At 36.4% G+C, this 72089-nt stretch overlaps 7 protein-coding genes across 7 annotated transcripts in view; 2 read left to right on the top strand and 5 right to left on the bottom strand.

Moving 5' to 3' along the window:
• Nucleotides 1-1234, top strand: part of LOC142640847 (transcription factor VOZ1-like) — a 4441-nt gene extending 3207 nt beyond the window's left edge. Inside the window, exon 5 of the mRNA XM_075815146.1 lies at nt 163-1234. Within this exon, the coding sequence (XP_075671261.1) occupies nt 163-686 (524 nt within the window). The 3' untranslated portion in view covers nt 687-1234. The remainder of the gene's footprint in view (nt 1-162) is intronic.
• A 2905-nt stretch (nt 1235-4139) lies between these two features.
• On the bottom strand, nt 4140-6209 carry LOC142638425 (cyanidin 3-O-galactoside 2''-O-xylosyltransferase FGGT1-like). Its single transcript, XM_075812465.1, has 2 exons — nt 5921-6209; nt 4140-5645 (listed from the first exon to the last, which is right to left on the bottom strand). Exon 2 carries the CDS (start codon nt 5586-5588, stop codon nt 4230-4232), a length of 1359 nt encoding a protein of 452 aa, XP_075668580.1. The 5' UTR covers nt 5589-5645; nt 5921-6209; the 3' UTR covers nt 4140-4229.
• Nucleotides 6210-17572: 11363 nt separating this feature from the next.
• On the bottom strand, nt 17573-20168 carry LOC142638975 (cyanidin 3-O-galactoside 2''-O-xylosyltransferase FGGT1-like). Its single transcript, XM_075813052.1, has 2 exons — nt 20076-20168; nt 17573-19069 (listed from the first exon to the last, which is right to left on the bottom strand). Exon 2 carries the CDS (start codon nt 19010-19012, stop codon nt 17654-17656), a length of 1359 nt encoding a protein of 452 aa, XP_075669167.1. The 5' UTR covers nt 19013-19069; nt 20076-20168; the 3' UTR covers nt 17573-17653.
• A 3354-nt stretch (nt 20169-23522) lies between these two features.
• On the bottom strand, nt 23523-24764 carry LOC142639912 (cyanidin 3-O-galactoside 2''-O-xylosyltransferase FGGT1-like). Its single transcript, XM_075814039.1, has one exon. It carries the CDS (start codon nt 24762-24764, stop codon nt 23523-23525), a length of 1242 nt encoding a protein of 413 aa, XP_075670154.1.
• Nucleotides 24765-28479: 3715 nt separating this feature from the next.
• On the bottom strand, nt 28480-34859 carry LOC142640810 (acyl-coenzyme A oxidase 3, peroxisomal-like). Its single transcript, XM_075815082.1, has 13 exons — nt 34281-34859; nt 33568-33685; nt 33354-33461; nt 33046-33218; nt 32822-32921; nt 32547-32621; nt 32200-32330; nt 31224-31359; nt 31025-31144; nt 29783-29929; nt 29594-29698; nt 29406-29507; nt 28480-28924 (listed from the first exon to the last, which is right to left on the bottom strand). The coding sequence occupies exons 1-13, from the start codon at nt 34754-34756 to the stop codon at nt 28682-28684; spliced, it is 2034 nt and encodes a 677-aa protein (XP_075671197.1). The 5' UTR covers nt 34757-34859; the 3' UTR covers nt 28480-28681.
• A 21742-nt stretch (nt 34860-56601) lies between these two features.
• On the top strand, nt 56602-57282 carry LOC142639914 (uncharacterized). The gene has a single exon (XM_075814040.1). It carries the CDS (start codon nt 56602-56604, stop codon nt 57280-57282), a length of 681 nt encoding a protein of 226 aa, XP_075670155.1.
• Nucleotides 57283-60248: 2966 nt separating this feature from the next.
• LOC142637892 (ras-related protein RABA1f) lies at nt 60249-63356 on the bottom strand. Its single transcript, XM_075811856.1, has 2 exons — nt 62902-63356; nt 60249-61133 (listed from the first exon to the last, which is right to left on the bottom strand). The coding sequence occupies exons 1-2, from the start codon at nt 63120-63122 to the stop codon at nt 60701-60703; spliced, it is 654 nt and encodes a 217-aa protein (XP_075667971.1). The 5' UTR covers nt 63123-63356; the 3' UTR covers nt 60249-60700.
• Between the last annotated feature and the right edge of the window lie 8733 nt (nt 63357-72089).

Below are 72089 nucleotides of genomic sequence, written 5' to 3' on the forward strand. Positions count from 1 at the left end.
TGTATGGTTACTTATATTGAGATATGGCAAATGTAATGTGATGTGGTTCAGTTTCATTTGAGGAAGTTAATCTGTGCATGCTTAATTACATAGCATTTGGGTGATTCAGCATGACAGTTATGTTCTTTTAGTTTTACTAACTCACTGTCTTCAATATTGTAGAGCTATTCGATCTTGCTTTCCTTCAGGGTGAAACAATTAGGGAGTGGCTCTTTTTTGACAAGTCTAGAAGGGCATTTGAGAGTGGAAATAGAAAGCAGAGGTCATTGCCAGACCATAATGGACGTGGTTGGCATGAATCAAGGAAGCAGGTGATGAAGGAATATGGCGGGCAGAAGAGGTCCTATTACATGGATCCACAGCCTCTTAACTGTCGTGAATGGCATTTATATGAATATGAGATCAGCAACCATGATGCTTGTGCATTATATAGATTGGAACTCAAGCATGTTGATGAAAAGAAGAGTCCTAAAGGAAAATTGACAAATGATTCGCTTGCTGATCTGCAGAAGAAGATGGGAAGGCTCACTGCTGAAGGTTCTCCAGATAATGGACACCCCATTAAGAGCAGGACAAAGGTTAATAAAAGGCCTGATGCGGGAAATGCTAATTTTGCTCAAAATCAGACCACCTTGAACTCCGAACCGCTGACTGATGGTTTAAGCGCTCCACGATATAATCCATGACTGCTATGGTACATATTTGTGGCGTCTTGCCTGCATATGGAAACTAGTACATAAGATAGATGAGGTTGAATCAGCTTTTCACTGTAGAAACTGGTGGAATTGCTGAACTATGCTGACATATAATTATATAAATGATAGTTTGTTTCTGGTGATCAGCCGCATGAGCCCCACTTTTGTTACCAGGGGACAGTTCCGCTTGCTATATTACCTGTCTAGAGGTTCGTTTTGGATTTCCCTTTTTAAGCTGGTGGGTATACTATAATTTCTGATTGACAGTTAACATATAGTCCTATAGGCTTCTTCTATTTCCTATGAGTTTCTAAACCATGGGGTTGGTGCTAGTGAAGATTGCTAGAATTGTATAGGGGAAGGGAAATTGTTTCTGTAGTTGCTTCCTCGCTGCATCTTGCTGGTTCATTTTGTAGGTGATGGGACACACAATATTTAAGAGTATGTTCAGAAAATTTATTTCGCTGGCTGTACCATCTATGGGAGTCATACATGTATGCAAATCTTCTCCCTTGTTGAATGATGTCTTGAATTGAACATTTCTTGTTCCAATTATCTCTGATGGCATCTTTGTTTCATTACTGATATCATTTATGTTCAGTCAATATATTGTGTGCTTTGTTTTCTGGATTCTTTATGAGTTCCATCAATGAATTAAATGTATCTAATCCTGTTTCAAGAAGGGATCGAATACAATATTTTTTTCACTTGGAAGTGACACTTATGAGTCATGTATCTACAATGAGTTGCCTTTTATTCTAGAACTCACAAGTAATTGTTACGTTAGAGCAACCAAGTCTACACTGCAGAGCTTGTCATCCCTTGTTAATATTGGCCTCCTAAGTAACTTTAAATATCTCCATGAAAACCTAGTGATGTTCATTGTAATTGTAGTATTGCAGTGTAAAACTTAAAAAGTGATGCAGTAGGTTTCTGAATGTAGCAGGGATATTGCTAGCTTCATTGAGATTTCCATTGGAAAAATGTGAACTAAATTGATTGTTTGCTTCGTCCCCTCGCCCTATTCTTTTTGCTCCCCTTCTCATCATTGTCATACGTCTCAACTTGATGACATTCGTATATGTTTCAATTAATTAAGCACATATTCAAAATTTTCTAATATTTGATTTCCTAGATAAGTGAATTTTGGAAATTATATGACTGCTATGCTGGTCCGTGACAATTGGCCAAGGTTGAGTGACCTTAATAGATTCATTACAATTTACAATCACAGTGACAATTTTCACTAGACAAGGTTTCGTCTCTCACGACCCGCCCAGACTTGAACTACTCGAAACCCAATTCTCTTCCCCCGAAACCACCTGATCAAAGCTTTGTTTTAGTCGGACGCTGGTGTCGACACGAGGACCTGAGACCTTTGGTTCGAGTTGCGTGTTGGCTCCGCCCGATGAGTTGTTCTTCTCTATCGAAAATCATGAATTTTAGCCAAAAATCAGTAAGTCCAAACTTTTAGTTAGATGATATAGGGAAATTTTGGCCACATCTCGACACTTTTATCAAGATCTCGGCCCAACCTTTAGAGATTTGAAGGAAATATCGGCTAGATCTCGTTAGATTCGGCTAGATCTAACGAGATTTGGCAATATTTCAGCCAAAATCTTACCAGATTTAACTCCACTGTAGCAAACTCAAAACCAATTAATATGAGCCCAAAAACAATGCGACCTAAATTGGCAGATCCGAAACTCTATTCAAGTCGGTTGCGGGCTAAAATTTTCCCCACTCAATGCATTTGGGTCGAGTCCGGGTTGGGCACAAATTCGATCTAGCCCGACCCGTGAACAGCCCTTTTCAAGGGACCCCAAAAGGCTTTTAGCAGCAACAACAATATTGAGAACGCGCAAGTCTTTTGCGTCATTAAAGCAACAAATAGTTGCATCTACACAACAAAGCACTGCTCTCTACAGATAGAAACATGAACCTTTCAAATGCCACACAACAAGTTGTCCATGATTTAATTGCACAACAGAGAACTATGCTATTCTGAGTTGTTGATAATTTTGTGACAAGAATAGCTATACCGGGCAACAAACTCATAAATTATCCAACCAAATCTTGAAGATTCTAACTGAAATTGTCAATACAAGATGACTCTGAATCTTCGCTACTCAAGAGGTCTTTGGGTCTGGCATGATTGGTTTTGACCTCCCTCTCAACCTCACTGTCAACCTCCATCACTATACTCACTTGTTACATACGTTTTATTTGTGAACAAACCATCTTCTCCTTTCTCAATTTCCACCCCCAACCTTCAAATTTTATATAGAGAATGAAGTACCATGATTTTGTATAAAAACAGAAAAATAGATAAAAAAAATTTTAAATCGATTTTTATTTTATCTTGAGTAGAGTATTACATGGTGAAGGAAAGTTAAAATATTTTCAAATTTGATTTTGGTGTTGAGAGAGATTATTTGGAGTGTGGCCATGTGAGAAAGTAGATGACTAATGTTGACAATGTACCATATGAGAAAGAGACAAGATAAAAAATTGATATCAAATCGTTATGAGAAATTGATCGTTAATGATAATTTGGTACACTTAATTTTGTTATATAATTTAAAATTTCAAATGAATTGGATTTTTATTATCTCATAATTTTTGGGACCTTCTTGAGGGGAGGGAGCTCATCTTTTGTGTTTTGTTTTTTTTGGTTTTTTTTTTTTTAAATGATTAATTTGAAATTTTTTACCAGCATAAGTTGTCTTGCCCAAAGGTCGCCCTTAGCTTGAGTGAGAGAGAGAGAGAGAGAGAGAGAGAGAGAGAGAGAGAGAGAGAGAGAGAGAGAGAGAGAGAGAGAGAGAGAGAGAGAGGCAATGGCCCGTGAACGACCCAATACACCCAATGCTTTTGTGTAAAAAATTATAATTTGGAAAAGTCCTCAAATTGACTTGCTCTCTCTCCCTCTCTAATATTTTTGATAAACTTTTTTAACTGTAGTCCAGAAAAACACAATATTCTCTATCACATCACATTGAATTTCCTGCAAAATGATATTTTGTTTCAGGTCTATATCTCAACCTCTCACAACACATGAGATTCACACGTCTGTAAGTCCCACGTAGTATAAGATATTAGATATACACTCAAAACATGATATATCCATTCCAAAACCACCTCTATGTCCTTGGAAAAACTCATTGGTATAATTCAATAGCTAGCTAGAACTCAGGAGTAGGTTTCCATATGTGATCGAAAAATTATCTAGCTTTTCTCTTTTTTTTCTCTAATAGTGGTAATAGTTGCACATTGTATGCATAATATACACGATGCTATGTCAATTGAAATTACGTTTTTAAAACATAATTTCAATTAATTAAAATTATGAAATCGTATTTGTAAAACACAATTGGAGTTAAAATTGTGAAATCGAGTTTTGAAAACATATATGAACCCTCCAAATACCATGCAACACATTATTCATGATCCAACATCTTGATAAAGAACCATGTTTTTTTAGAGTTAACAAACTTTTACGACAAGAATAGCCATACTTGGCTAGAAACTCATAAATTATCCAACCAAATTTTTGAGATTCTGACAGAAACCATCAATATAAGATGATTCTAAATCTTCACTGCTCAAGAGCTCTCGGAGTTTGGCATGATTGGCTCTGACCTCCCTCCCTACCTCACTGTCAACCTCCATCACAATCTTCACTGCCTTACAGACGCTTTCTTTTGTGAACAAACCATCTTCTTCACCTTTCTCAACTTCGACTCCAACCTTCAAAATGTTGCTCATCATCCTTGCATTGAAAAACTGGTCACATATATGCGGTAACAATACCAGCTGACACTTGTTCATCAAAGCTTCGAATAAAGAACCTAACCCGCAGTGTGTGATGAAACACCCTATTGATGGGTGCTCTAAAATCTGTAGTTGTTGAACCCATCCTCCATGTACCATCCCTCTTCCTTGAACCCTATCTTCAAACCCTTCTGGAAATGCTTCTTCAATAGAATCAGCCCTGCATGGCGGTTTAAGTGCTGCCAGAAATGGCCAGCCCGAAAGTTCCAACCCCAACACCAATTCCTGGAATTGATCTTTGTTTAAGAAGCACTCACTTCCAAATGCACAGTATATTACTGATCCGGCCTCAAATCTTCCTAGCCACTCAATCCATTTTTCTTCTAAACCAGTAGAAGTAGCTGACTTCGGTATGACTGGTCCTGCAAGAAATACAGGCTTCCCAAAATGGCTTTCAAGATTGTCAATATAAGGTCCCTCAATTTCTCTACATGTCCTGAATCCTAGTGCGTCACATTGACTTACGCTTGTGATCAGGCGATCAGCTAAAAGGACATCGCTACCAAAGTTCTGAGTCTTTAATGCAGCCAAGGCTCGTTCTTCATGGACATGGAGTTTGATGGATGATGAAGACAATACTGGAAAACCAGACCCAGGCTGTTGCATATTGTCAACATATGCAGTACTGGAACAAAATACTGTAAGTGGAGTGACAATGGCGTAGAGAATTGACCTGATACCTAGGCTGCGGACTAATTTTGGTATCCAATGGGCAAAATCAAAGAAGACAATGTCCGGTTGAAGTTCACGAAGAAGAAGTTCAATATGACTCTCAGAGCGATCCATGGCAGTCATAATGAGTGGTTGCAAATGGACAGGCACATCGGAAGTGGTCTCAGCACCAAGAGGAAGACCATCTACATGGGGAAGAGAGATGGGGACAAAGGTGATGAGATCCGGGTAGAGGTTGAGAGTCTGTAACTTTGATTGTGTTTTGGTGGGAATCAAGAAGGAGATTCTATGGCCTTTCTGGGCTAGTTTGTTTGAAAGGTGGAGATACGAGGTAAGGTGACCAAGAGCAAACCAGGGGTACATTAACAAGTGCAATGATGTTGCACCCATATCTTTCTAATTCTCTGAGTCAATTAATCCGGGCTGCAGGAGCTGAAGCTAAAATAACTAGCAACAACAAAAGCAAAACAGCAGAGAAAAATAATTAGCATATGGCAGGGGAAGAGTAATGAGTGAGAAGTTAAGGGAATAGTACGTAAAGGTAAGTTAAGATTCAGCAAAAAAAAAAAAAAAAACAATAATAATAATATTAAGGGCATCACAGGAGGCAGGGCCGGCCCTTCCCTTAGGCGAGTTAGGCGGTTGCCTAACGCCCCCAAGTGGAAGGGAGGCCCCAGAATTTTAGAAAATAAGAGGGAGTAAGGAAAAAAAAAAAAAAAAACCTTCTCTCTCTAATCTCTGCTCTCCGCCTCTCTCTCACTCTCTGTCTCTGAGTCTCTCATTCAGCAAGCTTCCTCAGTTCCTTAGTTCCTCCGGCCTTTCTCTTCCTCTTCCTCAGTTCCGTTCAGCCGGCAAGCTTCTTTCAAGGTTTTCTTCTTTATTTTCTTTTTTTTAATAAAGCTTGCTGGCTTAGTGGCTTGCTGTTGCCTGCGTTTCTTCTTTTTGGATTTGGGTTAGAATAGATAGCTGGGATTTTTTATAAAAGCTTGCTGCTGCTGTGCCTGTGCTTTTTGGGTATTGGGTTAATGGATTTTACTGTTTCAGATAAGTCTGAAAGTCTGATAGGATTAATAATTTGTTTTTGTGTTTTTTTTTTTGGATGGGTCATGGCCGGATTAATAATCATCTGAAACTTTGGGATAAGATTAATAATAAGTCTTCTTGTGTTATAGCTGTGCTTAAATTTTTGTTATGGTTTTGTTTTTTTTTTTTTTTTTTTTTTTTAATCTTGTGTTTTCAGTTTTTATATATATATTTTAGTTAGTGACCATATACTGAATAAGTCTTTATTTATGCAGGTTGAAATTGCTAAAAACTCAAACTACAATAATACTTTTTATATAAATCAGATTCTATTTCTCATTTGCTCTATACTTGAAAGTTATTTTTTATATGTGAAGATATTTTTGGTTTTCTATTTAACTTCACAAAATTGAAGTCACTAGATAATGATAGTTTACAAAAATACTGTCTTAAACTTGAAGATTTTCTCAAACATGATGTTTATTGTGATATTGATGGTTTTGATTTATCGTCAGAGTTAAAGATTTTAAAAGAAATTTTACAAATAAAAGATTATACTCTAATTGACACTAAATTATATAAAAAGATTAGATTCATTTCCAAATACATACATTGTTTATAGGATTTTACTAACCATACATGTTACAGTAGTTACTGTAGAAAGAAGTTTTTCAAAATTAAAATTAATAAAATCATATTTAAGATCGACAATGTCCCAAGAAAGATTAAGTGAATTAATTATACTATCGATTGAAAATGAGATGTTAGAAGAACTTGAATACAAAAATTTAATTAGTCAATTTGCATCTCAAAATGCAAGAAAAATAGATTTTAAATGAAATATATTATAATATGGAAATATTAAATAAATATTAATTTAATTAATATATAAGTATAAAAAAGACTCCAATTTTAATTCTTGCCTTAGGCCCCAAAATGTCTAGGGCCGGCTCTACAAGAAGGGTACTACAAATTTAGCTATCTACCACGCATAAAAGTCACTTTACATCTAAAAAATAAAACACTTTATCTATTTTAGCTCTTCATGCTTCATACCTCTTAAACCTTTGCTTCTCAAAAACAAATACTTCATACCTCTTCATACTCAACAGTGAGAACTATATTTTTAACTAATTGATTAAAATAATACAAATAACTCATTAATATAATAATTAAAACATCCACCATAGCGCCACATCAAAACCAAAAACAAATACAACCTCCAGATTATGGTGCCTTGGATCCACCCTCAAAACCCAACAGATCTAAGCTTGATTTTCAGAGCAAGAGTGTTGAGCCAATACCCCACCATCAAACCCAGACCACCGTCACACATCAAACCCAGACCATTGTCGAACCAAGACCAAAAGAGGCACAAAAACCACCATCAAACCCAGACCACCGTCGAACCAGACCAGCCACCACTGCACTCACCATCGGAAACCGCCACATCCACGAAACCCACCTACCCACATCCACGAATCACGCAAAACCGACCCACAATGAAACCGACTATGCCATCGCCGATCTTATCCAACCGACCCACGCCATCGCCTTTCACGCAAAAAGAAGAGAGAAAAGACAACGAAGAGATAGAGAAGGAAGAGAGAGAGTTGAGACTCAGATGAAACGGAAGAAAGAAAATATAAGGAAAAAGAATTAAATAAAGAAAGAGAAGAAATATTATTTTAATGCTAATGGGAATAAAAAAAATACTTCTTTTTTTCAGCTTCAAGCAACAGTATGCAGCCAAAAGTAGCTGCGTAAGCTAAAATTTTTAGTTATACCTTCATCACTGTAGAGTCATTTTTATTATGGTGGAACTAAAATAACTATATAACTATTTAGTTTCATTGTTATGAGTGCTCTAATTCATCAATGGTCACAAACTTGCTAGATGCACATTTTCCGTTCACATACAGCCATGGGCTGAAATCATATTTTGAAAACAAAATTTCAATTAAAATTAAATAAGTAACAAATCGTATTTTGAAACACGATTTCAATTGAAATTGTAAAATCGTGACACTCACATGTGGTGTGGGAGTTAGAAATGGAAAAGTGGGTTAATAGGAAGGTTTAGAGGTCACAAAAAACCAAACTTGTTTGTTTATTTACCACAGAATCATATTATTTTATGACAATTCACTGGTCATCCCTTTTTCATTTTGGTGGTTAGATCACAGATCTCAAACCAACTGCCTACTCCATTCATCCCCTTTTCATTTTGGTTGTTAGATCACAGTTCTCAAACCATTGTCTAACTGAAGCTATTAATAAGAAAAACTATAATTATAATATTCTTCTTCTGCAAGAAAATATAGTATGATTTTGTATTTCCCGTAAGTTCCTTTCCAGAAAAAGCTAATCTTTTTCATCCCCCACTAGAGCAGTATGTCACTACTTGCCTTGGTTTGTCCTTCCTGGGCCAGTTTTAGAATCAGCTTGTCCGAAAGGCTCAAAAAATAAAATTTAGTTACTTAGTTTTTCATGACATGGTTATTTGATTTTTTTGTCCTTTGTTGTTGAACTATAGCTTTTATATATGAATTATTGTTGTCATGTAGACTTTGTAATAATTTTTTTTTTTTTTTTTTTGAGAAAACTTCCTGTAATAACCTAATATTTATGATAGGAATAGTCATACTTTTTTCCTCAGCTCGAACATTTTCCTTCCTAGCCCTCCAAACACTTTGTGCATGGAGATGTGCCAATTCAGTTACAAGGCCTTTGGCCGGGTGTAAGGTTTTGAATTCTAAATATCAAAGACACTTTGCATGTAACAATAAATAATGATGGAGAGAGAAATTTTCACATAAAATAACTACGGATGACTTTTCTATAAAAATATTTAGATAAAATATTATCAAGGTATTTGTTCTAATTGCTAGCAACAATTTTATATGTTTAAAAGCAATTTTTTTTAGTCTCAAAAAAAAAAAAAAAAAAAAGCAATTTTTTGAAAGCTTTATTTTTCCTTCTTTAAATTGTTTAATGCATTCTTGAGAAAAACTTCTTTATGAAACCATTTTTATCATTTTAACTTTTCAAGTTACACCAGTTTGTTAAGTTATAGTTTCTTATGTGGGACAACCTTACGTGGTTTACGATTTTGAATTTGATTCTATCTTTCGTCAGGCAAAAGCATGGATTCCAACTTTTTATAAGGTTTGAATGTTTTAAGTGATTTTGACTTCATCAATTGAGCGCAAGAGAGCTTGAGGGAGAAAGTGAGATTCTAAAAGATGAAAAATAATTTTTTTTTTAGAAACCACTAAAAGTACATATCAATTTAAAAAATGAAGCATACTATTTATTGTTGCTACGTTCCTATTGAGTCATATCAGCACTCACATCATCCACTCATTTTCATCATTCTCCCTCTATTTTTAAACTCTATTTTTTCCTTATAAATTGTCCAATTATATTTTCTCCAATTTTTCCCCTCTCTTTAACCTTTTTTATCTCCCTACTACTATCTACCTTAATATCACTTTTGCTCTATCCATTTATCTTCTTTTATTTTTGGCTTTCCTTATTCCTCTCCTCTTACTATAAATTTACAATTCTCTCTCTCTCTCTCTCTCAAACACACACACACACAGAGTTTTGGTTTAATTTTTTTTGAGTTAATACTTGATTATTTTGGAAGTAAGAATTTTAGTTTATATATAAACACAATCTTGGCTATGCTAATTATATATCATCATTCGGTCCATTTCGGTCTATTTTGGTCCACTTCATCTATTCGGTCCAATTCAGCCTACTTTAGTCCACTTCGGTTCATTTGGTCCAATCAAGTCCACTTCAGTTCAATTAGCTAGGTCCAATTAGTCAAATTCAATCCAGTTCGAACCATTTGGTTCACTTCGTTCTATTTTGATCCATACGGTCTACTTAGGTCCACTTTGGTCCATTATATTTAGTTTCGTCCATTTTAGTCCAATTTGGTCTGTTCGGTCCACTTCGATTTATTAGGTCCAATTTGGTTTATTCAATCCACTTAGGTCTATTCGGCCCACTTCGTTCTATTCGGTCCATTTACTCTATTTCAGATTCGGTGTACCTACTTGAGAGTATTATCAATTATTTGAGTAATATCAATTGTAATTATATAATAAGTTTTGGTTATCATAATAATCTCCTTAAGAAAATGAGAATTTGAATAATAACTTTGAAACTTAATAATTATAATTGTACCAAAAGAAATTAGGAAAATATATGCATAATAACAATAGTTAGAAAAATATAAATCATTTCAAAAAAAATATTAATATCAATAAAAAAACATTAAAAAAAATGAGAACAAATTATCTACAATAAAATTTAAAGAATAAATTATTCACACACATGCACACACACATATATATTGCACAAATGTATAATCAACCTCATGTAATTTATTTAAAAGTAATGACTTTAAAACAAACGGATTAAATGTCATAAAAATTAGATTTGTATATTTAATATTCATGTTTAGAAAATATTTCACTTAAATATAGCCAGACCAAAATGGATTGAAATGCTACATTAATGTGACTCAACAAAAGTATACAACAACAATAAATTTTATAGTTAAGATTTTAGATATTTCAAGTTTGAAATATATATATATATATATATATATATATATATACACATATTTGAATATAGAATGGGTGTTCTCAACCCAAACATATCATTTTCTTATATGTAAGTGCACAAAAATGGACCAAAATTGTCCGAAGTTGTCTGAATTGACTGAATAGAACGAAGTGGACTGAAGGGATGGAATAGGACCAAATGGGAACAAAGTGGACTACACTGAATTGGACCGAATAGGACAAAGTGAACCAATGTGGACCGAATAGGATTGAAGTGGACCAAATAAGAACTAATGGATAGATTATGACCAAAGTGGACATAATGGACCGAATAGGAGCAAATATGACCGTATAGGACTAGATTGGACGAAAGTGGACCGAATAGGACCAATGTTGACTGAGCAGGACCCAAGTGGACAAAATGGACCGAATGGGACCAAATTGAACCAAATGGCCCAAATAGGACTAAAGTGAACCAAAGTGGATTGAATGGAATGAATAGGACCAATGTGGACTGAATAGGACTAAAGTGGACAGAATATGACCAATGTGGATTGAATGGAACCAATAAGACGAAAGTGGACTAAATAGAACCAAAGTGGACCGAATAGGACTTCTAAATATTTATCATTTTTATTGCATTTTTAGGACTCATATTTCTAATTTCTAATGTCTATTTTATTTGTATTTTTTTTTAACTCAAAACTAAAGAGTTTACCACAAATATAATAAAATTTCATGCATTTCAACCCAAAAATGAAAAATGAAAAACATAATTTTTGAGCTAAACTTGAAAATGCAACCTATAAAAAATCAATTTAAAACCCAGTTAGTCTAAAATAGACCGAAGGGGACCGAAATTGATTGAGTGGATTGAAGTGGACTAAGTAGACCTAATTGGACCGAATACGAATTGGTCTGAACAAAAATTGTTTCATTTTTAGGGAGAACAAATTATCTTCAAAATTTTTTAGAAAATAACTTATACATTATATTACAATTACAAAATAATTATTTATTTCCACACATCATGTAGGTCCGACTAGTTCTAAATTAAAAGTTGGGCGTAAATTTGGATAAAATCAATTGCTTGGAAAAATGTGAATTATCAACCTTATAGGTAAATTTATATTTTTTGATTTATTATCAACCTTGATTGATCTATTGATTTTTTAGGCAGCTCTTATCTTATCAAAGTTATTACACGTGTTTTATCAACAACAAAAAAATTATTACACGTGTTTTATCAACAAAAAAAAAAAGTTATTACACGTGTTTTATCAAAAAAAAGTTATTAAACGTGTCTACCGATTTTGGTCACATTACGAATGTTAGTTTTGTAGGGAGGACTTCTATATATATAGAATGTGGCCTCTATACAATTAATAATGGGATAAATCTTTGAGCTTGGTTAAAGACTTTAAGGTGGTGTTTGATACGGAATAATCCACATTATTTCTAGCATTCAGATTACTGGGAATGTGATGCATTGCAATCCGAATGCCTAGAAATGTAACTATTCATATGTTTAGTTTGATTGGGAATCTAATAAGATTCCTAAAATGTGAGATTATAATGTTTAGTTTATTCATAGGAATCTTAATTGAATTATTTATTTTTCTCATTCTATCCTTAGATTTGTAAATCCAATATAAGTCTTTTTTTTTAATCTTCCTCTAAATAAATAATGAAAAAAAAAAATAGATAAATTCATTAAAACTATAGTCTAACATTTCAAAATGACAAGTACAATAAAAAAATAACTATTTAAATTCTCAAATACTTTATTCTTAATAATAATTTTTAAAAGCGCTAAATTCATAACAAAACAATTTGGCAACGTTTAGGTCTATAAGACCATAGAAGTAGCAATAAAAATAAAAGTAGTTCATCAACAAATGCAATCTATTACGTATATAATGTATTTACCCTTGCACCAGTGATCACTTGAATAACATAGTCATACCTAATGTCTCTAGGCAATGGGTAAACACAATCACATTTACGTGTCTATAAGTTTCTATAAGTTTAAAATATAGTTTGAGAATTTGGATACTCACATGTTTTAAAGGGAATCCACATTTCTATTGAAAGAGGGTTAAAGGGGGAATCCAGATTCCCTTGGCATCTGATTCCCTATTGTGATTTGCAACCAAACATGAAAATCTTTAAACATTTCTGAGAATCCTAAAATATTACCCTGTAAAAAACGTCACATAAGCAGGTCACTAGATAATTCCTTAATTGATTTTAGTTCTCCTTCATTTAATATTCAAGTCTCTTATTCATTTATTTTAGTGTCAAATTATATGTGTTCTAGGTTATGTATACAAATTGCATTAGAATAAACCATTGTTATACTAGTTGAACATATTCTTGAAGAAGTGTCTAATTTGAGAAAACTCAAAAATTAAAATTTTCAAACGGTCATTTTATTTATTTTTATTTTTGTTTTAATAAAGATGAATTATGCTAACCCAACCAATAACGGTACCAAACACCCCCTAAAACTTCAAAATATAAAATTACAAATATAAATTGTCAAAATTTATTGTGGGAGGTTAAACTTACCTGTGCATTGTACAGGTTAATTTGTGACTTGTTACATTTTTTTTTTTGATGATCAGAAACTTTTATTACCAAACACAAAGAACAAGGACTAAACAGCAACTACAACATTGAGATGTTCTGAATTAATTACATCCATAAAAGGGCTAGGAGCATAACCCTGACCAAAACACCCGGACATAATTTTCCCAAGGGCTAGTATGACAGTTATGTTCTTTTAGTTTTACTAACTCACTGTCTTCAATATTGTAGATCTATTCGATCTTGCTTTCCTTGAGGGTGAAACAATTAGGGACTGGCTCTTTTTTGACAAGTCTAGAAGGGCATTTGAGAGTGAAATAGAAAGCAGAGGTCATTGCCAGACTATAATGGACGTGGTTGGCATGAATCAAGGAAGCAGGTGATGAAGGAATATGGCGGGCAGAAGAGGTCCAATTACATGGATCCACAGCCTCGTAACTGTCGTGAATGGCATTTATATGAATATGAGATCAGCAACCATGATGCTTGTGCATTATATAGATTGGAACTCAAGCATGTTGATGAAAAGAAGAGTCCTAAAGGAAAATTGACAAATGATTCGCTTGCTGATCTGCAGAAGAAGATGGGAAGGCTCACTGCAGAAGGTTCTCCGGATAATGGACACCCCATTAAGAGCAGGACAAAGGTTAATAAAAGGCCTGATGCGGGAAATGCTAATTTTGCTCAAAATCAGACCACCTTGAACTCCGAATTGCTGACTGATGGTTTAAGTGCTCCTTGAAATAATCCATGACTGCTATGGTACATATTTGTGGAGTCTTGCCTGAATATGGAAACTAGTACATAAGATAGATGTGGTTGAATCAGCTTTTCACTGTAGAAACTGGAGGAATTGCTGAACTGTGCTGACATATAATTATATAAATGATAGTTTGTTTCTGGTGATCAGCCGCATGAGCCCCACTTTTGTTACCAGGGGACAGTCCCGCTTGCTATATTATCTGTCTAGAGGTTCGTTTTGGATTTCCCTTTTTAAGCTGGTGGGTATACTATAATTTCTGATTGACGGTTAACATATAATCCTATAGGCTTCTTCTATTTCCTATGAGTTTCTAAACCATGGGGTTGCTAGTGAAGATTGCTAGAATTGTACAGGGGAAGGGAAATTGTTTCTGTAGTTGCTTCCTCCCTGCATCTTGCTGGTTCATTTTGTATGTGATGGGACACAAAATATTTAAGAGTATGTTCAGAAAATTTATTTCGCTGGCTGTACCATCTATGGGAGTCATACATGTATGCAAATCTTCTCTCTTGTTGAATGATGTCTTGAATTGAACATTTCTTGTTCCAATTATCTCTGATGGCATCTTTGTTTCATTACTGATATCATTTATGTTCAGTCAATATATTGTGTGCTTTGTTTTCTGGATTCTTTATGAGTTCCATCAGTGAATTAAATGTATCTAATCCTGTTTCAAGAAGGGATCGAATACAATATTTTGTTTCACTCGGGAGTGACACTTATGAGTCATGTATCTACAATGAGTTGCCTTTTATTCTAGAACTCACATGTAATTGTTACGTTAGAGCAACCAAGTCTACACTGCAGAGCTTGTCATCCCTTGTTAATATTGGCCTCCTAAGTAACTTGAAATATCTCCTTCAAAACCTAGTAATGTTCATTGTAATTGTAGTATTGCAGTGTAAAACTTAAAAAGTGATGCAGTAGGTTTCTGAATGTAGCAGGGATTGCTAGCTTCATTGAGATTTCCATTGGAAAAATGTGAACTAAATTGATTGTTTGCTTCATCCCCTCGCCCCATTCTTTTTTCTCCCCTTCTCATCATTGTCATACGTCTCAACTTGATGACATTCATATATGTCTCAATTAATTAAGCACATATTCAAATTTTTCTACTATTTGATTTCCTAGATAAGTGAATTTTGGAAATTATATGACTGCTATGCTGGTCCGTGACAATTGGCCAAGGTTGAGTGACCTTAATAGATTCATTACAATTTACCATCACAGTGACAGTTTTCACAAGACAAGGTTTCTTCTCTCACGACAAAAATCGAGAAAAAAAGGGGAAAAGGGGTTCAAGAGGGTTGTCCACGACCCGCCCAAACTTGAAGAACCGCCCGAAACCCGATTCTCTTCCCTCGAAACCACTCGATCAAAGCTTTGTTTCAGTCTCCAGGACAAAGACCGTCGGTTCAAGTTGCGTGTAGGCTCCGCCCGAGGAGTTGTTCTTCCCCATTGAAAATCATGAATTTCGGCCAAAAACCGGTAAGTCCAAACTTTTAGTCTAATGATATAGGGAAATTTCGGCCAGATCTCGACAGTTCTATCAAGATCTCGGCCCGATCTTTAGAGATTCGAAGGAAATATCAGCTAGATCTCGTTAAATCCGGCCAGATCTGACGAGATTTGGCAATATTTTGGCCAAAATCAGGCTAGATTTCGCTCCATTGTAGCAAACTCAAAACCGACTGATATGAGCTCGAAACCAATGCGACCCAAATCAGCAGATCCGAAACTCTATTCGAGTCGATTGGGGGTTAAAATTTTCCCCACTCGATGCATTTGGGTCGAGTCCAGGTTGGGCACAAATCCGATCTAGCTCAACCCGTGAACAACCCTCTTCAAGTGACCCCAAAAGGCTTTTAGCAGCAACAACAATATTGAGAACGCGCAAGTCTTTTATGTCATTCAAGCAGCAAATAGTTGCACCTGCACAACAAAGCACTGCTCTCTACGGATAGAAACATGAACCTTTCAAATGCCACACAATAAGTTGTCCATGATTTAATTGCACAATAGAGAACCACGCTATTCTGAGTTGTTGATAATTTTGTGACAAGAATAGCTATACCGGGCAACAAACTCATAAATTATCCAACCAAATCTTGAAGATTCGAACAGAAATTGTCAATACAAGATGACTCTGAATCTTCGCTACTCAAGAGGTCTTTGAGTCTGGCATGATTGGCTTTGACCTCCCTCCCAACCTCAGTGTCAACCTCCATCACTATACTCACTCGTTACATACGTTTCCTTTGTGAACAAACCATCTTCTCCTTTCTTAATTTCCACCCGCAACCTTCAAATTTTATATAGAGAATGAAGTATCATGATTTATGTATAAGAACAGAAAAATAGATAAAATTTTATTTAAATCGATTTTTATTTTATCTTGAGTAGAGTAATACATGGTGAAGGAAACTTAAAATATTTTCAAATTTGATTTTGGTGTTGAGAGAGATTATTTGGAGTGTGGCCATGTGAGAAAGTAGATGACTAATGTTGACAATGTACCATATGAGAAAGAGACACATAAAATAAAAAATTGATATCAAATCGTTATGGGAAATTGATCGTTAATGATAATTTGGTACACTTAATTTTGTTATATAATTTAGAATTTCAAATGAATTGGATCTTTATTATCTCATAATTTTTGGGACCTTCTTGAGGGGAGGGAGCTCATCTTTTGTATTTTTTTTTTTTTTTGGTTTTTTAAAAAATATGATTAATTTGAAATTTTTTACCAGCATAAGTGGTCTTGCCCAAGGGTCGCCCTTAGCTTGAGAGAGAGAGAGAGGCAATGGCCCGTGAATGACCCAATACACCCAAGGCTTTTGTGTAAAAAATTCTAATTCAGAAAAGTCCTCAAATTGACTTGCTCTCTCTCTCTCTCTCTCTCTCTCTCTAATATTTTTCATAAGCTTTTTTAACTGAAGTCCAGAAAAAACACACAATAATTTTTATCATATCACATTGAATTTCCTGCAAAATGATATTTTGTTTCAGGTCTATATCTCAACCTCTCACAACACATGAGATTCACACATTTGTAAGTCCTACGTGATATGAGATATTAGATATACACTCGAAATATGATATATCCATTCCAAAACCACCTCTATTTCCCTGGAAAAACTCATTGGTATAATTCAATAGCTAGCTAGAACTTGGGAGTAGGTTTCCATATGTGATCGAAAAATTATCTAGCTTTTTTCTTTTTTCTCTAATAATGGTAATAGTTACACATTATATATATGAAATGCACAATGCTATGTCAACTGAAATTATGTTTTTAAAACATAATTTCAATTAATTAAAATTATGAAATCTGAAGTTAAAATTGTGAAATCACGTTTTGAAAACATATATGAACCCTCCAAATACCACGCAACACATTATTCATGATCCAACATCTTGATAAAGACTCATGTTATTTTAGAGTTAACAAACTTTTACGTCAAGAATAGCCATACTTGGCTAGAAACCATAAGTTATCCAACCAAATTTTTAAGATTCTGACAGAAACCATCAATATAAGATGATTCTAAATCTTCACTGCTCAAGAGCTCTCGGAGTTTGGCATGATTGGCTCTGACCTCCCTCCCTACCTCACTGTCAACCTCCATCACAATCTTCACTGCCTTACAGACGCTTTCTTTTGTGAACAAACCATCTTCTTCACCTTTCTCAACTTCCACTCCAACCTTCAAAATGTTGCTCATCATCCTTGCATTGAAAAACTGGTCACATATATGCGGTAACAATACCAGCTGACACTTGTTCATCAAAGCTTCGAATAAAGAACCTAACCCGCAGTGTGTGATGAAACACCCTATTGATGGGTGCTCTAAAATCTGTAGTTGTTGAACCCATCCACCATGTACTATCCCTCTTCCTTGAACCCTATCTTCAAACCCTTCTGGAAATGCTTCTTCAATAGAATCAGCCCCGCATGGCGGTTTAAGTGCTGCCAGAAATGGCCAGCCCGAAAGTTCCAACCCCAACACCAATTCCTGGAATTGATCTTTGTTTAAGAAGCACTCACTTCCAAATGCACAGTATATTACTGATCCGGCCTCAAATCTTCCTAGCCACTCAATCCATTTTTCTTCTAAACCAGTAGAAGTAGCTGACTTCGGTATGACTGGTCCTGCAAGAAATACAGGCTTCCCAAAATGGCTTTCAAGATTGTCAATATAAGGTCCCTCAATTTCTCTACATGTCCTGAATCCTAGTGCGTCACATTGACTTACGCTTGTGATCAGGCGATCAGCTAAAAGGACATCGCTACCAAAGTTCTGAGTCTTTAATGCAGCCAAGGCTCGTTCTTCGTGGCCATGGAGTTTGATGGATGATGAAGACAATACTGGAAAACCAGACCCAGGCTGTTGCATATTGTCAACATATGCAGTACTGGAACATAATACTGTAAGTGGAGTGACAATGGCGTAGAGAATTGACCTGATACCTAGGCTGCGGACCAATTTTGGTATCCAATGGGCAAAATCAAAGAAGACAATGTCCGGTTTAAGTTCACGAAGAAGAAGTTCAATATGACTCTCAGAGCGATCCATGGCAGTCATAATGAGTGGTTGCAAATGGACAGGCACATCGGAAGTGGTCTCAGCACCAAGAGGAAGACCATCTACACGGGGAAGAGAGATGGGGACAAAGGTGATGAGATCCGGGTAGAGGTTGAGAGTCTGTAACTTTGATTGTGTTTTGGTGGGAATCATGAAGGAGATTCTATGGCCTTTCTGGGCTAGTTTGTTTGAAAGGTGGAGATACGAGGTAAGGTGACCAAGAGCAAACCACGGGTACATTAACAAGTGCAATGATGTTGCACCCATACCTTTCTAATTCTCTGAGTCAATTAATCCGGGCTGCAGGAGCTGAAGCTAAAATAACTAGCAACAACAAAAGCAAAACAGCAGAGAAAAATAATTAGCATATGGCAGGGGAAGAGTAATGAGTGAGAAGTTAAGGGAAAAGTACGTAAGGTAAGTTAAGATTCAGCAAAAAAAACAGAAACATTGATAATAATATTAAGAGCATCAAAGGAGGGGTACTACAAATTTAGCTACTTACCACGTATAAAAGTCACTTTACATCTATAAAAAAAAAAAAAAAAAAAAACCACTTTATCTATTTTAGCTCTTCATATTTCATACCTCTTAAACCTTTGCTTCTCAAAAACAAATACTTCATACCTCTTCATACTCAACGGTAAAAACTATATTTTTAACTAATTGATTAAAATAATACAAATAACTCATTAAAATAATAATGAAAATATCCACCACAGCCACGTCAAAACCAAAACAAATATAACCTCCAGATTATGGTGCCTTGGATCCACTCTCAAAACCCAACAGATCTGAGCTTGATTTTCAGACCAAGAGGGTTGAGCCAGCACCTCACCATCAAACCCAGACCACTGTCGCACATGAAACCCAGACCACCGTCGAACCAAGACCAAAAGAGGCACAAAAACCACCATCAAACCCAGACCACTGTCAAACCAGACTAGCCACCACTGCACTCACCATCGAAAACCGCCACATCCACGAAACCCACCTACCCACATCCACGAATCACGCGAAACCAACCCACCGCGAAACCGACTATGCCATCACCGATCTTAACCCACCGACCCACATCCACAAAACCTACCGACCCATGCCATTGCCTATCACACGAAAAGAAGAGAGAAAAGATAGCGAAGAGATAGAGAAGGAAGAGAGAGGGCTGAGACTCAGATGATAAACAGAAGAAAGAGAAGAAAAGGAAAAAGAATGAAATAATGAAAGAGAAAGAAATATTATTTTAATGCTACTGGGAATAAATTTTTTTTTTAAGCTTCAAGCTACAGTATGCAGCTAAAAATAGCTGCGCTAAAATTTTTAGCTATACCTTCACTGCTGTAGATCCATTTTTGTTTTTTGTGAGTGCTCTAATTCAACAACGGTCACAAACTTGCTAGATGCACATTTTCCGTTCACATACAGCCATGGGCTGAAATCATATTTTGAAAACAAAATTTCAATTAAAATTAAATAAGTAACAAATCGTATTTTGAAACACGATTTCAATTGAAATTGTAAAATCGTGTCACTCACATGTGGTGGGGGAGTTAGAAATGAAAAAGTGGCTTAATAGGAAGGTTTAGAGTTCACGAAAAACCAAACTTGTTTGCTTATTTACCAAAGAATCATATTATTTTATGACAATTCCCTGGTCATCCCTTTTTCATGTTGGTGGTTAAATCACAGATCTCAAACCAACTGCCTACTCCCTGTTCATCCCCTTTTCATTTTGGTTGTTAGATCACAGCTCTCAAACCATTGTCTAACTGAAGCTATTAATAAGAAAAACTATAATTATAATATTCTTCTTCTGCAAGAAAATATAGTATGATTTTGTATTTCCTGTAAGTTCCTTTCCAGAAAAAGCTAATCTTTTCCATCCCCCTCTAGAGCAGTATGTCACACTACTTGCCTTGGTTTGTCATTCCTGGGCCAGTTTTAGAATCTGCTTGTCCGAAAGGCTAAAAAAAAAATTTAGTTACTTAGTTTTTCATGACATGGTTATTTGATTTTTCTTTTGTCCTTTGTTGTTGAACTATAGCTTTTAATATATGAATTATTTTTGTCATGTAGACTTCGTAATAACTTCTTCTTCTTCTTCTTCTTTTTTGAGAAAACTTCCTGTAATAACTTAATATTTATGATAGGAATAGTCATACTTTTTTCCGCAGCTCGAACCCTTTTCCCCCTAAACCTCCAAGCACTTTATGCATGAAGAGGTGCCAATTCAACTACAAGGCCTTTGGCTGGGGTATAAGGTTTTGAATTCTGAATATCAAAGACACTTTGCATATAACAATAAATAATGATGGAGAGAGAAATTTTCACATAAAATAACTACAGATGACTTTTCTTTAAAAATAATTAGATAAAATATTTTCAAGGTATTTGTTCTAATTGCTAGCAACAATTCTATACGTTTAAAAGCAATTTTGTGAAAGCTTTATTTTTCCTTCTTTAAATTCTCTAATGCATTCTAGAGAAAAACTTCTTTATGAAACCATTTCTATCATTTTGACTTTTCAAGTTACACCAGTTTGTTAAGTTATAGTTTCTTATGTGGGACAACCTTACATGGTTTACGATTTTTAATTTGATTCTATCTTTCGTCAGGCAAAAGCATGGATTCCAATTTTTTTAAGGTTTGAATGTTTTAAGTGATTTTGACTTCATCAATTGAGCGCAAGAGAGCTTGAGGGAGAAAGTGAGATTCTAAAAGATGAAAAATATATTTTTTTTTAAACCCACTAAAAGGACATAACATCTAAAAAAATGAAGCATAGTATTTATTGTTGCTACGTTTCTATTGAGCCATATCAACAATCACACCATCCACCCATTTCCATCATTCTCTCTCTATTTTTAAACTCTCTCTTTTTTCCTTCTAAATTATCCAACTTATTGTTATACTTTCTCCAATTTTTCCCCTCTTTTTTACCTTTTTATCTCTCTACTACTATCTACCTTAATATCACTTTTGCTCCATCCATTTATCTTCTTTTATTTTTGGCTTTCCTTATACCTCTCCTCTTACTATAAATTTACAATTCTCTCTCTCTCTCTCTCCATAGTTTCCCTACACAAAATGTTATTTCTCTCTCTTTCTCTTTCTCAAAATTTTGTTTTTCTTTTTCTAGTGGATTGTTTTATAATTTTCTTGCATCTCTACTTTAGGTTAATGAATATTTGTATCATTTGGAACTCTAATTTGATTAAGTTGTGTTTTTAAATATATATCTTTGATTTCATAGATGTTGACCTATTGCATTATAAAGATTATATATGAATATATATAATGTTATTTATTACACACAATAACCTAATTTGGACAATTTAGTGTTTATTTAATATATTTTTATTTTTCTTTCCATATTATTTTCTATAAATTTCTTATTATTCTCTCTTGAAAAAGTTGTTGTTCTCTCTCTCTCTCTCTCTCTTATTTTTTTTTATTTTTTCTTGCAACTCTACTTTATATTAATGAATCATTGTGATTTTAAAACTCTAATTTGGGTTCATACGCTTTGGGGTTACATTTTTTAGCTCTCTCTCTCTCTCTCTCTCACACACACATAGAGTTTTGGTTTAATTTTTTTTGAGTTAATACTTCATTATTTTGGAAATAAGAATTTGAGTTTATATTTAAACACAATCTTGGCTATGTTAATTATATATCATCATTCAGTCCATTTCAGTCTATTTTGGTCAACTTCATCTATTTTGTCCGATTCGGCCTACTTTAGTCCACTTCGTTTCATTTGGTCCAATCAAGTCCACTTCAGTTCAATTAGCTAGGTCCAATTAGTCAAATTCAATCCAATTCGAACCATTTGGTTCACTTCATTATATTTTGATCCATATGGTCTACGTAGGTCCACTTTGGTCCATTATGTTTAGTTTCATCCATTTTATTCCAATTTGGTCCGCTTGGTCCACTTCGGTTTATTAGGTCCAATTTGGTTCATTCAATCCACTTAGGTCTATTCAGCTCACTTTGTTCTATTCGGTCCATTTAGTCTATTTCAGATTCGGTGTACCTACTTGAGAGTATTATCAATTATTTGAGTAATATTAATTGTAATTATATAATAAGTTTTGGTTATCATAATAATCTCCTTAAGAAAATGAGAATTTGAATAATAACTTTAAAACTTAATAATTTTAATTGTACCAAAAGAAATTAGGAAAATATATGCATAATAACAATAGTTAGAAACATATAAATCATTTCAAAAAAATATTAATATCAATAAAAAAACATTAAAAAAATGAGAATAAATTATCTACAATAAAATTTAAAGAATAAATTATTCACACACACACACACACACACACATATATATATATATTGCTCAAATGTATAATCAACCTCATGCAATTTATTTAAAAGTAATGACTTTAAAACAAATGGATTAAATGTCATAAAAATTAGATTTGTATATTTAATATTCATGTTTAGAAAAACTTTCAGTTAAATTTAGCAAGACCAAAATGGATTGAAATGCTATATTTATGTGACTTAACAAAAGTGTACAGCAACAATAAATTTTATAGTTAAGATTTTAGATATTTCAAGTTTGAAATATATATATATACACACACACACATATGTGAATATAGAATGGTGTTCTCAAACCAAACATATCATTTCCTTATATGTAAGTGCACAAAAATGGACCAAAGTTGACCAAAATTGTCTGAAGTTGTCTGAATGGACCGAATAGAACGAAGTGGACTAAATGGATAGAATAGGACCAAATGGGAACAAGGTGGACTAAACCATCTTACAAACACTTTCCTTTATGAACAAACCATCTTCACCTTTCTCAACTTCCACCCCAACCTTCAAATTGTTACTCATCATCGTCGCATTCAAAATCTGGTCACCTACATGCGGTAAGAGTACCAGTTGACACTGATTCATTAAAGCTTCAAAAAAGAACCTGACCCAGTGTGTGATGAAACAACCAACTGATGGGTGCTTTAAAATTAGCAGTTGTTGAACCCATCCACCATGTACTATCCCTCTTCCTTGAACCCTCTCTTCAAACCCTTCTTGCAAAGAAGCTTCTTCAATAGACTCAGCCCCAAAAGGCGGCTTAAGTGCTGCCAGAAATGGCCAACCTGAAAGCTCAAAGCCCAACACTAATTCCTGGAATTGATCTTTATTTAATGTGCACTCACTTCCGAATGCACGGTATATAACTGATCTGGCCTCGAATCTTCCTAGCCACTTAATCCATTTTTCTTCTAAAGCAGAAGTTGGTGGCTTTGGTATGACTGGTCCTGAAAGAAATGCAGACTTCCCAAAATGGCTTTCAAGATTGTCAATATAAGGTCCCTCAATTTCTCTACACGTCCTGAGTCCTAGTGCATCACATTGACTTAAGCTAGTGAACAGGCGATTACGGAATACAACATCACTACCAAACTTCATGGTCTTTATTGCATCAAAGGCTCGTGCTTCATGGACATGGAGCTTGATGGATGACGATACTGAGAAACTAGATGGGGGCTGCATAAGGTCAACCTCAGGTAAGTTGTTACCAGTATGTTGCTCTGCTCCAGCAGGGGGCATAGTGTAATAATCTACTATAAGTGGACTGACTGTGGCATAGAGAATTGATCTGATACCTAGGCTACAGGTCAATTGTGGTAACCAATGGGTAAAATCAAAGAAGACAATGTCTGGTTTAAGGTCATGGAGAAGAAGTTCAATATCACTTTCAGTGCGATCCATAGCAGTCATAATGAGAGGGTGCAAATGGTCAGGCACATCTGAAGTGGTCTCAGCACCAGGAGGGAGGCCATCCACATAGGGAACAGTGATGGGGACAAAGGTGATGAGATCTGGGTTGAGTTTGAAAGTCCCTAACTTTGATTGTGTTTTGCTGGGAATCAAGAAGGAGATTCTATAGCCTTTTTGGGCTAGTTTGTTTGATAGGTGGAGATAAGGGGTAAGGTGGCGAAGAGCGAAAAAGGGGTACATTACCAAGTGCAATGATGTTGCATCCATAACTTTCTATGAGTCAATTGATGCATGCTGGACCTGAAGCTAAAGCAACTGGCAACAAAAAGACTGTAGAGAATATAATCAGCACATGCTAGGAGATAATTGCCTTTTTTACTCGACCAGTTTATGTAGGAGCCTAAAAATTTTGGGGGGCAAAGACATGCGTTTAGTCTCAATTTATATGACTTTTTGCTTATTATTTGTTGAATGTGAGCTAAGTATATTTGTACTTGAAAAAATTGAGACTTAAAAAATTGAACATGAGCAAAATTAACAACAACGCTTTTGTTTCAAAATTTTGGGATTGATTATGGATCCTCAAAAGATTAGTCAGTCGGCTCACATGTATTATTTTTCTTCAATCTATTATTCTATCTAAAGGCATGTTTTTGATTACTTCCTTAATTAACATGTACTTTTTATTACTTCTACTAATGTGATATTTGGTTTTCCTCTACATTATTTTGGTTCTCTCAACAGCATTAGCAAAATAAGCTAAAAGCTAATTGAAATGGCATGTGGCAAACAGTTGGCAGGGAACATTGTACTCTGCCAGAGATTTTGTCTTCTTGAAGAAATGAAAAATTGAAGTAAGAGGATTTTGGTTTTGAGAAGTGAAAGAAAAGATATTACCTCTTTGGCTACGGTGAAGTTGATTTTGACATTGTTGGGCTGGCTAGATATTCCAGCCGCAGATAAGATACACAGATACTTTCAAGATCGCAACCAACCAGCCCTTATAAGTAGAGAAAGACGCCCCAATTGCCTGCAGCAAACAGAGAAGGAAGTGCTGCTGCTACAGAACTGTTTTTCCTTTAATTTACTATTCCAACAAGAACAATTAACTTACGTCTCTAAACCACTTTATATACTTAGTTTATATACTTAAAAAGTAACAGTTTGTGAACGGTGTCACACCATAGTAACTGATACAAGTTTTGGTAGTTTGGAAAAGAAAAAAGAGATACGTGTTTTGGTCGCTTCTTCCACCAAATTTTTTTTTTCTTAAATATAACTCATGAAAATTTAATAAGAATCTTATGAATGGATCAAACCATCGAGTTCATTAAACTTACATTGTGACTTTTATATAATGTTTTCTTATGATCTTTTTTGGATTTTTTTTTTTTTTTTATATACAAGATAGAATTTATACTCTAGCCTAATCTAAGCGTATATGTGTGTAAAACTCCTTGCTGAAGACTTGAACCCAGTCCTTACCCCCACACCTTACAAGCATTTATACTTGTAGAATGACCACCCACCAAAAATGCGTAGTGGCAATATTTTCTTATAATCTAAATGTAGCAAGTTGGTTAAAAACTTATAATATTAAGGGATAAAAAACCAAGAAAGACACTCATTAGTCATTAGTATCGGCAATGGAAACTTAAATTTCAACATGATGCACCCATTTACCAAGAAAAAGCATTGCTAGAAAAGAATATAATATACAAAATTATTTTATTTCTATTCTTTTTCTAATAGTATTTTAACATTTCCACGATATTCATTTCAACTTTCATAACACTCTTGACTCTCTCTCTCCACTGTTTTCAACTTTCCATATAAGCTCTTTAATGCCTTAAACTCTCCCTCTTCTCCTTTCTTGTTTCTTCCTCTTTCATTAAACCTAACCAGTTCATACATGTTCAGTAGTCACCACCCTTATAAAATTAAAAAGATAAATTTAAAAAAAATATATATATATATATATTAAATAAAAAAAAACTGTTAGACGTCCTCGGTTTCTCTTAACCGAAAGGAAGCTGAGCACTCAATCCATCTTTTCTTCCATAATTTGAAAATTTTGCTACAGCTTGAATTTGAGCCATGAATTTCCATTTCAATACAGCTATTTTTGGAAGAATCAACATGAGATTCCAATCCTCTAATGCATGCTTTTAAAATTCCTCTAGAAGATTACACATTTCCTTTCTCCTTTTCCATGTCTTAACATCTATAGTCTACATAAGTAGAAAAACAAGAATAAGGCAAGTGAAAATTCTACACAAAATTACAAACCGTCAAACACCCACAGACAGATGTAACATATAGAGGGCTGTGAAACAAGCTACATTAGAAAGAGTTACCTTGGACAGAAGCATAGCACCTTGTCTTTTATGTTTTTAACTTAGAATCGCCATCAATCTCCTTCTCTGTTTTTTTTTTTTTCCTTTGTTTTTTTTAGGTTTAGTTGCCAACAGCATAATTAATTACACTGAATAAAATATACTTTCAAATGTGAGAGAAGAATCAATAATCAGTCAAACACAGGAAAAGAAATTTAGATAGTAAAAACTTTGACTTGGTGAAGGATTAAACAAGTTGTAGAGATTTCACAACAGCATCACAATTCAAGAGATAAATGTTAAGAAATCATCTGTTTGATCCAGAAAAGAGAGAGAGAGAGAGAGAGAAGGATTGGAATCTGGCCAAGAGTCAAGAGAAGTATATTTATGACTCCTAATTCTGTTTAACAATGATGACCTTCAAAAGCATCAATCAAGGTTATATAATGGAAAAAATATACCAGAACCACAAAACCCTGAAGCTGAAACTCAACCTAGAAACATATATATTAACTAAAACCGAGAGGCAGAAAAGAAACAATTAATCATACAGTAAAAATATAACAAAACGAGCAGTCTTTAAATTTACTATGCTTTCACATAAATACACCAAAAATGTGGAACACAACCAAAACGTGTAGAGAGATGGTTAACGATAAACAAACAAAAACCACACAATTAGGAAGTATAAAAATATTTATATTACTCTAATTGCTTCAATATAGAAATCCCCCAAAATCTATAAGCAAAATGACTAAAAATATTCAAATACTAAACTAATCCCACCGAAGACCTTTCTCCTTGAAGCAAAAAGCAAAGATCACTAATCCCATCAACAAAATTTGAAGAAAGAATTGAGTAACTCTTGATGTAATGGTCACTCCACAAATATAAATTTTTGTGAGGTGTGGAGGGGCAAGGACCCAGGAATGAGTTTCACACATATATACACTTAAAATTAGGCTAGAGTAGAATTTTTATCTTGTATAAAAAAAAAATACACAAGAAAATGTGTGTGTGTATGTGTGTGTGTGTGTGTGTGTGTACAGGGGCGGTGCCACCTTAAGGCCAGGGTGGTCCTAGGACCGCCCTGACCTTGAAAAAAAAATTATATATAATAATTTACAATTTTTATTTGTCTACCCTTCAAAAAAATAATTGGGAACACTCAGTTTTTTTTATGCCAATAAAATTAAATTTTGCTCTATAATTTGTTCACATTTACTAGATGAAGATTGCTTGGTTTTGTACATTAAAAGAGATGTAACTTATAGCATTGATATGAAAACTCGTAAAAGGCAATTTTAAACTTTATGTATGTGCGTGTTTTTTTATTGTTGTTATTGTCAATATATGAATTTCTCTTTTTATTAGATTGTATAATTTATGTTTCTTAAGAAACACCCTGAGAAAAATTTCTGGAGCTGCCATTGTATTTTGTATATATATATATATAAACATTTTCTTATGCATTATATATGTAGTGTTGGTTGTTGAGTCTTCTTATGACAATACGCTATAGTTCAAATCAAAGGCAGGCGAAACAAAAGAAGAGTGAACAAGAGATGGACTGTTCTAAGTGTGACTGTGAAATACTATTGGAGGGGGGAAATTGGATGGGCTGTTATTAAACAAAACAACCGACATTAGACGAACTCATTTTGCCTTTGTATAAAATGACCAAACAAATTATTAATAAATAGTTACACAGAAGCTCGTCCATTTACATCTTTTATAGAAATAAATGTTTTTAGTCTGTCTTATTGACATAGCAGATAGCCAAAAGCAGTACAGTTTTGGTATCAGCTAAAAATGAGAGAGAATTGTGGCTCCTAGGCCAAGCTACTGCTAAACTGAAGCCCAAGCATTTGCATCGATCCAGTTAAAAGCTATAGGGCTCAGAAAAGCATCGGGGATGCCAAAGGAAGTGACCAAGGCAAGTGCATGTGGCCGTAGGTCACTGCAAAGTTTTGTCACTTCTTTCCTCACTGCAGCAGCATTGTCCATCGACAAGTACCCATATCGGAGGAAAGCAGCATCTTCTTCCAAGCAAATCAAGGCATACATGGATCTCAAGAGAGCTAATACATTCTGAAGGAAAGATAAACAAATATTCAGCAACTGAATTTTTTTTTTTTTTTTTTTTTACATTCTTCCACTTTAACAATAAAAGCTATCAAATCTGCAGAAATCATAGTTGCAAGCATACAATGGGATCATAATTAAACTATCAATACCCAAATTTTCAAATAAATACATATTAGTATCTTATAAACAACTTGGATCTTAGCATTATAAAAGCTTTGACTGCAGTTATACTGAAACCTCCCAAATATGCTAGTTATTATCTCTTAAACCAGAGCCCTTCTCATTCCATATTCTAGTAAAACCTAGTAATGGCTGCACATCATACATCTCTAGTGATATGATGAAAATATACTCACCCCACCCCAGTGAACACAACAGGACAATAAGGAACCGGTTTCAGATCTTTTAGAAATTCAATAACAAAACTTGATTATCAAATAAATATGATTATAGGCAATATATAAAAGCAATTACTAATAATTACCTTCAATGAACCTGCAGGTACAGTTGCCTCAGTCTGTATAAAGGTTTGCAGTAGCTCTCGTTCTGAATAAGCTCTGCCCAAGTCTTCTGCAAGCTGATAACTCTGGTGCAGAGAAGGGTAAACAACAATGAGAGAGAGGGAGAGAGAGGGGGAGTGATGCCTTGTAAGTAACAGAAACAAGTTCTCACCAAAATGAAGGCATACTCTTTGCTTTCTCCCTGTGCTTGAAATTGAGATACTTCAGCAGCAAAACGATTCAGTAGATCCCGCTCTCTTAAGAAAAATGCATCAGTCTGATATACACAAGTGGTGAGACATATCTACAAATTTAAACATCAATAACATATAGAGCAGAAAATTAGCTAAAATTATATTACTTGGAATTTGCTGCACCGAAGGGTAGAGCTTGTAAGTTGAGACGGGATGACAGGGCAAGGATTATTCATGTGTTCTAACCCAAATCCTTTAAATGGTTTGTTACTCTTCTTAGCTGCTATATATACTGCAAGCAGTGCCTTGCTGACCTGAAAAAACATATTTAATCCAAAAGTTCAACTGCTTCAGACATAATTCCACAAAAGGTAAAACTGAGTAGAATAATACTTAAATTAGTACAACGATTAAGAAGTAAACAGTAAAATTTCCTTTCAATGTTTCTCACTAAGTATTAACATATAAATTCAGTCAGACAATTAAGATTCAACCAATAGTTCAGCTCTAGAAGCATTATTAGCTGAATAATGATAACTGAGGATATGTTAGCAATATTCAATTTAAAACAATTTCAAGCATCGTTGCAGTTGATACTACTTCAATCACATCTATGTAAGGTCACCATTCTACCATCCATAAAAACAGACTTTACAGAAGCAATGGCTCACACACCACAACCTCATGCCCCTCTTTTCTTTTTTGTTTTATTTTGAGGTCACCCTCTTAGACAATATGTCATAAAACAACATGTCCATTCCTTGGAAGAGTATTTGGGGTGTGAAGGCTCCACGTCATGTGTCGTTTTTTGTTTGGACAGCTGCATGGGGTAGGGTTCTCACAACGGACCATTTGAGGAAAAGGGGCTGCACTATTATGGATTGGTGTTGCCTATGTAAATGTATTGGGGAGAGTGTGGATCATTTGCTTCTACACTATGATGAGGTTTTTTGGTTATGGAGCTTTGCCTTTAGATCTTTTGGCGTTTCTTGGGTTCTACTTAAAAGGGTTATTGACTTGCTAGCTGGTTGGACAAATTGGTTGGGGAAGCATTCTTCAAATGTTTGGAATTTGGTGCCACATTGTGTGATGTGGATTATTTGGAGGGAGAGAAATAATAGCATATTTGAAGATTTGGTGCTTTTTGGGGATAAGCTCTTAGAATTGTTTGTGACCTCTTTGTTTGATTGGTCTCGTGCGTGGGGTTTTACTTCTTCGAAATCCATTCTATTGTTTTTAGATTCACTTTTTTCTTGTACATAAGTTGCTTTGTGTTCTTTTGTTGCTTGTAAATATTTCCTTCATTTACTTCATCTCTTTGATGGAGTAGCTTCTTTTTAATACAAATTTTTCTTAGCTATCAAAAAATAAAAATCTTCTTTTAAAAAAAAAATGTAGACTTGATCTACCTGCTGCATCAGAACATTGTTGTCCCCCTCAAAAGTGGACTGCACATCATATTCACCTTTCAGATGACCAACAAGATTTTCAGTCTTCAGACCTTGTCCTCCACAAGCTTCACGACATTCCTGATACATTATCAATTGAACTTTATTGAGGCCAGCTTCTATAGATATAGCCAAATCAAAATATAGTTGAAGTTCTGACCTGAAGGTTTCTCATATTATGCCACGTGAAAGTTGCCTTGAATGCACTTGAAAGAACATGTATGAGTTTGTTTGACTCAGGTGTTCTCACAACATATATCTGTTTCAAATAATTTCCAGCAAAACTCATAGCATATCTGCCAGCAGGAGAAAAAAAAAATGAACAATGGGTCAGCAGCATCACTTGTACATAAGGATGGTTAACGTAATTACATAGCATATATTAATAATAGCATCAGGCCATTTATAGTCATGATCTAAAAGTAGAATATCTGCCATTCACCATGTATTAAAATAAGAACTGCACACTACAATATCAAGGCTAACTTAATTTTTCTTTTTTTGATTGTTGTGAGGCCAACTTCTTTTTCTTTTCTTTTTTTGATGACGTAGGAGAACTTAACTCAAATTAGTTGCACATTGAAGAGCATATTATACAACAATCCTCACTGTTAATCAAACTCCCATGAGCAATTAACCCCACCACCAAAACCAATTACCTGGTAATCAAGGGGATTTTCACCCCTAATGGGCTAAGCAATTTATCCTCATGCCCAGAAGTTTATCCTCAAAGAAATAACCTATGGGTTGTGTAAGAAAAGCATTAAATCCATTTCCAAGTTGACTATTTCACTAACATATGAAAAACTGCCAATAGCATTAGGATGTTCGTTTATAATACCAAAAGTGCAATGTTTATGAATCACTATGCTGAATAGGAAGGAATCTTTACTTCAAGATCAAACGGCAACATACTTAAACTTGCAGAAAAGACTGTATTGCAAGATCAATTACCCAAATATATTGTCACAAACAGCATATATACACTAAGTATACCAGGCTTCTCAAACCAGTAAAGCTAGAAACAGCATCAAATTACACTGCATGAATTGTAATTGAAAGAGCAAGAGAAATTTTTATTGTAAATCAATTTCAAAAAGATTTGATTGTCACAAAGCCATTATTCAAGTACGTACGTCTTGGCAAGCAGAGGCAACAGTCGCCGTTGATGGCTCGGGTAATCAAGCAAAAGGACTTCACGCCCATTTGGTGCAACAGAAAAGGCCCGCCTTGTCAGTGAGTACCTTATGGCAATCGCTAAGCCAATCTGATAAAGTAGAATGGTATAATATCAATCATAATTGATTTTAGTAGGAGTTGCATGAACCCAAAATTAACTTCTTCTTTTTTGGGGGTTGGATGGGAGGGGGAGGGGTTGTCAAAATTACACAAATGTTAGATTGACGACAACAACAACAACAAAAAACACAAAACACAAAAACAAAAGGTACCTGCAGTCCTTTGCTTAAAATATATATGTTACCTTTGACGCGTAGATTGCACTGGCTGAAATAGTTATACGGCCAGATGTCAAAGGGGCCAAGAATGCTGCAAATCTCTAGAAAAAGTAATTACAAATAAGAGATTGTTCATGTAATTATTAGTTCAAGCTCTAGACAATATCTTCTTCTACATGGTAGAAAGAAGATCGCCAGCCAAACAAAAGACATAGGCAGAGAAAAAGGAAGAAAGACAGAAATATAATGAAACAGGTGGAAAAGAAATGAGAAGACATTATCTATCTGGAAAGAGAACCACCTGATCCGGGTCTTTTATTGCACTTAGATATTGCCCATCCGGTGAAACATCAGCTACTGAATTCAATAAGTTCTCTCTGGGGATTCGCACATTGTCAAACCTGAAACATCTCCAAAGTATATATATATATATATATATATATATATATATATTGGATTAAAGAATTTTATAATGGCAGTTATTTGCAGATTATGTAATGTCTAACAACAGAGAGTAACTATTACCAGATTTGACCATTGTCAACACCATTTAAACCAATTTTATGACCACAATCAGCTATTCGGATGTTTGGACAGACGTTGCCATCTGCATCCCTGATTTGGGCAATTAATGCATGGACTCCTTGATTTTCCCCATTTATGTTGAGCTGGGAAAAGACTATAGTGTGTGTCGCATGCTAAACATCAAGAAAAGAATAGCATGTCAGTTTAGATGAATCAGAAGCAGGATTTTTAAGCTGTAAAGTAAACCTTGATAAGGGACAAGAAAGAGAAATGGGAAAAGTTTAAATAAAAAATAAAAAAAAACTTACGTTAGCTGCTCCTCCAATCCAATACTTCTGGGCAGATTCACAGGGAGTGTTAATGACAAATTCTCCAGTGTTAGAATCATAAGTGGTGACTGTTTCAATCCCTCGAACCTAAAATAATTAGCCTAGGAAACAATTAGTACAAACAACCAAGATAGAGAATAAAATGTTGTGCACAGGTCTAAAACCCCAAACCAATTAAACAGCTTTCACATACATTACTCCCGTGGCCTAATTCAGTCATCGCAAAGCAACCCTTGACCACATAATTTTCAGTGTCCCTCAGCCACTTGTCATGATGTCGTTTTGTGCCAAAAAACTGGATGGCACCACCCCTGAAATTTATTAAGAGACAACCGGAATGGCTAATCAATTTCTGTCCTATCATAACATCACTGAAAATTTATACTCGTGAAATATGTCCAAGAATTTTTTTTTTTTTGTTTTTTCCCTAACGTGGTGTTCAAAGCTCCTTGAGCACCTGACTATTCCCTCAGGTATGTGTAGTACCCCATCCCACACACAATACATATTTTGTTTAATCTATTTTCAGCAGCCATATGGACTATGAAGGTTAAGGCAACAATCATTCCAACCCCACTAAAAATTCTATACTTCTAATAGCCAGCATTTAGATGAAAACAATTGAATGTTTCACCCCTGTTCCACCATATTTGAATCTATTTCAAAATGCATTGACGAATAAAGCAAACAAAAAAAAAAAAGGAAATCACAGCCACATACCATCAAATCCCAATTCCAGAAAATTTAATCTCATTCACACACACAAACATAAACTTCAAACCTCAAAATGCTCATTTTATCATGTCCCAAAACATGTCAGCAACCAAAAAACACAGAAGACAAACTCCAAAAAACAACAACACCATCATGATCAATACAAAGAAAGAGAACAACATACATACATACCACAAAAAGAAATGAACTCCAAGCTTAATGGCGAGGGAGTGATCGAAAATCCCAACAACCTCCAAAAGCGCGAACTTCCTCAACTCAGCATCTGGATTTCTTTCCGTAAGCCAACCTTGAAAAACACCCTTTTCCAACAAATACAAAACCCGCTTCATGGTCATCTCTCGCTGCTGCTCCATGGACTGGTTATAGTCAGGAGAGAAAAACACCTTGTGCCCACGTTGTTTGGGATTGAAAAGCCGACTCTGAGTGATAAGGCCAAAGAGCCAATCACGATCAGGGATATTGTGAGAGTCGAGGTATACGCGCATGTCGGTGGGGTTGAAAGAGAATGGCTCGTTGAGGTCAGGAGGAGAGTAGTTGAGGCAAGAGTTGGAGGAGAGAGATGGTGCAGCTGAGAGCGAGGTGGGTTCACCGTGGTGGAGGAGGTGGCTCGTGAGGACTTGGGTGCGCCTTGTGATTTGTTGCTCCATTTTTGAGCTTGAGAGAGAGAGTCAAAATGTCGAGGATGAAGACGAAATGGTCGGACAATTGGAATTGGGATTTGGAAAACAGAGAGAGAAAGAGAGACGAAATGAGATATAGATATATGTATTTAATATTGCTGATAATAGGACTAGACAAGGTTAGGTGGAGGCTCGCGCGCGGTTAGTTATACATCACACTTGTTTTGTGAATTTTCGCTCCGTTTAAGTGGAAGAGAAATATTGTCTAAAGATAGTTTCATGTTTCTCAATGTTTTGGTGGTGCTAGAAAAAAATAAGTTAAAGAAAAAAATAAGTTAAAGAAAAAATATTTTTAGTCAATATAAAAAGTATAACTTATTTTAGGAGGTTGTTTTTCACTAATTTTTTTTTTAGAAAATAACTCTATCTCATAATAAGCTAAATAAGGGAAATTAAAATATTATTTTTCAACTCAAATATAGAAAAAATAGATAGGTATATAGAAAATATTTTTTGAAAAATAACTCATGTTCTAAAAAGCATTATTGCCAAAACAAGCAAAGAATTTGTCTCTTCTTTTTTTTTTTTTTTGAGAAAAGACACTTCTTTTTGTCACCTAATTGGTATTTTTTGTATTTTCAATGGAATGTTTAGGTTTGAAATTTTTTGTGGACAATGGTATTTGTAATTTACTTTTATGGACATGACATGGCATAGTTGGCACATTACATAATTGATAATAGGTTAATTTTTTATATTTATATCGCTTTAGAAAGTATTATCATACTGAATTTGTGTTAATTCATAAGTTTTGGAATAATGTTAAATAATTAATTTTGTGTTTAAAATATATTTTAATACATGAATATGTCATTTGTAGGAGAATTAATTTAAATCTAACAAGAAAGGCATAAGCGGATTTGTGCAGAGAATGATGCTAATGGACTTTATTTTTATAAGGACCATAATGAAATTAAATACTCAATGAATTATGAGTCCAATTGGAGCAAAAAAGTAAATGAAATTTGCACCAAATCTAAATTCAATTCGAGTCATGATTCCAACTTGTATCACTTTTAGTATTTTGGGCATTACTTTTAGCTTGATGAGCATATATATACTTGATCATGTTCAACAAATAAATATTTTTAAAACTTCGTACCATGGTTTGGTTCATGGTGCTTGACATGAAGCTTTTCTTGTCTAAGAGGTGATATTACATGTTTTCATTACACGTATCCACCCCTATGTGAAAAGGTGGATACATGTAGCAAAAACATGATAATTTAGCACAGTCCAAAGATAGTGATGATTGGAAAAGAAATACTATCTTCTAAACCTTTGTCAAGTGTGGGACCACAAATTACAAGGTTATCATTAACAGTGAAAATTGCATTAATGTAGTTTCTTCCAAACTTGTCTCTCTCTTAGGTTTGAAGTTAGTTGCCCATCCTAAACCCTATAAGGTTTCTTGGGTAGATGATTCATCTATCACCATCAAGGAAAGGTGTCTTGTTCCTATTCATATCCTCTCATACAAGGCTCAGATTTCATGTGATGTGATTCCAATGGATGTAGGACACATAATTTTGGGACGACCATGGCTCTATGATTTAGATGTCACTTTTGATGGTCGCTCGAACTCTTGTTCCTTCATGCACAATGGACAAAGGATTAAGCTTAACCTAGTCAAAACTAAGTTTATTAGTGCAAGTAAGGCTAAAGAAAAGCCCAAAAAGTAAAGTATGAACCTCATCAGTCCAAAAGAACTTGAAAAAGCTGTCAATCAAGACTCCATCATCTTTGCTTTGGTTGTTAAGGAAGCTACACTAGATAGTTTTGAAGAACCAAGAAAAGAAGTACTGTCAGTACTTCAAGAGTTCCAAGATGTTTTCCCTAAGGAGCTCCCAAATCAGTTGCCTCCTATGTGTGATATTCAACACGCCACAAATCTTGTCCCAGGAGCCGCACTTCCAAATTTTCCCCACTATAGAATAAGTCCTCCTCAACATGATGAAATGGCTAAACAAGTGGATGAGCTCTTGCACAAAGGATTTGTGCGTGAAAGCTTAAGCCCATGTGCAGTCCCTACACTTTTGACCCCAAAAAAAGATGAATCCTGGAGAATGTGCTTGGATAGTCGTGCAATCAATAAGATTACTGTGAAGTATCGTTTTCCTATCCCTAGGTTAGGAAAACGAGTCATGATTCCAACTTGTTTAACTTTTAGTATTTTGGGCATTACTTTTAGCTTGATGCTTGACATGAGGCTTCTCTTGTCTAAGAGGTGATATTACATGTTTCCATTACACGTATCCACCCCTATGTGAAAGGGTGGATACATGTAGTAAAAACATAATTTTTTCCCTTATTTAGGCTCAACATGGCATGAGAGAGACATTTTTCTTTTTCTTTTGTAATAGATATGATGGTGGATCTTGATGAAAAAGATCAGTGATTACCTTGAGAATAACAGTGAAAATAATTAGGATTATAGAGTGAAGTTTGAATCATCTAAATAACCCAATATGAAAAAGTTTATATACACAATTTTATTCCATAATTATATATAGGTAAAAATACCTTTTTTGTTCCCTATATTTTGGCCATGTTTTCATTTAAAAACAAAGTTTCTCTCCAAACTAGTTTGGAGAAAAACTCTTCAAACTTCTCATATATCTCTTTTTTGGGTGTAAATTTTAAAATCCAACCATTGAATTTCATGTTCCTTATGTTCTTAACATGTATATCAAATTTTGTTCAAATCGGATATTATTTACTATTTGATCAATTAACTTATTTTTTATATACAACTTTAGATTACAAAAACTTGAAATTATAACATTTATTTGATGACATAGCAATTGATCTTTGATTTTCTTGAAATTTTGTAAGCATTGAGGATGTAATAAGAACATGCAATGTAATGGTTTTATTTTCAAAATTCACACTCAATATAAATATATATATATGATGAGTTTGTAGGGTTTCTCTCCAAACTAGTTTAAAGGGAAACTTTGTTCTTCAAAAACCTTATTCTTAGTTTTTCATTTCTATTTTTTCAAATTATGCTTTATGTTTTTTCCCTTTAAATTATTTAACCAATCGACAATTGATAAACTTTTTTCACTATTTTATTTAGATTTGCAAATTGGCTTCTACTTAAATTTGACTTTGGGTTTGACGTTTGGAGAATCTAAATTGATGGACGATATTGGTTGTTTCATTTTTTATGAGTGAGATGACATCAGATACCAAAATGATAGCAAATTTAAAAATAAAATAACAAATATTAAGTTATAAAAAATTGATGATCAAATTGAAAATATGCCACCAAAAAGGCTTTTTTTTTTTCCTTATATATAACACCCCTCTTATATGGAAGTTTCTCCAAAACTAATTTAAAGATAAAACCTTGTCCACATTATAATGGGAATGGCAGGCTGGCAGGCATAGATTGAGACGTCCATTAAAAGAAATGGATTAAGACATGAATTTATAGTTTTAAAATTTTTTAAATAAGTATATGTACCTTTTGTAAGTACACAATTGCACCTGGACCCAAAGACAATCACGGGCTCAGGCCCAATGAGCCTTAAACAATAAAATTTGTAGAGTGTGGGCTTGAAACCTAGGTTAGAAGTACTGGGAGCTTGATAACAGGCTTTTATAAGTAAATACTAGTAAATAACGAATGATAATTGCAAATGGATCTCCTTGGACTTGAGCCGAGGACTACTTCTTTATTGCTTCTCTTTCTTCCTTAAAGATTACAATTCTTAATTTCTTTCTTAGTTCCCGCGCCTCCTCCTCTCTGGCCTCCATCCCCCTTAAATACTTCCTTTCGTGCCACTTTTTGGACAGTGACTAGAAGTTTCAGCCCTACTATTCAGGGGTCACTTCCCCATTAATGCGGCCAGGGAGGTAGGTGCAGTGCCTTTAATGCGGAGGTGGCAGCCTTTGCCCTTGATATTTTCTTTAGCACTGGTGCATCTAGAAGGTTCAGGGTGTCCCCCTTTAACCATTAGTCTTTCCAGAGTTGTGCCTTGACCTTCATAATGAAATCTTGAGTTCTCTTGGATCGGTCCGAGGAGGAACTCACCCTCGGTTGTATCCTCGGAACCTCGGCATATGGGCCGATTCGTAGAGTTTAATTCTGGAGCAGGTCGGTCCTTCATGCTACAGTCCAAAGGCCCATATGCCCATTTGGGTCCTTTTACTCCCCACAATAGCCCCTCAAAACTCTATTTTTCATCATCCGAGGAGAAAAGTAGGGTTTTGATCCAACGAACACTTTCCCCACACTTTCTGTAAATAACTACACGTGTGAAAACCATTTCGCGTTCCAGAGGGTGCCACTTGGCGGTTTTATTTTCAAAAACGCGCGCATTTATTACCGTAAGTTATAACTTGTCCCCCATGTTCAACGGTAAGATGAGCCTCCAACGGTCCTTGTTACTCCGTGAAAATTTGGGCGGGACAAATACAATTTCGAGGCCGCTTCCCACACGTCGTGACGCTTCGGGAACCTGCGCCTTCATTTATTTCTCCAGAGGCTAATCCCATCAAAACATCAATAATCACCTTTTGTCTGCACAAATCCGTGGAAACTCGCACAACTTCAAGTCTGTAAGTTCCTGTTCCTTTTTTCTCTTAACCCTTTCTCCTCGGACCCTGTCCTCGGCTCTCCTTATAATCATTCTCCCTCTTAGAATTTAGCCTTTCGTTCCTTTCTGATGGGAAATTTCAAGTGTCTAGTTGATACCGCCGCTGGGATGGAAGGCTTTAGAGCCAAGTATCGTATTCCCAGCGACGTAGGTTTAAAATACTGCCCGGTGGAAGCCGTGGTTGGTTCTAGGAAGGCTGGAGAGGTTATCATCCCAATGGTAGCCTTTGTAGAAGGTGGGATGACCCTCCCAATGAAGCCTGTAACCAGGGAGTACCTCCGCAACCACCGGTTGTGTCCCGATCAATGCGCCCCAAACGTTTTTAGAGTTTTGGGTAGCGTCGACGCTCTAAACGAGCAAATGGGTCTGAACCTCACCTGGCATGATGTCGTCTTTATGTACGAATGCCACAAACTCACTGGAGTCGGTTATTACATCAAATCCCGCTCCAGCGTAGTTAGGTTGATCTCCTGTTTGCCCAAGTCCAATAAAGGCATGAAGGATGACTACCTCATCGTCTCTGGCAACTGGCACGACGGCCCCCACTGCCCAGTTGAGTAGGGAGTTCCAGGTGTGATACCTTAGGATTTAACTTCCCATCCCATAACTCCCTAAATCATCTAGGAATGTGCATTTGCATTTACTTGAGCGTCTACCTTTACTTTATTATATGTTCTGCACCTCTGACCATGTTTGTTTATTTGGATGTTTTTCTTTGTAGATAAGCAGAACGTACGCCCTCGCTTGAGCCACTGCAACATTGCAGATTTGAATAGAATGCTACGTTCCGAGTTGTTCGTCAGCAGAGATTTACAACTTAGGGCGGCCCACTTGATTCTGGGGTACGATCTCGTTTCCTCGGACTTCTAGGAGATCGAGAACGCAATAATCGCGGATGACTGAAGGCGTAGGAGAATCAACGTAGCCAGACCTCACTTTTTGGCCGATCACGACATCCCTGACGCCCCTCACACCGTATTGTACACACAGCCCATCGCGGCCATCCCACTCGCCATGCACTCTCAGGAAATTGCTGTCCCAGAGGAGCGAATGTCTTCCTCGAACACATTGGACGAGGAGATAGACCAGTTTCGGCTCGAGGACTCCCCACGACCTCATGGAAACCCATTTGTTATCCTCTCCAACGAGGAAAAAGAAGAAGCCGAGGCCTCTGGGATCGTGGGTCTAGTGATAGCGAGTCCAGAAGATAGTTCTATAGAAGAAGAGATGGACAAGCTGAAGGACCTCATGACCGATAGAGGTGCCTGAGTGGCAAAGAAGGGAGCAAGGGGGTCCCAAGCTCCCCCTGCCTTGCCACCACCCCCTCCTCCAGCCGAGCCAAAACCTCCCACTGACGATTCTAAGAAGAAAAAGAAAGTGGATGCCGAGGGGGCTGGTGGCGAGAAGCCAAAAAAGCTGAAACAGCAGCCTCTGCTGGCCCAGCAGCAAAAGCTGGACAAAGGCAAAGGACGCGCCCGCTCAATTGAAAGTGGGGAGATCAGGGATGTGGCCAAGGTGCGCCGAGCACCAGCCACCTGGTCTCCTAATTTGGGGCTGGACGGGGCCCCAATTCCCTGCCATTCCAGCATTAGGGCAGTCCAACAGTGCTATGCCCATCACTTGGCCGAGGTGCTGGAGTGTCCTCTTCTGCTGCCTAAGGACATAGAGTCCTTGGAGAAGATGGGCTAGCCGCAACTGTTCCTCTTGTTAAAAAGGGGTTTAACTCTGGTAAGTTCCATCTTGCACTTATATTCAATATTGATTTGTAAACACTTCACTACATTTAACCTCCTAACATTTTTGCAGTCCATCCAAGAGGTTTTCACAGCCGAGAAGTTCGTGGATAACTCTCGGAAGCGCGCTGGGATGGAGCAAGAGCTAAGGCAAGAGACAGAAAAATCTCTAAGCCAGGCCCTAGCAGAGAATGGGAAAATCACGTCCCAGCTGGCCGACTTGAAAAGAGAAAGAGATAGTGACAAGGCTAGCTTGAAGACGATGGAAACCCAAGTGGAGGGGCAGCGTAAGCTTCTCCGTCAAAAAGAGGATGAGCTCCCCCAAATCCACAAGGCACGCTTTGACTTGGAAAAAGAGCTTACGCTAGCAAAGGAGGAGGTTTGTGCCCACAAGCACACCCTAAAGGCCGCGAAGAAGGCCAGTTATCAGGAGGGGGTGACCAGAACGCAAGAAGAGCTGACAGAGGCTTTTGCGGCCTTGTGCCGAGAGTATTGTCAGCAGGTTTGGGGAAAGGCTATGAATACAACAGGGGTTCCTCAAGCTTCCGAGCTGAGGAAGCCCGAGAACATCTGGCTTCCCCTAAACATACAGGAAATTGAAGACCCTCCTGTTGCTGCCTCTCCTGCCCTTCCTCCCGTGGTGCAAGAGCTCGTTCCTGCTCCTACAGAACCTGAAGGTTCCCATAAAGAGAAGGACGAGTGCGGTGGTGCCGAGAAGGAGCAGATCCAGAGCGTGGAGCCCCTCATTCCTTCAAAAGACAAAGGGAAACAAGCCTTGTCCACCTTTGAGATGGAATTGAAGAGTACTGAGGCTGGCAGCAGCTCCCTTCAAGACCCCCCTTCCCTAGTTTAGGGCCTAGTATAGGAACTTTCTCTACTTCCCTTCTTTGTATATAATTAATGAAGAAAATTTTTATTCAACTTTCGTTCATGTTGTCTTTATTTTACTTTATTCTTTTTGTGCTTGCCATGAAAGTTTGCAATAACAAATAGTTAAAGGGAAAACAGAATAAATAAGTATAACTCCACCATGCAAACCACTATGACTTCAAAACAGTCACATAACTTAATTTAGATATTAAATGATGTCACAGTTAGACAACTCACATGACGGTTAAACCTTTGTAATCTGACATATTGTTTTCAGACCTTTCCTTACAAGAATTGGTTTAACACTCAAGAATGAAGAACTTAAGATCCAAATTAATGAATGGTGAGATAATGATTTCCATAAAACATGTGATAAGAATAAGAACAATGACAAGATATTAAGAACAGTGACAAGGTTTGTGGTCCGAGGACTACACTTAACCAAGTTTCTGTTTGATTCTTAAGAACAGTAACTTCAAATGTTAATTTTCCCAAAGTAGGAGGTCCGAGGACCCGACATAACTAAGGTTCTGTTTAACAAATGATAAGATATCAATTTCCACAAGGTTTGTGGTCCGAGGACTACACTTAACCAAGTTTCTGTTTGATTCTTAAGAACAGTAACTTCAAATGTTAATTTTCCCAAAGTAGGAGGTCCGAGGACCCGGCATAACTAAGGTTCTGTTTAACAAATGATAAGATATCAATTTCCACAAGGTTTGCGGTCCGAGGACTACACTTAACCAAGTTTCTGTTTGATTCTTAAGAACAGTAACTTCAAATGTTAATTTTCCCAAAGTAGGAGGTCCGAGGACCCGGCATAACTAAGGTTCTGTTTAACAAATGATAAGATATCAATTTTCACAAGGTTTGCGGTCCGAGGACTACACTTAACCAAGTTTCTGTTTGATTCTTAAGAACAGTAACTTCAAATGTTAATTTTTCCAAAGTAGGAGGTCCGAGGACCCAGCATAACTAAGGTTCTGTTTAACAAATGATAAGATATCAATTTCCACAAGGTTTGCGGTCCAAGGACTACACTTAACCAAGTTTCTGTTTGATTCTTAAGAACAGTAGCTGTAAGCGTCAGAGGTACTCATAACTTTGAAATGTTAATTGACAAAAGCACATTTTATTAATAATAATACCTTCTAAGATTATTTACATTCCATGGGCGTGGTACAATTCTTTCATCTAGGTCAGCTAGCCGATATGACCCTATGCCTGCTACTGAAACAATGCGATAGGGGCCTTCCTAGTTGGGTCCTAGCTTACCCCAAGCTGGGTTCTTAGAAGTGCCTACAACTTTTCTTAGTACAAGATCACCAGGTGCAAGTGGCCTTAGCTTCACGTGGGCATCATATCCCCGTTTTAGCTTCTGTTGACAATAAGCCATTTGGACCATAGCTGCCTCGCGTCGTTTCTCAAGTAAATCAAGACCTTTCTCCAGGAGTCCATTGTTATTCTCCGGGCTAAAAGAGCTCGTCTTTAGGATGGGAAAACCAGATTCCAGAGGTATCACCGCCTCGGCTCCATAAGTCATGGAGAATGGTGTTTCTCTCGTGGACCTGCGCGGTGTGGTCCGATACGTCCACAGAACATGAGGGAGTTCTTCTACCCATCTGCCTTTCGCATCGTCCAACCTTTTCTTAAGCCCACTGACTATGACCTTGTTAACGGCCTCGGCTTGCCCATTTCCCTGAGGATAAGCTGGGGTGGAGTATCTATTTATGATACCCATGTCACCACAATATTGCCTAAAGGCCTTGCTGTCAAATTGAACGCCATTGTCTGAGATAAGTGTGTGTGGTATACCGAATCTAGTGACAATATTTTTCCAGACAAACTTCTTGGAATCAACATCTCTGATATTTGCTAAGGGCTCGGCCTCAACCCATTTAGTGAAATAGTCTGTTCCCACAAGAAGCCATCTTTTGTTTCCTGCAGCTCTCGGAAATGGCCCCACTATATCCAATCCCCATTGGGCAAAGGGCCAAGGACTGGAGAGAGGGTTAAGAACCCCACTAGGTTGATGAATATTTGGGGCGAACCTCTGGCATTGATCACATTTTCTGGCATAGTCTTGAGCCTCTCTCTGCATATTGGGCCACCAATAACCCTGAGTCAGAGCTCTATGGGCTAAGGACCTTCCCCCAGTGTGGCTTCCACAAATCCCCTCATGCAGTTCCTCCAGTAATGCTTCCGTTGATTCAGGGTGCACACACAACAAGTACGGTCCTGAGAAGGATCGTTTGTACAGCTTCTGGTCCTCGGACAATCAGAAACGTGGCGCCTTTCGACGTATCTTTTCTGCTTCAGATTTATCCTCAGGAAGGATATCATTCTTAAGAAAAGCTATAACCGGGTCGATCCAACTAGGTCCAGGCCTTATCAGATGAATGTGAACTGTGCTGACGACGGTAAGAGTTGGCTCCAACAAATCCTGCACGAGGATAACCTTGGGCAAGTCCTGAGCCGAGGACGTCGCCAACGTAGCCAAAGAATCTGCATGGGTGTTTGCACTTCTAGAAATATGAGCTAAGACGAAGGAGTCAAATTCAGCTTGCTGACGTTTGACCTGGGCCAAATATTCCTGCATTCTGGGGTCTCTAGCCTCCATGGTCCCCATGACTTGGCCGACCACTAACTGAGAGTCCGAGAACACATGGATTTCCTTTCCACCCATCCTACGTACCATCTGCATGCCTACCAAGACTGCTTCATATTCGGCCTCATTGTTAGTAGCCGAGAATGCCAACCTCAAAGATTTTTCGAAGACAATTCCCTCTGGGGACATTAGAACAAGTCCAACTCCAGACCCTCTCTGATTAGCAGCCCCATCCACATACACTTTCCAAATCGAAGGCACTGCGGCCGTGATCACTCCAACTGATTTTCCATCCATGTGTGCTTCTTTTAGAGTTTCTTCTAACAGTGGTTCAGTAAACTCTGCCACCAAGTCAGCGAGGACCTGGGCCTTCATCGAGGTGCGAGGCTTGTATTTAATGTCAAAAGCCCCTAAAATGGTTCCCCACTTTGCCACCCTACCAGAGTAATCGACGCTGCGTAACACCGCCTTGAGAGGCAATTGGGTCAGAACCACTACGGTGTAAGACTGGAAATAATGAGGAAGCTTGCGCGTGGCATGAACTACAGCCAGAAGTGCTTTCTCTAAGAGCAGATAGCGCACCTCGGCCTCATTCAAAGACTTACTAACATAGTAGACCGGTCTTTGCACCCTGCTTTCATTCCTTATAAGGACCAGGCTGACCGCGTGGACGGCCACTGCCAGATAAGCAAACAAGACCTCGTCCGCCTCGGGGCGAGACAAGATGGGTGGCCGAGAAAGATACTGCTTAAGTTGCTGGAAAGCTAACACGCAATCCTCGGTCCATTGAAACCCTTTCCATTTATTCAACAATTGGAAGAAAGGACGGCATCGGTCAGCTGACCGAGAAATAAACCTATTCAATGCAGCAATCATTCCAGTCAATTTCTGGATCTCTTTTGGGTTCCGAGGCGGCTGCAAATCCTGAATAGCCTTGACCTGCGCTGGGTTCACCTCTATGCCTCTGTGAGTAATCATGTATCCCAAAAACTTTTCGGACCCCACGCCAAAAGAGCACTTTGAGGCGTTAAGGCGCAGCTTGTATTTTCTTAGCACCTGGAAGGTGTCGGCTAGATCTTTGACGTGTGAAGGTATTGTTTTGCTCTTCACCACCATATCATCTACATACACCTCAATGGTCTTCCCTAGTTGCTGTTCAAACATTCTTGTCATCATTCTTTGGTAGGTAGCCCCAGCATTCTTTAACCCGAATGACATGACCTTATAGTGGTAGTTCCCTGTTGGAGTAATGAAAGCAGTTTTCTCCTGATCCTCCAATGCTAGTGGAATCTGATGGTAACCCTGGAAGGCATCCAAAAAACTCATTCGAGGATGTCCGACAGTAGCATCCACCAATTGATCAATACGCGGCATTGAGAACGAATCCTTGGGGCAGGCCTTGTTCAAATCTGTGAAATCCACACATACTCTCCACGTTCCATTCTTCTTTTTAACCACAACTGTGTGCGCCAACCATTCGGGGTAGAAAACTTCTTTAATAGCCCCAGCCCTCTTGAGTTTGAGCACCTCTTCCTTTACAGCCTCGGCATGCTCTTTGGAAGAACGCCGAGGTGGCTGCCTTCTCAGCACAATGGCAGGGTTAACATTCAAACGATGACAAATGAAGTTCGGATCTACGCCTGGAGCCTCATAAGGGTCCCACGCAAAAATATCAATATTGTCCTTCAGAAATTCCAACAACTCCATCTTCTCCTGGTGTGGCAAACGTATGCCGACTTGGAAGAACCTCTTTGGATCATCGGCTATCAGGAACTTCTCTAACTCCTCACAATGATCCTCCTCTCCTGTCACCATTCCAGGTGCATCAGGAGCTGTTAACTGCTATAAGTCTTTGGTGATCGAAGCCGAAGACTCGGCTTCTGTCTGGTGCAGCACTGCAGCCGACATGCATTGCCTGGCCACCGATTGGCTGCCGAGGATTTCTTCAACACATTCCCCCAAGGGGAACTTAACCTTAACATGCAAGGTAGAGGAGACAGCTCCAAGAGTGTGCAACCATGGCCTGGCGAGGATGGCTGTATATGGAGAGTACGCGTCAACCACAATGAAATCCACCTCAACCGTTTCTGAGCCGGATTGAACGGGCAAACGGATCTGTCCCTTCGGCACAACGGCTCTCCCTTCGAAGCTTATAAGTGGCGAGTCATAAGGAGTAAGATCTTCCAGCTTCAATCTTAACCCCTTAAATAGATCAGGGTACATGATATCTGCACCGTTGCCCTGATCTATCATCACCCTCCTCACATCATAATTCCCTATCCTAAGCGTAACTACAAGAGCATCGTCATGGGGTTGGATAGTCCCTACCTTATCCTCCTCGAAAAACCCCAAAACGGGCAAATTTAGCTTCAACCTCTTCGGTCTGCAGCCCGACTCCTCGGCCTGAGGATGTGAAACTGCCATCACCCTGGTGGGAGCCGAACCGGTCCTGCCGAGATGAATTATTCCTCTGATTGTTTGAGCCAGATTGACTGCCCGGCCCCCCAGGTTGGCACAAGTGTTGCTTCAGTTTTCCTTCACTGACAAGCTGCTCCTAGTGGTTCCAAAGGGTCCGACAATTCTCGGTAGTGTGGCCCACATCCTGATGGTATTGGCAGAAAAGGTTCTGATTCCTCTTCGTAGGGTCTCCTGCCATCTTACCAGGCCATTTGAAGAAGGGTTCCTTACGAACTTTCTCCAGCAGCTGATGTACTGGTTCTCGGAACACAGTGTTCACGACCTGAGGTGCTGCCGAGCCGGACTGCCCAACGTAATCTCTCCTCGGCCTGTTATTGTGGTACCTGTCCGACCTGAAATCCCTTCTCTCCTGCGGGATAACCTTCTCCTTACCCTTTCCTTGCTGTTGGTCTTCCTCCACTCTCTTGTACTCGTCAATACGGTCCATGAGGCGACGTACGCTGCGGACGGGCTTTTTAGTCAAAGACTTTCTCAAGTCGTGATCAGTAGGAAGGCCTACCTTAAAGGTATTGAGCGCCACCTCATCAAAGTCGCCATCTATTTCATTAAACATCTCCCAGTAACGGTCGGAGTATGCTTTCAACGTCTCCCCTTCCCTCATGGTCATGGATAACAACGAGTCTAATGGCCGAGGTACTTTGCTACACATAATGAACTGCGAAGCGAATGCTCTAGTAAGCTCCCCAAACGAACCTATAGACCCCGATTTAAGGCCGTTGAACCACCTCATAGCAACAGGTCCCAAGCTAGAGAGGAAAACTTTACACATCAGGGTCTCGTTGTGAGAGTGCACCGCCATCCTCTGGTTAAAGTGACTCACGTGCTCCACCGGATCAGTCTGGCCATTGTAGATGGTAAAGGTGGGTTGAGTAAACCTCCTAGGGAGCCTCCCCTTCTCAATCCTCCGTGAAAACGGAGATTTGGAGAGTTGGTGCAACGCCCGACTCATAGCATCGTTCCCTAAGCCCCTGGAAGGAGCCTTCTTGCGTTTGCGAGCTAGCTGGTCATCCTCCTCACCATAGGACATTGCACTGGGGGGTGAGCATGATCTTGAGCTGTAGCTACCTCCTCGTTCCTCCTCTGAGGAAGGATTAGATGAGGATAGTGAAGACCTGCGTCTGGCGCGGCGTAACTTTCTCTTCAAACGATTAATCTCCTTCTGCATGACTTTAGCTCCATTCCCATGGGTGGAGCTGCCCCCACCATGAGTATGGCTAGCCCCGGGGTATTCTGTATGGACGCTTTCCTCACGATCCTTTCGACGCTCAAGACGCTCGAAAAGATCCTCCGGCTGTGATCCCTGTGACTCTGCATGGTGAGAACCCAAGCCTGCCATAGTATCCCCACTCCTTCTAGACTAGATTCCCACAGACGGCGCCAATTGTAAGTACACAATTGCACCTGGACCCAAAGACAATCACGGGCTCAGGCCCAATGAGCCTTAAACAATAAAATTTGTAGAGTATGGGCTTGAAACCTAGGTTAGAAGTACTGGGAGCTTGATAACAGGCTTTTATAAGTAAATACAGGTAAATAACGAATGATAATTGCAAATGGATCTCCTCGGACTTGAGCCGAGGACTACTTCTTTATTGCTTCTCTTTCTTCCTTAAAGATTACAATTCTTAATTTCTTTCTTAGTTCCCGCGCCTCCTCCTCTCTGGCCTTTATCCCCCTTAAATACTTCCTTTCGTGCCACTTTTTGGACAGTGACTAGAAGTTTCAGCCCTACTGTTCAGGGGTCACTTCCCCATTAATGCGGCCAGGGAGGTAGGTGCAGTGCCTTTAATGCAGAGGTGGCAGCCTTTGCCCTTGATATTTTCTTTAGCACTGGTGCATCTAGAAGATTCAGGGTGTCCCCCTTTAACCATTAGTCTTTCCAGAGTTGTGCCTTGACCTTCATAATGAAATCTTGAGTTCTCTTGGATCGGTCCGAGGAGGAACTCACCCTCGGTTGTATCCTCGGAACCTCGGCATATGGGCCGATTCGTAGAGTTTAATTCTGGAGCAGGTCGGCCCTTCATGCTACAGTCCAAAAGCCCATATGCCCATTTGGGTCCTTTTACTCCCCACACCTTATATATATATATATATATATATATATATATATATATATATATATATATATATATATATATATATTATTTTACTAACGTATGCCTTTAGAGCATACGTTAGTAAAACCAATTTAGGAAAATTTTTATAAGAAAATAAAAAAGTGATGAACCTTTTTTTTTTTTTTTTACAGTTTTTTCAACTTTCAATAAAAAAGTTTCATAAAATAAATGAATAATGTATGCCCTTAGGACACACATTAACCGAATTCATATATATAAACTATCAATAATCTGAAAATGGTAGTGTGGTACATTGATAATTGATACTAAAAAATTGTTGGGTAAATTATTTAATTGGTTTATAATCTTTATACTGTTTGTCAATTTAGTCATAGACCTTTCAAATATGTCAATTCGGTCTCTAAAATTTTGGTATTGTGTCAATTTGCTCAATGATGGATGAAAAATGCTCACCCTTATTATTAAGAGCAGAGATCATTTTGACACAATACCTAAAAATTATAGACCAAATTGACACATTTAAAATATCAGGGACTAAATTGACATGCATTGTAAATGTTATGGACCATATAAATAATTTACCCAAAAATTTATTTATGTGATCTGTGTCTGTTTTGGGGATTACATTTAAAAAAATAGTTTTATTCATATACGTTTAACAAAAATGAAAATAAATAAATAAATAAATGTTAGATTAGTTATAATAGGAAATTGTTAGTGGATGCCTAAGAATATTGGTTTAGAAACTATTTTTAAGAACATTTTATGATAAAATAATAATAAAATAATTGTTTTTACAACTTTTTATATTATCCATGATAGTATAGTGTCAAAACTATCCTAATATGATTTATTAACAATGGGTCATGCTAACGAGTACTCTTAGGGCATTGGTTAACAATCTATTTTAGAAAAAATTTGATACCACTTTTATAGAAAATAAAAAAACTGTCAAAATATTAATTACTTTTTTTTTTCATAAAAATTTTCTTTAAATAAATTATTAACAATTGCCCATTCGTTAGTATTTTTCATTAACAATTATTTTAAGGATATCCATTGACATAATCCAATTAGCAATTGTCTCCAAAATACATTTAACATAATCCTTTAATAGATTTTTCAACTATCTATAAAAGATTTATTAAAATGAATGATTAATATATGCAACGAACCCAAAACGTGGGACATACCAATGATAGACCTGCAGTATTTTGTTGAGATGCGTGCAATCTTCATCCACAAGGAATGTGATGTAATTGTCATCCTCCTCGATTGTCGCTAGTTGCAAGTTTCCAACATTTTAGCGGTGGGAGTGGGATATGAGGTAGGGCCCAGACAATTTCACTAGATCACGCATGGATTTTGACTGGGCTTGAAGATTTAGGGCTATTTGGTTGATTAATTTAAGTAATGTTGTTTGGTTGTTTTTAAGATATATATGATAAAAAAAATGTGTTAAAATACGTGTAAGATTGTTTAAATTGTATGAAAATATGTTTGAACTAATCTACCAAACACTCTGTATTATCCATCCTCCCATTTTGCCACATCATTTTTTTTTTCATTATTTCCTACTGACCTCTGAACTTTTATCCTTCCTCTTATCTAGTCTCTACCTACTTTAATAAAATCACACGTGAAAATAATAGTAACTTTTTGATAGATTTGGAAGTTTCAATTCTGAAAATATAGAGGGTGTTTGGTATATATTTTTAAACAATAATTTTCAGTTTTTAAATAATATTATACATATTTTCACACTTTTTCATCTATACGTATTTTCAAAAAAACCTCTTAAACTTGAAAATTGTTATTTAAACACACGTACCGAATGGGCCCATAATTTTCAATTTAGAGATCTATAGCATCAAGGATGATGAACAAATAAAAAACAAGTTACCAACACAATGCCCTCCTATATTAGCTAACTCGCTGAGTAGCTATGATGAGTTCTCCCCCAATTAATTACATGACCTACCGAAAGCTCCCATGGTGAATTTTCATGCTATGTGCAAGCAAATAACCAAGTAACTAATGTCAAAGAAGAAGAAATAAAAAATTCTCAAAAAAAGGGGGAAAAATTGAAGGAAGGAAAAGGATCTAATACGAAAATTTGGAAAAATGACATTTTACCACTATAAACAATATCTTTTATTATACTTAATTTGCATCATAAACTTTTCGAATGCACATTTTGCACTCTAGATTATAATATTTGTTACACATTGTACCTCGATATCAAGTTTGCTATTAACTTGAATGCAAGAATATGACACCATGTGAAAGACCTAATTGACTCTCTTTTCAATGCTTTAAAACTAAAAGATAAATTACACTTTACCACCTTAAATCGTACTCTTGATTATATTTTGCATCCTAAATTTTGAATTTTCATCAAAATTAACAGCAAACTTAACAATGGAGTGCAAAATGTACAAGGGTCATAGTTTAGGGTATAAAACGTGAATTAAAAAAGCTTATAGTGCAAAATGTAATATGAGATATAGTTTAGGATGGTAAATTGTAATTTCTCTTGAAAATTTTAAACTATGAGCTTCTTAAATTTTATTTTATTTCCTATTAAATATTTTATTTTATTTGGCATTAGTTTGCTTGAATTTATTTTATTTGATTTTTTTTACGTGGATGAAAGCGCTTTTAGGTATAAGTCTCAAATCCACCACAAAAAAATAATTGACTTTCAAAGTAAGTTACTACACCAAATAAAAATAATAAAAAAGTAAGTTACTACACCAATTAGTTTTTTTGTGTAAGCATGGTTCAAATATAAGATTTCCTACTTAACAATAAAAGGCATTACCAAATACGAAATGAACAAACTGGAACACACTATCATATCCTATACTAATATTGGCAATCTAAAACTTAAAAATAAAAAAAACATTTATCATTAAAAAAAAAATTAAAACCTTTTTTTAATTTAAATTATATATTTTATATCTCTTGCAAAATTAATAGTTAATAATTGGTTATTTGTGATTATATGAATATTATGATAATTTATATTACGTCATTATATATGTTATATGACTTGTCAATTTATAGACATAAAACCACTTAATTATAATGCCACAATACAAATATCGCTCACATACTTTTCATAATTTTTTTTTACATATATTTCTTTAACATTTTGTAAAATATTATTTTTAACCATTGCATTTTTTAAATAAAAATTGATGGTGAATGGTTGCACTATTTATAGTTTAAAAAAAAAGGACATTCATCTTCTCTAAAATGCAAATTATTTATGCTGCCCTCTTCTAATGACTAAAAAAGGGTTTAAACAATCTAAAGAAAAAAAAAAAAAAAAAAAAACCTTTAACGGAATCCCAAATTTTCTATTAAAAAGAAGGTGAACGACAGTTTAAGTGGAGAGTAAATTAGAAATTTCAAAATTTTTAAATCATTTTTTTAGTCATATAGGAGAGGTCAATGTAAATAGTTTACATTTTAGCAAAAGTAAACATCTTATTTTGAACTAGATAGGAGCTTAATGTTTTGAGGGGAGGCCAGCATAATTTAACCTAAAATTACCAATTAGGGACATATAAGTAAATTTCTAGACTATGAATATTCCCACAACTGATTGGTTTTTGGAAAATTATTAAGCACTCATAGAGTATAATGCTGTAATACTTCCTCACTCCACATTTATAATGAATCCCACCATGCATTTAATTAATGAGATTTATCATGAAAGTGAGAGTGGGAATACCACACCACCACATTTCTGGATTAACAAAAGCACGTTTGGTACACTGTAATGATTATTATATGGGAATAGAAATAAGTATTACAGAGAATACATTAGGTTGTAATGTAATAAGTATTATTATTCATTAGTTTGGTGACCATTTAGGAATAGAATCCCGAATATGCATCCACAATTTAGTAGAGTATAAAAAGAATGTGAAATTAAATCATTTTTAAGTCAAATTTCCTAAAATAAGTGTATTTTAGGGTGTTCAAAATAGAGCTAATAATTAACAATAAGAAAAATTTATTGTCTTTCCTTATGAAGATATGGCAATTAATGGCTTTTTAGGAAATTTTTAAAAAAAAGTTATTACATAAGGTGAAGGAATAGATATTCAATACTTTTGATAAGGAATATTTGTTCCTCATTTTGAAGAATAGCTATTCATAAAGAATAACTATTCATTTTAATAAAAACATAATCAAACAACCGAATAGTTATGTCATAGGAATATTTATTACATTACAGTGTCTATTACAGTCTAACAAACATGCCCTAATAATTACTCTAATTTTCCTAAAACATTTGGAATTTGCCTTTTTAACCCCCATTCAAACGGTTATCTAGTTTTTTTTTTTGTTTAGGAATTTTGTTAAAAGTGCCCTAAGGATAGTGGTTATGATGCATTTAATGTTTTGTTAAATAATACTTTTATACATTTTATAAAAAATAAAGTCACAATTAATTTGTGTATGTAAGCTAATGAATCATTAACACATGTATATTGATTGTTTAAAAAGTGTGCATTACACCACTGCGTACTATTGGTGCAATGGTCACTCTACAAGTATAAGTGTTTGTGGGATGTGGAGGTAAAGGTTGGGGTTCAAGTCTCCAGAAATGAGCTTCACACACATGTACACTTAGATTAGATTATAGTAGAAATTCTATCTTGTATAAAAAAATGTGTACATTACAACTCATAATTAAACATTTATTAATCTTTAATTTGTGCCATTTGTGAATTAGAATGCTCCTTAATAGACCCACCTTTTTAATTTAAAAAAAAAATCTTTCAATTTTCTTTTTTCTTAAAAAAAAAAAAACTCATCTTGTATAGTGAAAAACTACACGTTGTTTCAATTAGCCATATGGAAAGAGAACCCGAATTCCCCTCTTTGCAACACGTGGCTGCCTTGCAAAGAGGGGAATTCAGGTTAATCCGACTTGCCCACGTTGTTTCCAAGCCGATGAATCTATTATACACATGTTACGGGGACTGCCCTTTCTCTACTACTTGCTGGCAGAACCTTGGGCCACAATTTCTTGACCCTCATTTCTTCTCTCAAGACCTCCAATCCTAGTTAGAAGATAATTGTAGAAAAAGGTCTTTCTCGAGCACCTCCATCGTGCTGTGGAATACGTTCTTTGCTTTTGGCATATGGTCTATTTGGCTTTACAAAAACAAAGTGGTGTTTCAAAACTGTGCCCCTACTACTCCTATTCATTCTGAGATTACCCATAGAGCAGTGGAGTTTTTCTATTGTGCTCAAAATGCCCCCCTCAAAAATCCTAGCTTAAAACGGCTGGTAAGATGGGAGAGGCCTTATAGGAGTTGGTTCAAGCTTAACACTGATGGATCCACTATAGGAAATCTTGGCACTGCGGGTGGAGGAAGCATTCTGCGGGATGACTCGGGTCACTGGCGGAGCCAGAGGGGGGCGAGGGGGGGCACCTGCCCCCACTGACTCCTTTTTTTTTTTTTTTTTTTTTTTTTTGGTATTAGTAGTCTCATGAAAAAAAAAAAAGAAAAAAAAAAAAGAGATTTCTACATGTTGAAACTTGAAAGTGACCAAACCATCTATTTTACTATTTTTTTTATTTTTTTTTATATCATTATTTACACCATTTTTACTATTTATGATACTTTTCACAACATTTTATCTTTGAATGATGTTAGAAATATTACAAATTTTACTACTTATATCTTACAAATTGGCATGTCACCAATCACAAAAAATAATTTCAAACATTTATTCATTATATTTTTTAAGTAACACTAATCATATTTTTACTCCATTAGTTCGTAAATCTTTTAGTAGCTATGAATTGGTTGTTTTTGTTTATTTATTTTAATAATATGAAATATATTCATATTTGCTTATAATCATTTATTTATTTTGTTATTATTGTTGATTAATGTTTTTTAGATAAATTTCACTTTTAATATCGTTTTTTAATTTTGCCCCCTCTAAATTAAAATTCTAGCTCCGCCACTGACTCGGGTATATGGGTAAAAGGGTTTGCTAGAAATATTAAGACAACTACAAGCTTCTTAGCTGAGTTTTGGGCTCTTAGAGATAGTCTCATTATGTGTTTAGACCTCTAGATCATTGCTTTAGAAGTGGATTTGGATGCTAAAGTAGTGGCTGACCTGATGAATAATGCAAAAATTCCCAATCTTGCTAATGCCTCTCTTGTGGTTGATTGCAGACACCTCATTTCCCAAATTACTTAAGTGAAGGTGAAACATTGTTATCGTGAAGCAAACTCCTATGCTGATGCCCTTGCCAGATTAGGGATGATGCTTTCTTTTGATTTTTTGTACTATTCTTTCTCTCCCCTGAGTCTGTTTAATGTTTATGTCTCAAACCTTTATGGTTGTGCCCTAGGCCAATTGTTCCTTCTTTGTTTTAGTTTTTAATGAAGTTCCATTTTACCAAAAAAAAAGAGTTGTGCATTTTTTTTTATAGTACGTACTAGTTTTTTGTTCAATAATACTAAACTTGTGTTTTTTTTTTCTTCGCCAATCATAGTAAATCACGTGGAAAGTTGTGCATGTTAATGTAGAAATATGGTTTCTCTTCAAATTACTTTTCTTATATTTTTTTTTATTAGATATAAATTTTGAAAATCTTACTATTTAATAATATAAAATTTAAACAATTAATTTATGATATAATTATTAATTTTTTATTTTCATAATATTTTACGAATATAAAAAATATAATAAAAACATGGAAATATATGTAAGACGTTCAAATTTTACATTAATATATATCTGCAGTTTCAAGAATTTCTCGTGGTACCAGATTTTTTCTTGTCACTACAGTTTTCCAGATTTTTTTCCTCGGATTTACCTAATCGGCATCTGATTTGTGTGTTTCAAGTTTCAACGTGAAAATTGACAGCTGTTCAAATTTTAAAGTCCTCAACTTACTCACCAACCCAAACCAAAAGACAATTTTGTCCCTAAGCTTTTTTCAAAACTCCGCCAAATCTTCCCTTTATTACTTCTCGTTTCAAAAAAGTTCCAACAAATCTATTTCCCCAAAAATAACCTTTCCACCCGCAACCGCCGCCTGCATAGCCGCGCTTCCGCTCCGACCTCCCCATTCCGGTTCTGACCACCTCCAGGTACTCTCTCTCTCTCTCTCTCTCTCTCTCTCTCTCTCTCTCTCTCTCTCTGTGAAAATTGAAACCCAAAAATTTCCCATTTCCTGGTCTTTAAACCAAGGTATCAGATTCCAATTCAACCCATTGCAATATGAAAACTTGACAGAATTTTCTCATGGGTATTGCTCCTAAGGTATTTCTGACTTTTTGCCAGCCTAGATTTGCTATGTGTACTTTTTCCCCCTTTTTTGGTTATAAAGCAAAGGCCTTTGCTTCATAGTTCATAACTTAACAAACAAACAAAAATATATCTATCTCATGGAATTCCAAGCATTCCAGGACAATGCTTGGTACGAGGTTGAACTGGTAAGCAATGGTGACATACTCACCATTAAGTACAAGAACTTTGCGGACGAATGGGATGAGATATATCATGTGGGGAGATTCAATACTGTGAAAGAGATAGAGGATTTCGGGGCCAGGTTTCGACGCAGTAGCGTGCAATTGCAAGATGGGGAGTGCAGGAAAGTCGTCGCGGGCATGAAAGTTTGCGCCACGCATTATACTGATAATGGGGAAGTTAAATTCTACGATGCAACTGTTCACGAGGTGCAAAAGATCCAACATTCGTTTAAGAATGGAGAAGAAGAGTGTTATTGCATATTTGTGCTTGTGTGGCAACATGGTCCTTCAAAAGGCACAAAAACATTTGCAAGTGTTGCTAGTATTTGCCTGATCCGACATATGCAAGGGCTTGTTGATCAAGCCCTCGACTCCTTCTTGAAGATAGCGAGAGAGAGACTGGGAATTGCATCCCATAATCAGGATTCTTATGTTCAAAAAGGTCCGGTATGTGAAGACCCAGGTACTTCATCAACTTGTCAAACAAATTCTTTCATAGATGTTGATGCATTTTTTGAGAAATTAAGGAGAGTCAGACGGTTTAGATGTGCGGCCAGAACTTTTGAAGGGAGGCTTAATGGTCAATGTAAGAAGTGATCGAATTAACGTGGAATGAGCGGAAGGAAAGAGTGTCAAATAAGTCGATGTGAATAGAGGTTATAAGAAAAGACAATTTTTAGAAATGTATTGTGGAGATGATGCTAGACAGAGTTGAGTAGTTTAAAAGGCCTATGAACATATGATGTGGCTATGTCCATGAGGAGTAGTTCCGGTTGCTTTATTAGTTTGTTGGGGAATAGTTCTGGTTGCTTTACTGTAAAGAGTGTATATCTTGTGGCTATGTCAATGGGGAGTAGGGAGAAAACTGGGAATTTTTCCAATGATGCGGGTATGAGCTACTTTTGGCATTCCTTGTGGCATCTGAATCTACCTAGAAAGAATTTTGCAAGGAGAGTTTGTCAAATTATTCTGCATACTAGGCTTAATTTGCATAGGACCTGCTGTGTTATTTGTGCGAGCGTCACTGAATCTGCAGAACAAGTTCTGTGGTCCTGTTGATATGCAGAAAAAGTATGGGAGGATTGTGGTTTAGGTCCTATAATTCATAATACCGTGGGGTGTCTTCTATTGATTTTTTGTGGCAGGTTTTGAAGAAGGATGGTGTGGAGACAATGCAACAAGTAGTTACAGTAGCTTGGTCCATTTGAAATCAAAGAAACAAAGCTCTCTTTAATGAATCTATCCAATTGCCTCATTTGGTAGTCCAGCGTGCAAGGGAGTATTTTCGAGTTCAAAGTGCAGTTATGGCTTCACATATTGTCTCTTCAAGAACCCAAACTCAGTGGCTGCCTCCAAATCAAGGATTCTTCAAGGTTAACTTTGATGGTGCTGTGTTTGAAGAAATACAGAAGGTTGGGATGGGGGTCATTATTAGAATGATCAAGGCTTGTTTATTGCTGCTCTAAGCTCTCTGGAAAATTTAGGTCCACGCTGAGGAAGCTGAAGCTCTTGCTGCTGTTCGTACTCTGTATTTTGCTGCCTGTGTGTGTCCTTTTGAAGTGGTTGTGGAGGGTGATTCTCTAATGGTAATCGAAGCTTTGAAATCTGATGTACCAAATTTATCTAAAGTAGGCCATTTGCTGGATTTAGCTAAACACGTGGGTAGATGTTTTAGGAAGATTTTTTTTAATCATGTCAGTGGGGAAGGTAATGGTGTTGTTCATGTGCTCATCAGGCTAAAACTTTATGTAATTATTCTGTCTGGTTGGAGGTGGCTCCTGTTTCTGCAATGCAGCCTCTAAAGATGTAACTTTTGGTTAGTTAATGACCTGTTTCGCTTATTTCTATCCCAAAAAAAAAAAAAAAAAATTTCGGATTCTAAGCTACAGTGACAGCTCTCCCACTAATTGTTACATACATAACCTACATGAGTGAAGAATTGATTGAAGCTTTGACAAAAGATCAGTAATTCCACGGTTGAATGTATCAATTTGAAGCTAATTACGTGCATAACAAGATCAAAGAGATTGCTACCCATTATTTTATGCTGCACTTCATAAAATGTTCATTCAGAAACAGTTCAATGGCTTGAGAGCATGAGCAACTATCTCGTTTCTTTTGATACATATTGTTTTTTATTTTGAAATATAAACCAGAACTCTAGGGGATTAGAATCTTAAGAGTAAGAGTTGTGAGATAAGATAGACTTTTTAAGCAGGAGTGAGTTTGAGTGAAAAGGCACGATAAAAAAGGTTCTTTCTTCCTATTGGCCCTTCGGGTTCAGGTTGGAAATGCCAAGCTCCTTTATGTCAAGACCGCTGTAACTGTTAAGTATATGGATTGACAAACATTGACATAGTGCCGCTTTGCTGAAATTTACATAAATCTTTTCCCTCAGGAGGCTGCAACACCTTCTATTATTCAATTAAAAGAACTTAATAACACTTTGGGTTAGCGAACAATTAGGTAAAATGCCCAAGAAGGGTGGCTTAAAAGATAGTGCAAAGTTCTTCATGCGTATAAAACGTAGACTGTTAAAACTTTTTGTATCACTGCATGACACATACCCTTTTACCATCTATGATGAAAATGGCTCTCATCTTAAGAGGCTGTAAAACCTTCCATCATTCAATTATATCAGATTTGGATCCATACATTAGGGGGTGCAACTACCGCCTCACTTGCAAAAAATAAATAAATAAATAAAAATTTGCTTCACTTTTTTTACGTTTTACCTCTATTTTTATTTTTTTATTCAAGAATCGGGAATGAAAGTTGATTTTTTAACTCTCAATCTCAGATATTGAGAACAATTGCATATGGTGGCAATACCTAAGGTATTGCGCAAATTCTAAATCCAACTTATAACACTTCAGCTTAGCGAACAGATTAGTAATATACCCAAGAAGGGTGGCTTAATAGATTGTGCAAAGTTATTTCATGTGTATAAAACACCAACTATAAAAACGTTTTGTATCACTGTGTGATACACGCCCTTTGACTGTCTATGATGAAAATGGCTTTCATCTCAAGAGGCCGCAACCTCCTCCATCATTATTCAATTAAACCAACTTATAACACTTTGGTATACTGTGAACAGTTTGGAAAAATATGGAAGAAGAGTGACTTAAAAGAAGAGTAAACCTTTAACCCTCCAGTGTAAAGCTGAAAGCAAGGCCAGAAAAATTTTGTGTATATGGAACCTTAAATAAACTGCCAAGTTTATTACTCAAAACCATCTTAAAGCTTCATCGAACACATGTTAAACAATTTCTCATTCACCACCACCAACAACATTGGTAATAACTGATGACAGGATTGGAGTTCAATTGCTCCTGTCTACCATCCAGATGTATCTCATCCGCATATTTAAATGAATCCACAATGTTCAATTATGATGGTTTAAGATTAAAAAATACATAAATAAATAAGTAATAATAAAATCTATGCATTCATTGGATCACCATCCCAAGCCACGCCACGGAGCAACAAATGTTGATTGGCATGGCAACAGGAATCTTGGCTGTTGAACTCAACATCAAACAAGTAATAAAAGAACAGAGGAAACAAAGCAAACTGAATTTCAATACCATCTGGTCAATCAATCAAATACAATAACACAAACATCGTACTAAACCTCAAAACTCCAATCTTGCACAATCAAATGTAACCTAATCAAATAGACACAAAACAGCTATGAAATAGAACAATACTCTGAGAAAATGTGAAAAAAGAAAAAGAAGGAAAAAGTGAGAGAATGAGCGTGCAACAAATGCAGGGGAAAAAATACTTTACATCTAAATACCAGGGCCTTCATTGTAACTCCAACAAGATTCTAGAGCCTTGGTGCATGATACGTCATAGACATGATTTGTTCACTAAGCATTCCCATGTGGTCTCATTCTATTGTGTAACAAAGACATAGATGTTCTACACCACATAGAATTAAGGAAAAAAAAAATTGAAAGCAAAAGATACTATTTTATACCAACAGGGCTTTCACCATTTGCAGAGGCTATGCAGAGCAGCATCCAACTTTTTTCACAGCTGATACATCATCTTTAGAGCCAACATTAATAGTCTGTCCCTTGGGCAAGGCTCCTGGGTCATCCCCAACGTCAAGAGCCTTCCTGCTGACTACACGATATATCTGAGAGAGCACCTCAGTGAAGGCATTTTCCACATTCAAGGACTCTAGGGCAGAGGTTTCCATGAAAAAGGTATTCTCTCTCTCGGCAAAAGCTGTGGCATCCTCAGTTGAAACAGCACGCAAGTGACGCAAATCTGCCTTGTTTCCCACAAGCATGATGACAATGTTGGAATCAGTATGATCACGAAGCTCCTTTAACCATCTCTCCACATTTTCAAAAGTGACATGTCTAGTGACATCATAGACAAGCAATGCACCAACAGCTCCTCTGTAGTATGCGCTTGTGATTGCACGATATCTGTAGCACAGAATGTAAAATGAGAAGTCTACTCTACAATGAATGATAACATGGAATCAACAGAGAGTAAATTATTTTGTTCCACAAATAAAGAAAATGAGTACATGAAGCAAAAAGTAAAAATCAGAAAAAAGGCGATTTCCTTGTAAAAATAAAGAAAGAAAAGGTCCAATCTAAACAGATCCAATAACTTATAAAATTATAATACAAACATAAAAAGTTAAAACTCTATCTTCTCTATCTTTCTTTGTTTACATACCAGAAAAAAAATTAAGCTAGTGTATCAAAGTCATTGATTAGCTTAGGATGGAAATTAGTAACCCACAAAAAGTGAGAAAATGTAAAATAAATAAAAGGCTTCAGGAACCAAAGAGATTAAATTAGGAACTGTGTGACATGCAAGAAAAAGAAAGGAATTTTCAAACCTCAAAAAGGCAAATACAATTACTTCAAAAACATTCAACTTATTTTTAAGATGAGATAATCCTTCCTTTCAACTTCTGAAAGATAAACAAAACAAATAAAACTTTGATGACATAGTCATATGTTTGAGATATATCTAAATTGATTTGATCCTGAAGTCATTTACCAAAGTTTACAGTTCTCCGGTTCTCAAAAAAAAAAAAAGTTTACAGTTCTCCAAAGAAGATACAGAGTTTGGGTAAATTGTACTTTCCCATTCCAAAGTATGAGGTGCGTAGCAATTTTCCACTAAATTCAAAATTGAGCAATCAACCCATGGCATTAAGAAAAATGACAAATAATCACCTGCTGTTGGAAATTGCTGTTAACTAGGTTCCAAAGATAAGAGAATGTGTTTCAAACCTTTTTTTTAATACTTTTTCCCTTGGTGAGACAAAAATAGTGCAGAGGAACTTATACTAATCTGTCTCTTAGAATTGGATGATATCATACAACTTTATGAACTAATTGTTTTGTTCTACAATGTTAAATAATTTGTCTCATGTTTTTGTGCAAATCATACGCTCCTTGACTTACCTGATTTAAAACATCCCCCATTTGAATACTTATTAGGTGTGCCCTTGAAATATAAGCAAGGTGTGTTCATCTTAACCACTTCATGAAGCACAGCATTTCACACCATCGGCAGCCCAAGAAGTAAACTATAAGCCTAATCACTATAAGCATTATTAACGTCCACTCACTCCCCACCATCTCTTACACAAAACAAAAACCCTCTATCCTACATTTAACACAATTGAATTACAACAACAACAATCATACCTTACACCCAAAATTTTGGGGTCGGCTGTGGATCCAAAACAGATTAGTTAGCGCCGTCCACATACATTCTTTTCCTCCATTCTGTTCTATCAAAAGTCATTATCTCTATAACTTCCTTAACATGTCCTTTTTACTGCTTCCTTAACACAATCTAATTATCACCCCCAAAAAAAATGAAAAAAAAAAAAAAAAAAACTACGTTGCCAGCTTGAACAATATCAAAATCCATGATCAACCATACCAAATCCAATGAAGAAAAAAAAGAAAGAAAGAATGTATGAATATAAACAATCAAAACCAAGGAGAACTATAAAGCATGAATCAAATTCATTGAATACCCATTACGCTTCACACAAAAACAACACATTTGACACATAACCCACATTCCAATTATCCAAGACACGCCATGACCCACATTCAATATTGTGAAACACACCCAAGATCCAAAGTAAGAAACCCATTACGAAAAAAGAAAAAGAAAAAGAAAATGAGAAATGGGGATGGGAATGGGAATGGGGTTGACCTTTCTTGGCCGGCAGTATCCCAAATCTGGGCCTTGACGACCTTGTCATCGACATGAATGCTACGCGTAGCGAATTCGACGCCGATGGTGGATTTGGACTCGAGGCTGAACTCGTTTCGCGTGAACCTGGAAAGCAGATTGGACTTGCCGACGCCTGAGTCGCCGATTAGCACCACCTTGAATAGGTAGTCGTAGTCGTCGTCCGCTCTATACGCCCCCATTTTACTTTGTTCGTTTTTCTTTTGAGCTTGAAATTTGAGGTAGGAAACGAGGATTTGAAGGATCAGAATATGAATATGGGTCTGGATTTGATTTCAATGGGATCGGGCAATGGTTTTTGAATTTGGAAATCTGAGAGAGAGACGCTTGTATTTGTATAGTACTAAGATGGAAGAGGGAGAGAAATTCAAAGCTAAAGTTAAAAATAAAGAGAAATTCAAAGCTAAAAGTTAAAAATAAATTAATTAATACTCCATGTATATAAGTATTTTTGTGATTGAAAAGTTAGAAATTTCTAATTATGATAAATTTAAATTATCATAATAAATATAGAGGTATTTTTGTGATTAAAAAAATAAATATATAGATATTTTAGTGATTAGAAAATATATAAGAATTTATATAAATAGATATAAATTTAAAGATAAAGTTAAAAATATTCTCATCACACTTAGGTATTCTTGTAATTGAAAAATGCAACAATTCCAAATTATGATCAATGTAAATTATTAATCTTTAGGAAAAAAAATTAGAAGAGCATCGGAGGGACCAAGACTAGCTTAAAAGTGATTAATCCATAAAAAAAACATGGTTTAGGGTTCTAAATACTTGCTAGGATTGTATTAGCAACTTTCAGTATTTAATATAAATTCGTTAATAAAAACGTAGCAAAATCCTTCCACATCTCTTGACTTAGCTATGGAAAGAAACTCTTCTCATACATAACATTGAAATTTTTTCAAAAAATTAACTTGGAATATACAATCATAGTTAGGGACCTAGGGCCTTTGCTTTACAAAGCTAGTTTTTAACTACATAAATGATAATCACTTTGAATGTTCCTTGAAGTCATACTGTAAAATAATAGTGTGATTCATCTGAACTCGTCCAATTTAGGCTTTATGCAATCCAACAAAATTGTGAGTAAATAAACTTGGAAAAAAGAGAAAAGAAAAAAAAATGTTACATCTATTTTAATGCAAAGTGATGATGCATGAAGATTAGGCCGGAATACTTCGAGCTATGGTGAGGCTTAGGACTTGAAAGGAAAGAAAAGACTATCGAGGGTGATTGGTGTAACTCGGCCAGGGACCCTCCGATGGTTAAGTTAATTTTCTCTCTAGAACACAAGGATGAGAAACTATCAATAGTAGAACTTACTTTGGGTAAATGTGACTTGATCCTTCTATAAAGAGTTGGAGGTGGGTCTACTTGTTTGGATCCACTACCACTGTGGGAGATGTGTGGAGTTAATGGATAAAAAATGAAGCGGGTTTTGAGGAATTCTCTCCACGTTCCGAAGTGATAGATCGTGGTTTGATTGTGTAAAGCTTATAGAGAATTCCTTTGAAATTTACCCCCAAGTGTTGTATGGTCGTCCATACCCTTGCGCACCCTGGACGATTACTATCGGCTGTCCATAACCCTGTGAGTCATGGACGACCATCCTAACTTGAACGGTTACTATATCTTATGGAGGGATCTTATTCATGTTTGGGGTTCTTCTATTGGGCTTCTTTTCTTGTAAAACACTAAAACCCTATGGACACGTTTTAGTCATGGACGACCACCATGGATGTACTAAACTTGGTTTGGACACTATCAGTTGCCTCCTTGTCCTTGTGTCATCCAGCGGATTATAGAATTGGAGACTTCGCTTGCATCTGTGATGGAGCAACTTGCCCATTCAGAGGCGAGACATGAAGAGCATCTTGTCCAAGCACTAGCCCAATCAGAAGCAAGGCATCAAGAGCAACTCGCCCAATTAAATGCGAGGCATGAATATCTTCTTGCCCAAGCACTAGCCCATTCAGAAGCAAGGCACCAAGAGCCACTCGCCCAATCAGATGCAAGGCATCAAGATCTTCTTGCCCAAGCACTAGCCCATTCAGAAGCAACTCACCCAATCAGATGTGAGGCATGAAGATCTTCTTGCCCAAGCACTAGCTCATTTTAAAGCAAGACATCAAGAGCAACTCACCTAATTAGATGCGAGGCATCAAGAGCAAATGAGAGAAATGATGTTGCACATGAAATAAATGTTTGCCCAATTTAGCCCACATATGTGTTCTTCATATCCTTCTTAGGTACTAAAAATGTTACATTTAATTTAACGAAACTCGCGTGTTTATTGCTATGTGATATTAATACAATGTCTTTAATCTATTCAGGATAACGATGCTGATTCATGAGGACTCTCTGTGGATATTGATCAAATCATTTTGTATTATTTTTTGGCTGATCATGAAGGAATATTGTAGACAGGAATATTGTTGTGTTAATTTGAATGTATATATATCATTTGTTAATTTGATATTATAGATAGGTTGATATGTAGATAGGTTGATCATGCCTTTCAAAGAATGACAATCTGTTTCTGAACAAAATTTTTTAGCTGAATCTCTTGTATATTGAGAATGATGTCATGTGGCTAAGAATTTAGGGACTCAATTTTTTTTTTATCTAGTATCATCTTTTATTTTGTGGTTGGCAGAACTGCAGATCACTCTAAATAGATAGGTGCATTTCACAGAAAGCAAGATTTCAATGATGTTGTAGAGGTAAGTAATTTTAATCTACTTCTGCGTGGTTCTTGTTCACCTGAAATATTTGTGGAATTTGCCTATTCAATGCGAAAAATATCGGCTCTTTGAGCAATGGTACTTCACCCATCGTATGCTCATATTTTTGTAATGTATGGATGGATACAACCAGAGCTAAGAATAATGGATATAAAGACTTTGGAAGAGGAACACAAAACCCTTTTATTGGACAAAGTTGGAGTAATTGAGTACTTGCAGACTCTGTCAAGCCAAATTGAAACACTGAAGGTGCGTTTTTACTTTACTGAAAATAGTCAAATATTTGTTACAACTCGATCATTTGGTAAAATGGCCTATAAATATAGCCAAAGCTAGGTCCAAAGATGAAAGGATTCTATTTTGATTTGATGGGTAAAGATAGGACTCATCTAGCAGATAGTGTGTGCTTATACTTCCTGTGTATGGGTTAGTGCATATTCTATTTTGTTTTCTAAATAAATTTAGAGTTAGTGTTTGCTTGGTAATGTCAAGGCTCTGAAAATCAATGAATAATATTAAAAGAAAGGAATGTTGAGATTGAAAGTCAATGTAGTCACCACCACTTGGAAGGTTAACAAATTTTTTTAATTTTTACGTTTTCCGGATGATGATTCCTTTTCTACTCTATTAATAGATTCAAGTTTGCATTTCAATATGAAATTGTCCCTTTCTTTCATGGAAGCCTTTGCCTTTTGCAGGGAATTTGTCATGTCATTACATGTGCGTGTGGAAAGGAATACAAGGTAGGTATGGATTGTTGTGTATGACAAAACACAAACTGCTAAACATTGGAGAACTGTGAAGGCTAAGAAAAGAAATGGACCTCTAGAATATGTGACTTGTTGTATAGGTAATTCTATAAATGGAAAAGAATTTGATTCTTTACTAATATTGCAATGGAATGCACTGACTATTGATGAGTTTGTAGTTTGAGTAGCTTGGTGAAGGTTCACTTGTGAATGCAGGAGTGATAGTGCCAACCCCAGTTCGTACTAGAAGGAACCCAAAGTGGCCGAAAGAATGGACAAGGAATTGGGATAATTGTGAAGCTTCTGCTGCTTCCATGCTGAGAATACAAAGTGTTCCCATCCAGTTTCTTACTGTGAAAGTCTTTGGAGAAATAGCTGGAGAACAGATTGAACAATGTTTTGAGACTTTAGTGAAGCTAAGTATAAATATTGATCTTGAAGAGCCAATGGCTAATTCAAAGACACCTCAACGAATGAGCAGTTGTGTGGCCTGTGGAAATTGTCTTTCTAGTTGTCCTTATAATGCCAAAAGTTCTACAGACAAAATTATCTAGTTTCAGCAATCCAAGCATATTTTCCATCACTTCCTTATTCTATTGTTAATAAATTATACTCACTCTGTCCCAGTTTGTTTGTCTTCTATTCTATTATGGGATGTCCCAAAATATTGTCCTGTTTCTAAAAATAAAAGTCATTAATTTACTAATATTCTTATTATACCCCTACTTTTTTTTCAAAACTATTTGAAAAGAAAACTAACAAATATTTAAAAAATCAATCTAATTGGAGCACATTTTTAGTTGCCTCATTAAGAATAACTCTTTAAAAAAAAAACTGATAAATTTATTAAAGGGTGGTTTTGTAAACTTATATATTTTTATAAGGCAAACAATACAATAAATGATGTTTCCTTAAAAAATTTGACTTTTCAAACAAGACAAATAAATTGGGACGGAGGGAGTATTTTCATTTACTTGGGTCAAGAAAGTTCTATGGATATAAAATTGCTTCTCAAATTTTGTGGCTAAAAGGCCAAAACCAAAATGGTGGTAAGAGATTAGAGCAGCTCACCTTCTTTTAAATCTCTCATCTGATCCTATATAATGGTTTTGTATTTTCAAATGCTATATGGGATAATATGAAACAATATTTGTTAGGGTTGTCCAAAGAGTTTCTTAGTCACTTCTACATGTTACATTCCCTTTTAAAATTGAAATCTCTTTATGTTGTAGGTAGGATGTGAAGTTAGAACAAAATGTCAAGCTCAGTATGTGCTTAAAAACCTGTATGATACTTACCAAGAAGAAGGCAAAATTAGCAAAAAGAGAAGATGGTGTGTTTACTAGAATGAGATTGACTATATAACCGGTGATTTGGTAGTCCTTTTAGGTACAAAGCAATAGCTATTAATAGTGTGTAATTGGTAGAAAATTTGTTTAAAACAAACATTTTTTGATGAGTTCCATTTATATTTTTCAACAGCGGGAGTTTTAGGACGCACAAATGAGAGGTTTGAAACTTTCGGATGCACTTGGCTCTAGATTCAACTGTAATAAAAGAAATAGACCACTAGAATATGTGACTCGCTATATAGGTAATTCTGTAAATGGAAAAGAATTTGATTCTCTACTAATATTGCAAGTTGATTGTGATAAACCGGTTATTGTTGTTGAAGAGTGAGTTTAAGTAGTTTGTGTAGTTTTTTTTTTTGTGAAAAAATAAACAATGGAATGCACTGAATATTAATGATTTTCTAGTTTGAGTATGTTGAGTAGTTTTAAGTAGTTTGAGTAGTTTGAAATGGTAAATATTGGAAGGTTGATGATTTTGTAGACAGGTTGAATATAGTCGCGTTTGTAAAACCTATAGCAGCATTTGTAGACAAGCATTTGTGATTTGCCTAGAAAAAAAACCTATAGCCGCATTTTATAAACGCGACTACAGCCAAATTATATTAAAAAAAACAAAAACAAAAACAAAAACCCTATAGCCACGTTTTTAAAATGAGGTTGTAGGCTAATGATCTATAGTCATAGCCAAATAAAAATAAAACCCTATAGCTGCGTTTTTAAAATGTGGCTATAGGTTGACGATCTATAGCCGCGTTTTAAAAACGCAGCTAATGCACACCGTATACCCTCTGTTTAGAAATGCGGTTGAAATAAGACCTATAGTCGCGTTTTTAAAATGCGGCTAAAATATGTCCTATAGCCGTGTTTAATAAGCGCAACTAATGTGTAGGTTATAGCCGCGTTTAAAAAAACCCAGCTACAGGTCCCAGCCTATAGCTGCGTTTGGAAAAATGCGACTATAGACCTGTCAGATGTATAGTTACAAGTTTCAGGCAACGGCCAAAAACATGGCTATAGACCAAATTGACCTATAACCACGTTTTTAAGAGCTATAGCTTTGTTTTTGAAACGCGGCTATAGCCTGCGTTTTTTGTAGTGCCTCTTAAACTACTTTAATGCATGTGAAGATTGATAATTGTTTCAATAAAAGATGAGCAATTAGGATTTTCTTAGATTTTACCTCCGTGTGTGTAGAGGTTTGATTGATGACTATCTTAAGAAAGAAAAGGCCTATCTTCAATTAGTCTAATATGAGCCTCTAGCTCACTCCAAAAGAAGCATTTAATTTTTTTTTTTTTTTTTAATTTTATGGGAAGACTATGAATATTATTCAAAATGAAAAACAACAGTTACATTTTAGAGAAAAGTCTGTTTTAGGAAACAAGAATTCTCTTCAATCTATTAGGAATGATTATCAATTCTTAAAGAATGCTTTTCTAACAAATTGGTAAGTCTATTAGACTCTTACCTTGCCTACAACATGGTTAATTTTCACCATACAAAAGTCATGAATAGCAGCATCATACCATAAATTATCGGAGCTACCAAAGAAGGAGGTGGAGATTGCTCATCCAAAGCCTGAGTAATAATGTGAGAGTTGTTAAAAATATAAAGTGAGAGAGAGAAGGACTGAAAAATCTGTATATTGATGTATATTCTATGTGAATAACACTGTACAATAGAGAGTCTTATATAGACTAAGTATGTGAAGTACAAGTAATATGAGTATACTAGGCTAAGCCCGATAGGCTAGACTAAACTTAGCTATATGCTAACATCCCCCTTCAAGTTTGAGTTGGCAAGGAGGAAGCCAACTGGAGTTTGGATATCAGATCTCGAAGACGACCAGGTGGGTGAGTTTTGGTGAAGATATCAGCAGGTTGGTCGGCAAAGGTGATGGAGAATAACTGGAGATTGCCTTTCTTGAGATGCTGTCAAGTGATGTGGTAATTGATCTCAATGTGCTTGGTGCGTTCATGGAAGAAATCGTTATGAGCAATCTAGATAGCACTACGATTATCCCAATAAAGAGGAGTGGTAGTGGGCTATGGAGTATCCATGTCAGCCAAGAGCCATCAAAGCTAGACAAGCTCGCAGGTGGTGTCAGCAAGAGCATGATACTCAGCCTCAATACTAGAACGAGAAACCGCATCCTGCTTTTTGCTACACCATGAGACAAGAGAAGTACCCAACATGAAACAAAAACTTGTGATGGAGCATCGATCAATAGGATCACTTGCCCAATCCACATTTGAATAAGCATGGAGCTCGAGAGAAGACTGAAAGAAGTAGTGAAGACAATGATAAATTGTGCCCTTGACATATTAGAGAATTCGAAGAACAACAACATAATGGATAGAACGAGGGGTGTCCATGAACTTACTAACCATACTCACAGCATGTGAAATATCCGGGCGAGTGACAGTGAGATAGATCAGACTACCAACCAGCTGACGATAACAAGTAGCATATGATATAGGTTCACTATCCAAGGGTGTGAGCTTGGCATTGTATTCCAAGGGAGTGGAAAAAATTTTGTTGTCTGTGATACCAGCCTTGGAGAAAAGGTCAGAAGCGTATGTAACTTGGGAAAGATAGTATCCATCAGAGGATGAGGTAAACTCAAGCCCAAGAATATAGCTGAGAGTGCTCAAATCTTTCATCTCAAAATGCTGACTAAGGAAGTGCTGAAGAGAGCAAATACTTGCAGAATCATCTCCAGTAATAATCATGTCATCAACATAAAGAAGAACAAGAGTGATATCAGCGGAGGATCTTCGAACGAAGAGAGTAGTGTCATGGGGACTAGAAGTGAAACCCTACTGAGGAACAATTGAGCTAAAATTTTCAAACCAAGCCCGAGGAGCCTGCTTGAGGCCATAAAGAGCACTACAAAGGTGACAAACTTGACAGCTTAAGTGAGTATAGCCAGGAGGTGGTTACATGTACACTTCTTCTTGGAGGTCTCTATTGAGGAAAACATTATTTACATCCATCTGATAAAGAGGCCAATGGTGAACGACAACCACAGTAATGAGACATCTGACAGATGTAAGGCGGGCAATAGGGGCAAAAGTCTCCTCATAGTCAATGCCATATTCCTTAGTAAAGCCTTTAGCAATGAGGCGAGCCTTGTATCGTTGAACAGATCCATCAGCCTTGATTTTGATCTTGTAAACCCACCTATAACCTACTACAGACTGACCAGGAGGCAAATCAACCATATCCCAAGTTTGATTTTTGTGAAGGGCATCTAGTTCTTTGGACATAGCTTGCTGCCAAAGAGAGTCAGTATTGGCCTTACGATAGGTGTGAGGCTTATAGAGGGTGGCAAGAGCAAAAGAGCAATGATAATCAATGAGATAAGGAGGAGGAATGCTTACCTGAGTAGAGCAATGAAGGTCAGGACCAATAAAAGGCTTAGGGGACGGTGGTGCCACAAGATCCAAGACAGGCGGGTCAGATGTTGAGGACAAAACCAGAGATGAGTCGTCTGGAGAGGTAGCCGATGTTGAAGAATCCTCCATAAATTCAGGTTAAAGAGGGAGGAAAGAATTAGTAAAAATGGGAGACTTTGAGGAAAAGGACACATGAAACTGCTAAGGACTCGTGAAAGGACGATGTTCCCAGTACTCAACATGACGGGAGACATGAAAGCGTTGAGTGATGGGGTCATAGCAATGAAAACCGTTTTGGGATACAACATAGCCAAGGAAGCAACAGAGACGAGCATAAGGCTGGAGCTTTGTTCATTCATGAGAAGGAAGAGAGACAAAACAAACACAACCAAAAAACCGAAGAGATGAGTAGTTAGGGGTTTGACCATAAAGGAGTTCAAAGGGTGATCTGTTGTGTGTGGTTTGTGATAGAACACGATTAATGGTGTAAACAATAGTGAGTGGTACCTCATCCCAAAAGCGCTCAGGAATAGAGGCAGAAATGAGAAAGGTGTGGATAACATCAAGAATTTGAAGGTATTTTCGTTCTGCACGACCATTTTGTTGAGAGGTGTAAGGAAAGACCAGTGGGGGAAAGTACCTTTGCCATCTAAAAAGGACAAAAAAGATTTATCATTATATTCTTAAGTATTATCTGATCGAAAGATCTTAACAGTGCGATTGAACTGTGTTTCAATCATTCTATGAAATGTTTTGTAAATTGACACAAGTTCAAACCTATGGTGAAACAGATGAATCCAAGTATATCGAGAAAAATCATCCACAAATATGAAAAAATATCGAGATCCTCCCTCAGTGGGAACTGATGCTAGACCCCAAATATCAAAA

The sequence above is a fragment of the Castanea sativa genome, chromosome 6 (genome assembly GCF_040712315.1).
Source record: "Castanea sativa cultivar Marrone di Chiusa Pesio chromosome 6, ASM4071231v1".
Taxonomy (NCBI): Eukaryota; Viridiplantae; Streptophyta; class Magnoliopsida; order Fagales; family Fagaceae; genus Castanea; species Castanea sativa.

What these genes read in the sequence shown, in the direction of transcription:
- LOC142638425 (XM_075812465.1), bottom strand. Translation starts at nt 5,588, where the DNA reads ATGGGTGCAACATCATTGCACTTGTTAATGTACCCCTGGTTTGCTCTT.
- LOC142638975 (XM_075813052.1), bottom strand. Translation starts at nt 19,012, where the DNA reads ATGGGTGCAACATCATTGCACTTGTTAATGTACCCGTGGTTTGCTCTT.
- LOC142639912 (XM_075814039.1), bottom strand. Translation starts at nt 24,764, where the DNA reads ATGGATGCAACATCATTGCACTTGGTAATGTACCCCTTTTTCGCTCTT.
- LOC142640810 (XM_075815082.1), bottom strand. Translation starts at nt 34,756, where the DNA reads ATGGAGCAACAAATCACAAGGCGCACCCAAGTCCTCACGAGCCACCTC. An exon ending in GGAGTTCATTTCTTTTTGTG is followed by an intron (nt 33,686 to 34,280) that starts GTATGTATGTAT and finishes AATAAATTTCAG; the next exon opens with GGGTGGTGCCATCCAGTTTT. An exon ending in TACCTGCAGGTTCATTGAAG is followed by an intron (nt 28,925 to 29,405) that starts GTAATTATTAGT and finishes TCTTTCCTTCAG; the next exon opens with AATGTATTAGCTCTCTTGAG.
- LOC142639914 (XM_075814040.1), top strand. Translation starts at nt 56,602, where the DNA reads ATGGAATTCCAAGCATTCCAGGACAATGCTTGGTACGAGGTTGAACTG.
- LOC142637892 (XM_075811856.1), bottom strand. Translation starts at nt 63,122, where the DNA reads ATGGGGGCGTATAGAGCGGACGACGACTACGACTACCTATTCAAGGTG. An exon ending in GATACTGCCGGCCAAGAAAG is followed by an intron (nt 61,134 to 62,901) that starts GTCAACCCCATT and finishes TCTGTGCTACAG; the next exon opens with ATATCGTGCAATCACAAGCG.